Source organism: Tyto alba, unplaced genomic scaffold, assembly GCF_018691265.1.
Source record: "Tyto alba isolate M040663 unplaced genomic scaffold, T.alba_DEE_v4.0 Super-Scaffold_40, whole genome shotgun sequence".
Lineage (NCBI taxonomy): Eukaryota > Metazoa > Chordata > Aves > Strigiformes > Tytonidae > Tyto > Tyto alba.
In genome coordinates, this window is record NW_024881316.1 from 19,713,725 (window position 1) to 19,785,813 (window position 72,089).

The 72,089-nt window shown below is 36.3% G+C and overlaps 1 long non-coding RNA gene across 1 annotated transcript; it reads left to right on the forward strand.

Annotated features, from left to right (window-relative positions):
• Positions 1-38,570: 38,570 nt before the first annotated feature.
• Positions 38,571-59,926, forward strand: LOC116964120. The gene is made up of 3 exons (XR_004408565.2): positions 38,571-38,610; positions 58,620-58,658; positions 59,799-59,926. It is a non-coding gene; the product is annotated as an uncharacterized LOC116964120 (long non-coding RNA).
• Positions 59,927-72,089: the final 12,163 nt, after the last annotated feature.

A 72,089-nucleotide genomic window follows, 5' to 3' on the forward strand; every position in this document is an offset into this window, starting at 1 on the left:
GACAACTACATAATAATTTCTACCTCCTATGCCATATTACTGTAATGGAATATTATCTAGTGACAGAGAAGCTACAGAGGAAGAAATCATTGTGTATGTTCCTCTGTAACATGAAGCATGTTTTAATGGAAGCTACTTTCAGTACAAAGCTGAGACCTATGTTTACATACTTAAAATCACAATATTGAAGAAAACAAATCCATAAAAGCATGTAGCTCCAAATAATAAAAGAAGAAAATAAAAAAAGTATTGACAGTTTCAGTTTCTAGATGATATCTTATTCTCTTTAATTTTGTTTGATAATGTATACATAATAATAAAAGCTGGAAGACCCTAACTGTAATGATACATTCAGGAACACTATCATAATCCACATATGGTCTGTATAAATTGAACCTGATCCAGAGCCACACTATAAGTAACTGTTGCCCCTCTGGCCTCAACATGGCCCAATGATGACTACCAGTCAAGGAGCAAGGAATAGCCAGAGGCAGACTCTCAAATGAGATCTAACACACTGGACAACAGCAGTAATTGGAACTTTATTTTCAAACAACGTTAATTAGGAAAGAAAAAAAGCTATTTTCTTGGTAAATTGGAAACCATTAACTGCTCTTGATATGATGTCACATGACTTCCAAATCTTTTTGTACACATATAATAATGTAGGATGAACAACACAATACACTGGAATTGTTTATTAATTGTAGTTTACAATCAAAGGGGGAGTTGGAGAATTAAAATTTCTGCCTTTGAGAGTCAGTTAAACAGAACTAATACATTTTCCTATCTAATTTCCTCTTTAGACATTCCAATATTTATTGAGGCATCTCTGTAAGACTCACTTAGAAGCAGTACTGACAGATTTCTTGGTCTTGATGCTAACTTCTCTTCAGATAAGTGTCTGAAAGCAGCTTCAGTCCCTAATCTTGCAAGAGCTGAGCTGTTTCCTTTGCCAGTGATGGGACTCAGATAAAAGTAAGGTTGTTTTATAGTGACTATGAGCAGTAAAATTATTTCTTGGGGAAAACAATTCATGCTCATGACTAGGGGGGAGAACAACGAAGAATCAAAATGGTCATACAGGCAAAGTCAGTGATTCAGGAACTGAAGAGAAAGCTGTGACTGGAGATAGGTACATTTGGTTTTTAGAATACATGTGTATGCATGTGTATGTGTGAGGGTTCACAGGTATTTAAATATACTCTTTTCCTTTCTGTGTTCAACAGTAACAAATGACCTTGTGTCAGTGGAAGCCAATTTAATAATTTCCAGCTTCATTGACCTATTCTCTGCCCTGTAGATATAACACATATACAATTCTATTGTTTCATGGTAGACAATGCTAGAGGTAAATAGATTAGTTATTCTTAAAGTTCAGCCTTTATTTTTCAAATCACAGATATATTATCCATAGTATTAATTTAATAATTACAGGTTTTACTTTATTTTGACCCACAGTCTTAAGATAATAGTGACAGCTGCTTTTACAGCTAAATTGTGGACAGAATGGGACACATAACATCAGAAGAGATGTAGACAGAGGAAAAATAATAGAGCAAAAATAATAAACCATAGCAAGATTCTTCAAATTATAATACACAGAGTTAAGAAATGCCTTGAGACATTCTCAACAAACAGCAACAATATTTCATTTTAATTCACATCAGAGAGGGAGACCAAGCCTGAAAGTGGAATATCCACATTTTGTCAGACAAACACATCTCATATATTGGCTAAGAACAAAAACAAATTTTTCACTGTTTAGCAGCTGCTGCTAGACACATAGTAGACACAGTCTCTTTGGTGTACAGAATCATTATTTTTTCTCATAATTTGTCTTTAACCAGAATTTCTTACTCCTCTCAACTTCTGCCTTATACCAATAAGTCTATCTGGATGTCTAGGAAATTAGAAGAGTGAATATTACTGTGAATTTTTGCAGTAGGTATTTAAGATTTTGCAACAACCTCTCTTGTTATTATCACATCACATAAAACCCTGCAAAAAAATATTGATCATCTGTACGTTAATTCTGTACAGACAATGGCAAACTGAACATCTAGAAAAATATCACTTGGACTGAGAGAAAATCAGTATGTGAGCTGTGTTAGGCTTTGATCAAGAGGAGTTAAGGCTGTCTGTGAGTGACCACCCCCACAGAAAGTTAAGATATAAGGTTTTCCTTATGATTCATAGGACAACACAGAAAATGTGTTCCATTTTACTCCCACATTTGATCTTTTCTGACAGGCACATTAAATAATAATACTAAAAAAAAAAAAATTAAAAACCCCCAAACCCACAACCAGGGAACTAAAATAAAGTGCAATGGGGTGCGACAAGGTTTTTATAGATGTAAGAAAATTATGTTTAAAATTATGTTTATAAATCTAGAGTATAATTTATCATTTCATGTCCAAACACAGGGTTTGGACATATATGCTGAGGCAGCATTAAGCTTGATATTTGAAGAAGATAAGTATCTTGTTTATAGTAGTAACAAAGTAGCTGTTAGCAAGATAAGAAAATTCTGTTACTGTGGAAGGAATGGGATACCCTAAAATGGTCCTTATAACAACTACATTATTATTTACCAGGTAGAACTTTGCAGTCATAAGTGACCATGCCTCTTTACCATGGTTATTTCCTATAAAACAAAAAGAGAAAACTAAAACCAAACCAGAAACCCTAAATTTTTATGTGGCATATAATTCTTTACATAAGAAAAATGTTAAGGATAAATCTATGGGGAGGCTGAATAGGCTGGTATCAGCAGCTGGTCATGGATAAAACCTGAGTAGTATGAAATGTTTATCTTAAGCTAAAGATATGAATATAACATAAAAGCTTGAGGATTTTTTTTTTTTTTTTTAATAATCTGTTTAGGCACTTGTGGAATGTCTGCAAAAGCATGTGTTTTAAGATGCCTTGGAGACAGTGTGTCTAAAGCTTAATAAATAAAGCTGTTCACACATTTTTCTGCTTACATACTATTTTGCTTTAAGATACAGGTTCTCTTCTTATTTTTAAGGCAAGTAATAAGAGCTGGAATAGTGATATAAAATGTGGGAGTCTTGGGTAGTGTTCACAAACAAATCAACGATATAAGCAAGAGGTGAACAAATCTCCTTTATTCTATTAAATTATTTCCCTCAGCCTGTTTGATTTTCAGATTTTTTTTTCTTTTAGTATTGGAAAAATTACAAGGTCTTACGGAATTTTTAACTGTTACAGCTGATTTCTTCAGTCTTTTCTCTGAATGGAAATTTCTGAACACAATTTTGTAGATTACGATTTTAAATCTCAAAGGTAAGCCTAAAAAACTTCTACATAAATAAATTTGAACTAAGAATTTTCTGGTTTTCATATAAAGACATTTAAAAGTCTTTGAAGCCTTTACAAAATATATATTTAATTCAGACACTGAGTGCTTATTTGAATGTTTAAAAAGAGATTATAAATAAGCTTAAGTATTTTAGTGGTGTAGATTTTTCTTAAGCAATGTCTTTTATACAGTATTTTATTGACTTTAATAAGTGTGAAATGATTGGAGCTATAATGAACAGTTTATGCTTGAGTGTACAAGGACCCTGGGTATTTATAAATGACAGGCCTACAGAATACCTATGAATGAAAATGACCCCAGGTAACTGAACACTGCTTGTACTGCTGATATATACACAGCCAAAAAATGAAACTAATCCCATAGAGAACTCTCAACATACTTGACATAAGGTAATTTATGATTACTACTGGAGTAAAGGAAGTGACATTCAGATTTCCTACAGATCCATTACAGGCTACAGCAGAAGCTGTATCTAAAGCAAGACAATATAATGTTATTTTTAATGTATATCATATAACATGTACATGGTGTGTAAAATTAGGCATCTACAGCAGTGACAGTATTAGACTGTCTACTAGTTTCATAAGTTTATTTGACACAGAGCATGATACTATATAAAACAAACCTTGTTTTTCTACTGTATATATGCAGACACACCAATAAATACTCATGACTCATTCATGTGACCTGACATCAGATGGATCGTTTTTCAGAGACTGCATTATATATGTGTGCTCAACCTGTCAGCCTGCTAGGCAGAATCACTACCATGAGAATTATTACATTTTCTTTTTAATAAGTCAGCATTGTAACATTGTCCAAAGGCAGAAAAAAAATCCTCTTCTCTCCCAAAAAGCAGCCCTAAACAGAATACAAAACCAAAAATCCTTCCCTTGTATGCTTCACCTACCTAGATTTCTCTAGTCTTTTCCCATCATGATAATTCTTTCATATTTTCTCCCTTTTAGGTTGAACATAGAACTGATTGTCTCTCACTGAACTCCTCACTGTGGTTGTGCAGCAGCAGATACTGGAGCCAGTGATCTCAGATAAATGAAGACTAATGCCCAGAATCAGGCCAGATGACTCAGGTCAGTATGTTGGCAGAAGACCCATGAGTTGAAAGTCTTTGTATTGAACTGCAGTGAATTCCCTGAGAATCAAAGTTTTATACATCTGGATCAAGGTCACAACTGTAATGAGACAATTCAGCTACTGGGTGTTCTATACTTTCACACTTATCTGTTTGGTTTTTTTTTCCAAAAAACATTTTTCTTCTTTATGTTTTTGTGTAATTTCTCTAGTCACAAGATCTTCAATACTGAAAATTTTGGGAGTGCCAGAATCTCAGAATTTTTCCTAGATGTGGTATGAATGCATGACGCATAATGTGCCATGCATAGAAACTTATGGCCTAATATGAAAGCTGTTCCTGGTCCCTGCAGCATCTTGCAGGGACCTCTCTGTTTGCTGACTACTCCAGAGCACAGCTGTTCTATATACAGGATAATGGCAAACAGCTCTGGGGTCCTCCCATCTCCTTCAGGGATGCCACATCATCCGGTCACCAGATCACTTCCATGATGGTTTCATCAGTCAGGCTCCTTTATTTAGGCAGTATGACAAGCAGGAAATGAAGCAAAATCAGACCAACCCAACCCAACCTCCTTCCTACTGACTAGGCAGCCACCCATTATGGAGCAGGCACAGAGGAGTTCAAGTCATCTAGCGCTCTCCTTACATTAGACAGGGTATTTTTCTGTGTGTTTATTTATTAGTAACCTTCCACCTAGCATTTATAGGACATTCATGCTCTATAAGTGGTTGCACTCACTAATCAGGTGCTTATACTGCTCCAGCTATTACAGCTGCCAGGGAGCAGCCAGAGCAAGAATCTCCTGCAAGGGCAGGTGACCTGGATGCAGGCAGAGGTGACAGTGTAGAGGCCACACAGGATAGACACAGGCAAATAGCTCTGGCAGTGGTGATTGGGTTCAGCCAAGAGTCCAGAACATCAGGTAGATCCGCAGTGATGAGGCAGGTCTAAGGTCAAGCTAAAAAATCACAGCCACATCTGCAAGTTAGGTTCCGTGTCGGAGTCAGGGAAGCACAGGCATAGCTTCAGTATTGTTCAGGCAGAGATCAAGGGCAAGAGCCTGAGCTTAAAAGCAGCTCTCAGGTACAGGAGAGCAGGTCATTGTTGGGGGTTTCTCATGGCCAGAGAGGAGCATCTTCAAAGTTGGCCCTGAGCCCAAGCAGCCAAACCCTGGGATCTGCAGGGAAGGCACTCAGGGCCCTGAAAAGATCTAAGGCTTTCAGGAACCAGATAGAAGACAGTACTAAAGCAGATCAATTATAAGTAGGTCAATAACACTTGGCTCTCTTTTCTTAGCGGTACACATGTTTTGTATTTAGCAGGCCACCAGGCCATAGACTCTCTGTTTCCTTTTTACTCATCCAACAGCTAAACTCACAGTCATCTTGCTTTCAGACTCACATTAGAATCTCCTTTACACGTACTGCTGACACTGATGATAAGTCATTTAATACTCACAACAGCCTGCAAAAGTATTGTTTTCTTCTTTCCATGACAAAATGTAAGTCAGTGTTTCCTCAAAAAACAGGAATAGACAGGTAAGTAAAAGGCATTGGTATATATGTGTGTGTACATGTTTGTGATTGTGAGACACATGTATCTGTGTTGTTTCACTCACTTTAAACTCCCCAGTAAACTGTTACATCTGGGTAACTGAACTCTGATAATGGTGTAAGCTATGTTGGTACTGCTAGGTTATTGTGCTGACATCACAATCTTTATCACATATGTAACTTTTACAAATCATAGTTAATGATATGTCATGGTTTGAGCTCAGAGGGCAACTGAGTGCCACATAGCCACTCACTCCTCCCTTCCCTCCCAGTGATGAGAAGCGACAAATGAGTCAGGCTTGGGATTCAAGATAGGACCAGGAGGGGCAAATCACCCATTATGGTCACGGGGAAAAGGCAGACTTGTTAGAGGAAGAAAAAAAAGAGCCTGGATTTATTACAGACACTAACAAGAACACTTAACAGAGTAGGACAGTGAGAAGCATTGCCACGTATTGAGAACACCTTCCCCCCACCCCAGTTCTGTGGCTTCTTCCATCTTTGGTGGGGGGGAGCTTGCGGAATTTCTTCCTCCTGCCCCATCATGGTCCCCCTCTCACAGGAAACAGTCATCCGCAAACTTTCTCTGATGTGAGTTGCTTACACGGGCTGCAGCATTCACCACACTGCTCCAGTGTGGGACACCAACATTTTCCAGCTGGAGTCTCTCCCACGGCTGCAGCCCTTCCTGAGCTGTTCCAGCATGAGACACTCCCACATGCTGCAATCCTCCCAGCGCTGAATTACAACAGTGGGGGCTCCTTTTTCCCACAAGATACCAGCCTTCTTCAGGCACAGTCACCTTTATCATCCATGAGATGCCCCTCTCAGGCCATAAATCAATATCTGCTCCACCGTAGATCTTCATGGGTGGCAGGGGGGTGCCGCCCTGCCGTCTCACCACAGGATACAGAGGGGTATCTGCTCTGACACACCTCCCCCCTCCTTTCTTCCTCCATTCCTCCACTGACCTTGATGTTCACACAGCTGCTGCAACTCCTCCTCACAAGTCCCACTGTTGGTCACCATGTACCTTCTTAAATATGTTGTCATAGAGGCGCAGCTGATTGGCTCAGTTTCCAAACAGAGGTGGAGCTGACTTGGAGCTGGAGGAGCTTCGAGAAGCTTCTCACAGGGGTCAACCACTGTAGCCCACTCCCCTGCTACCAAAAAATAAACCTCACAACAACCTCAAACCCAGGACATGATAGTACTTATTCTTCAATTTGTAACCATTTGGTATATATGTTTAAGCCTTTTTGAAGAACTCTTCTTCTTTTATATTTTTAGGAGAAAAAGAAAGTGCTAGCTCATAACTGGCTTTCTGTACAGAATTCCCCATAGTCAGTGGGGTCTTCACCTCCATGGAGGACTGGTCACCTGTAGCCTATTGCAAGACAGGGAGGCAGCAAGGGCAACATGTGAGGATACGAACTCATGGTAAGTGAGGTGTACAAAACAGGGGACTGAAAAATTTGCCTGCTTCCTGTTTGACTTCTGATTACATTCTCATATTTTATTTCTTATCAAAGCTGGACACAAATCCCATGATGCGTTGCTCAAGCCCATGTATGTAGAAATATATTCTGTCTACACCCATTCTCCTGTCTTATTCCAGAATGGGATAAAAGTTCACAGTTATTTGAATTAACTGTCATATTTTGTTTTCCTTTTCCTTAGATACTGGAATTAAGAGCCATACTTCTTTCCTTCATTATTTATACCTTGCTTGCTTCTTGGCTTAGATTTTATTGTGCCATTTAAATGAAAAAATTACTATCATCAAAGACAGTTAATGCTTATTGATAATTCAAGTAAAGGTCATAAACTCTGGACTTTTTTTTTTTTTTTTTACTCTGTCAGGTTTGGATGATTAAAATAATGAGTGGAATATTTGTACAAATAGGGATTATAACATAGTCTGAATGTACAGACAAATGCTGTTTCATAATTAGATTTAAACTTTAAAGCATAGCCAAATAACTGGAGAAGAATATGATAGAGGAAAATCTGAAAGAAAATTATTTTCAGTACACACAAGAAGGCAGAATCAAATTAACAAAGGAAATTGAAAATATCTCTTTAGATAGAGACAGGATTTGAGAACAGAGGAGAGGTTTCAAGTGCATGGATTAGTAAAGATACTAAGGTCCAGAACTATACTAGTGTTTGTGGACAGACTGAGTGTTGACATGAGACAGAAAAAACAATAATTAATTTTGAAGGTAGCTCATTCAAGATGATCTTCTGAGACAAATGTTGGGGAGAAGTTGAGAAAGGAAACAATGAACTGGAAGGAGACTAAATCTATTCTGTGGGAAGTAAAGACAGAAACTAAAGCTCAGGAAAAATTTTTGTCTTCATCGGTTTTGTGTACTTTCCTGAGGACTTAGCAATGGCTGTTATTTACACAGTCTTTGCCTTTGCCAAGATTTCTCCCAATATATAACTATCCTAAAATGGTCAATTTGAACAATGTGTGATGTTATTTAATAGGGCCCAAGGTAATGACATAAAGTGAACTAAATTATTTTGGATCAGAAATTTTCCTATGTGTTTGCACTTAACATTTTATCTACTCTTTTAGCAATTATGGATAATTTACATTTTTAAAATAGCATGTTCCTATACCGTTATGCTAATGGTATTTTTTTTCTTGAAGGACCCGGGTTAACATTTGTGGCTTAATCTGCATTTCATGTGTAATCTTGTGATTTAAATTTCTTATAGAAAAAAGCAATCTATAACCATACATTGAGTAGACCATTTTAATTTAAAGGAACAAGATCTATATAGGGGAGCATCTGGGCTAAAATAAGTGTAGCTTTTGACCATAGCCATCCTGAAATATTACAACCTATAGTAAAAGACAAATGCAGTCTAATTAACATGCTCTATAATTGAAGTCTAGTTATGTATCTGTGGGTATATGAAGCTTAAAAATAAATCAATCAAACAATAAGGGAGAAAACACCCAACATTTGCATTGCTTGGAAGAGTAAATCTGATCATAATGGATTGTACACTATGGAAGGTCCAAGGTGCCAGGATGAGGAGAACCTGTTGCCTGCTAACAACGTCCAGGGGTAGTTTATTTCCCCCAGATGTCTGGCAGATCTTGAATCTCTAGTGAGTGCAGATTTTAAAATAAATTTTGACTCTGTGTGGTCCTTTCTTTACTACTGCTGACGTTGGCTAACACGGTACATTAAGAATTCCCATAGCAGCTGCAGGAAATTTTGGACACAGGGATGAAATCCACAACACTGATTTCAGTTTCAAAACTTAAAAATGTCTCTGAAAAGTACTGATTTTTAAGAAGAAGTAATTAGATCTAAAAAACTGGATAAAAGGGAGCTGCTGTTACCTTTTATGTTCCTGTTTACACTACAAGTGTCATTGTAAGTATGTCATACAGTACTACAAACAGTTTCCAAGTAGGGGGAAAAAAATAAATAAATAATTTGCAGACATGGAGGACAATATTTGATATCACAAACACAAATTTAGCAGTCACCAGAGGCACAGAAAAAAAGAAAAGTTTGGATGAAGTTTAGTGGAAGCAAGAACCGTTTGTCAGGAGACAGGCAAGGGTGTCCAGAGGAACTACTAACTTTCGTATGAGCTAAAGTAGATTAATACAAAAAAAAATGTCTGCCTCTTTTATGAAGAAATTTCATGCACAGGTACATTAGTTACTTAGAAGGCAAATAAACAGAACTTGTAGCTAGCAGCTATAAAGTTACACAAGTGTAAACAATCCTCCTTTCCTGTAGCAGCCCTTTGACACTGATTGGACATTGCACCTGGCACAATAAACAATGCTATAATTACTTACATTTTATTGAAAAAAACAAAACCAAGCCCCCATGTTATTTTTAAGGTACCCTTAAGCCTGCTCCACAGGAATAACCATTTTGAGGAGAAGCCTTTTCTCATCAGTGTTTGAAGGCTGCAGCTGGGGATACAACCTGACCATGACAATGTAGAGAATTTGGAAAGACTGGATGAAGAGAGGGAGATATTGATTCCTTTTCTGGCTTGCAGAAGTTTGCAAAAGGAAGAAATATTAAAAATTTTTGCAACCAATGCAAGATATGTCTTCTAGGAGATTCTGAGATTTTTTGGACAATGCATTAAAGATTAGCTTGTCATTTTTGTGTGTCACTTCCAAACAAAAGCATATACTTTCTGCTGCTTTACTTATGTTACCTATTAAACTTATCCATTTCAGTACTTACTAAAGGTATCATTTGGTGGTGTGAGCTAAAGTCTTTTTACACATATGTAGGCTTTAGTCGGTGTTAAGAGCTTTAAAGTGATGCATCAGCTCCATCTGAGCATAATTTTCTTTGAAGTCAAACCTTAAATCCCTGCTGATAGAATCTGAGAGAGGAATTTAGTCCTTGAGACTGAGAGTGGTGAGAAAGGCACAAAGGTGAAAAAAGACATGGCAGAAAATCACAGCATCGAAGGTGGAGGGTCTGTCACAAAGGATGAGGGTGAGTAGTTGGGAGAAGGAGTCAAGCATTGAGAATAAACAGAGAACAGCTGCAAAGACCAAGAGAGACCCCGGAAGTCAGGGAGCATTAGAGGTAGCTCAAGTGTGTCAAAGCCCAGGATACTGCTTCCTTGGGTTCTCAAGAAAAAGGATGGGAGTCAAAATTTTCTCAAGTGATTTGTAGCTTTAGGGGATCCTTATTCTTAAAAAATCTCAGAAATCCATTTCTTTTGATGCATCTTAAAGTTTTTGAATTTGGGCCTGAGGGTTGTGCCCATCTGTCCTATAGGAACTGTTTCAAAGGCACTTCTAGCTTTACAGACAAATTATAAGTTTGCTGAGTGGATATAGAAACATCATCATTGTCATGTCAGGACCTAACATCTCAAGGGTGTTCATCCTGGACAACTATGCATGCTTGGTGAATAACCTACAGGGAGAAGCACTCCTGAGCTCCCACAAAAAAACATTTGTAGTAGTAAATTGTGGAGCACTCAAGCAGCAATGATATCTCCTCATACTGCATTCCAGCACTGGCAGTTATGTACACTGCACTACTTCACCTCCATTATAAAACAGTAGACACAGATTTTTCATTTTCCAGGCTTTGGACCCAGGTTGAGCAGGCCAAGGGACTTCCTGGACAGTTTGCTACCCCTTTCACAGAGGAATGCTCTTTCACCAGGACAGATCTAAGAAAGTACAGATATGATACCTACCCTTTCTGTAATCCTTAATTTAGAAAAGCAGTTTACTCCCCTGGCAAAAATTCAGTGTTTGTTAGAGGTTAACACTGTTGTGCTACTGAAATCCTCCTAGGAAGCAGAGGATTCAACAAAAGATGGCACTAGATACTCATGGCATGGCTTTCTACCTCCCCTACCTTAAAAGGACAGAATGACTAAAGCCTTGGGTTTTGATGTTCATCATTCAAAATGGAAGAGTTAAGTGAGATACATTCAGTTTTCCCTCTGGAAGGTGAAACCAGGAGATAATGGTAGAATTAACACAACTTTATTTATTGACCAGTAAGAAAACTGTTTGTAAAGGTTCTTCTAATGCTTTCCATTATAAATATTCTGAAAAAAAAAAAAGTATTTGCTGTAAATTAATCATATGTTCCTACAGCTTATCCTGCAACAAACCATTTCTAGCATCAATTCTGAACTTTTTGAATATTGTTAATAAATATTTATTCCAGTAGAAATATTTTGTTCAGTCATACTCATTTAGTCACTTACTGTTTTTATTCTATTAATTGCAGGCTGTGGCAATTTTATATCAGCCCATATGTTTGTACATTTTTTCCTTCTGCTTCATTCTCTGCTTTATAGGACTGTATGCTCTTTGAACTGAATCTCTTTATGCCTTTCTGCAACAACTGTAATGACTGAAAATTCTGAGTTTGGCCTTTGAAAAACTTAAACAATAACTAAAGGATATTTACAAAAAAAAAAAAAAAAAAAAAAAACAAAAAAAAAATCAAAGAGAGAAATAAAATCAGTCTTGCAACTTTATGTTAATTGGTGGCAACTGAAGATTAGTCTGCCCCACTTATTTTCTGAACCAGTTCCTGCTTGTGTAATAAAATTGTTCTCCCCTTGTCTATCAGAGAAAATAGAAATGCCCTCTATGGCCCCAGTCTTGCCGACAGCTATGTCTTCCATTAACAGTTCCATTAATTTCATTGAAACTACATGAGTGAACTGACTTAGTTGGGTATGCAAGTGACTCAGAAATTGAAACCTTTGTTATGGAGTTTCTGGATGATTTTCTTTCTAGATTTTTCTTCTGTCCAAACCATCAGCCATTATTGGATCATGCAGGTACTTAACAAATGGTTTCCATTGCTCATTCTCCAATGTGTTGGGTCTGTGTGTGTGGTGGGGGATTTTGGAGGGGTGGAAGGGGTCTACGATGGTGGCCTCTGTGAAAAACTTGGAAATACTCCAGCTCCAAGTTGGACCCACCTCTGGCCAAGTCCAAGACAATCGGCAATGGTGGCCATGCCTTTGTGTTAACATGTGTAAGAAGAAGAATCAGGGAGGAGGAGTTGGAGTTGTGAAGACACCGATGCAAACACCCAGGTCAGTGGAAGAAAGAAGGAAGGGGAGGAGGTACACCAGAGCAGAGACACCCTGCTGCATCCTGTTGTGAGAAAGCAGGCTGTCCCCCAGATACCCATGGAGGTCCAAAGTGGAGCAGATATCTGCCTGCAGCCTGTGGAGTACCCCATGCTGGAGCAGGTGGCTGCACCTGAAGAAGACCAGAACTCTGTGGGAAGAAGCCCCCACTGTTTTAGTTTGATGCTGGGAGGGTTGGATCACATGCAAGGGCCCCATGCTGGAGCAGCTCAGGAAGGTCTGTGACACGAGAAGGACTCACATTGGAGAAAGTTCATGAAGGACTGTCTCCCATGAGAGGTACTCCACACTGGGGCAGGGGAAGAATGCAAGGAATCCTTCCCCTGAGGAGGAAGGAGCAGCAGGACTGACCACACCTCCATCCCCCCATTCCCTGCCCACCTTCACTGCCGGGGGAAGGAGGTAGAGAAATTAGGAGTAAAGCTAAGTCCTGAAAGAAGGGAGGAGTGAGAGGAAGGTGTATTTTTTTTTTTTTTTTTTTTTAAGTTGTGGTAATGTTTCTCACTGTCCTCCTCTGTTAAGTGTTGTTGTTAGTGTTGGAATTAAATTGTTCTTTTTCCTTCCTCTAATGAGTCTGTCTTTTGCCCATGACCACAAGGGGTGAATCATCCCTCCCTGTCCTTATCTTGATTCCTGAGCCTTTTGTTGTATCTTCTTCCCATCCCTGATTGGGAGAGGGGTGAGCCAGTGGCAGGGTGGTGCTCAGTTGCACTCTGGGTTTAAACTAGGACATCCAGTATGTCTAATTTAATGTTGATAATGCTCATAATTTATCATATTGTTAAATTTAGTTTTTTGCTGATATCCACAGCCATTTTAGAAATGCAAATTATCTAAAAGCTGAGCTTTATTTAAAAACAAATAGGAAATACTTCTTCGTTGTCATGGATACAGGAAAATGTGAAGATAAATATCAGAGGACAATTAAAAGGATTTGACAGTTGTTATTATCATTTAGTCTCATGGTTTAAGCCAATCTTGTTATATTTAAAAATCTGACCATGGTTTCTTGAAATCTGAAGGCTGATGAAGGACCTCTACAGCTTTGAGGAATGGGCCTCATGAGGTTCAACAAGGCCAAGTGCAAAGCTCTGCAACTGGGTCAGGGCAACCCCCAATATCAATACAGACTAGGCAGTGAATGGATTGAGAGCAACCCTGTGGAGAAGGACTTGGGCATACTGGTGGATGAAAAATTGGCCAAGAGCCAGCAATGTGTGCTTGCATCCCAGAAAGCAATCCTATCCTGGGCTTCATAAAAAGAAGCATGGCCATCAGGTCAAAGGATTTGATTTTTCCTCTACTCCACTCTCATGAGTCTCCACCTGGAGTACTGCTTCCAGCTGGGGAGTCCCTGGCACAAGAAAGACATGGACATAAATTTTATGATGAGGGTGGTGAGATGCTGAAACAGTTTTCCCAGAGGTGTTGTGGATACCCCATCACTGGAAGTGTTCAAGGTCAGATTGGATGGGGCTTTGAGCAACCTCTTCTAGTGCAAAATGTCCCTCTCCATGGCAGAGGGGTTGGACTAGATGATCTTCAAAGGTCCCCTCCAACCAAAATCATTATATGATGTTATCATATAACACTGAAATTATTGTATATAATTTATTGTTTTCATTAAGTATTGCTCAGAGCTTCCAGAAAGCTTGCTAAGAAGAAACACCACAAGTAGTTGTAACAAAATAGTTCAAAATCAATTTTTTAAACCATTTTTTGAAACAAAAATAATCTACTCAATTATTTATTGTACTCAAACTTATTTAAATTTCTGCATAAGATAACCATTTTCCTTATTATTCCATCTACTCTGATACCATCCTCAGTATTGACAGAGCATATGATCTGTTTTTGAGGGTCTTTCTGAATGTGTCCTGTATCCTCCATGAAGAGATCAGCACCACATTGCTGTAGAAAGCTGTGGCCAGGAGCACCTAGGAGGATTGGGAAGAATGACCTGTTGCACCTGGAGAGGAAGGATGGTGTCATATTTTCAACTGATTCCTGAGTGAGATTCCTAAATCTTAATGGAGAGAATCAACAGAAAAACTCAAGGGAAAAATAATGTAATTCAAAAGTAGAGATTAAAGTATTTTATCAAAACTTTTTTTTTTTTTTTTTTTTTTTTTTTTTTTTTTTTTTTTTGTATACTAGACGTGAAGTGATTTTAACATGGCTAATTTAGAAATATGAGCTTACAGTATGAACATCTGCAGTTAGTTGAGAGAAATCTCATTCATAATGCCTCTGGAGAAGAAGAGGGAAACACCATTATGAAAGGAGAAAATTCAGAGGAATTTGAGATATGGGGATGGTAAATTGTCACCAAACTGTTTTTCCAATATCTAGTTTGCATCTGTGGTTATAAAATTGTGTTCAAGAACTACTTCTGCTGACTTACCTGTGTTTTGGTCTTGTTCTGTTAAGAATTATGCTAAGCAGGAATAAAACTTCTCTAATGTTGAAAACATGTTTCTACATATTGTACTACTGAGAAAGCTGTTCATCAAAAAACCTGTAAATTAGGAAATTGTCATAATTCTTCCTGGTTGTATAGACAATACCGAAAAAAGTAATTAAAAAGGAAAAAAAAAACAAACAAACAAACTGAATGCCATGCCAAATTCCTGAGAATTACTCATGGAATTATTCATTTATTTCAGTTATTTGTTGTATAAAGTTGACTGTAAATAATAAAAATTTCAAAAGGAGTTGAAAAAATTTGGCACATGGGTATCAGTGGGTACTTAGAGCCTAATCCTAGTGCCACCTTTGAAACTCTCAGCAATACAAGCCAGTACTGTCAATTGCTGTCAGTAGTTTTGAGAAGACCATTTGGATAACACAGTCATAATTTCATAAAATCTATCATTCTTCTAATTCATTGCCAGATCTCCAGTTTTTCAGTTTTCAAAAAACTTTCTTATGCAAATCTTTATTATCTATATAAAACCTACAGATTAGTGGACTGTAAATATGAAATATAATCAGTAAACTGTAAATACAAAATTAATAGAAATATATTGAATTGAATGTCAAAAGAAATGGCTTGGTTTCCATAGTAGTTTTATCATTCCATTACACAGGAGATTTATTAAAACACAAAACTACTCCTAACCTTCTGTTCTCTTTGTTTAAAAAGAAAATAATGCCAGAGTTTTCAATTATTTTAGTAAAGTGCTGTTGAGTCTATGATTAAGCCAAACAATGCAGGGCCAGCTTGGTTCAGAGGATGCAAAGCTTAAAATTTCTTGTGTCTGGATGGGGAAAAACCAAAAAATTATATCCACAGCTTTAAATTTCTTGTAGTTTCTGCTACTCTCCTGGCTACATTGGCTTGACTGATTTTCTTGATAATGTTTTAGAGTTATTTCCCAGTGTTAATTTTGCCTCTTTTTGATCATTATTTTTCAACATAGAATTTCAACATCTATAAGATGATTAAAAATTATTATTTTTAAAAAACTAAAAACTTCACACTACTTTGCTCCCTCTCCTTCACTATAACAATGATGATCAAAATGAATGTTTCTATTGAACAACTACCCTGTTTCTGAAAAATAATACTGCATTACACCCTCAAAGCTTTTTTTTTTTTTCCAGATTAAATGTACAAGGAATATAATATGACTTCTACATATTTGTGCTGTGTCTTTTTCCATCTTGAACAGTTGAACAGGTTTTTACCAGTGAGCTAACTGCCTGGATATCAATGAATTGGACAAGATCTTCCATAAGTGCTCATTTCCACAGTGTCATGTCCCAGTTTCTCAGGATGTCAACTCAGATTCATTGATTCCCAGGTCAGGATTAAGGTGAAATGACACCAGGGATTCTTCAATTCAAAAACCTCAACTTTTATATTTTCCACAACAGATATTGGCATCCAACTTTGTCAGCAAGCCTTGCAACCTCTGCAACAAGTGGTGAGCCCCACAACTTACACTGACAAACTGAATCTTTCAACGCATGCTAGCAAGCCACGAAGTAATCATGTCCTGATGGGTCTTAAACATGTCCTGACAAGCCTTGCCATATATGCAGGGCTATAGGGATAAAGAATGGGAGAGAAGAAGAGAGAGAAGGAAGAGAAGATTTCACCAGACCCAGTTCCAGCATGATCCAGCCAGCATAAATGCCCAGTTCTGGAGGAGTGCCACCACTCAGGGCTTTGGTTCACAGCCTTTTATAATCCTTTGCCCCTCCTCCGGGCAGATGCTCAGAATTATTATGCTAGTTAAGCAGTCTATGCTTCTAGAGTACTCTTGACTTCGGTGTATTCGTACTTTGTACTTTCAGAGTCTTCTGGAAATGGGTCTGTGGGCTTGGGAATGTTGTGGGGGAGCTACTTCTCCCTCCCTGCAAGTATGACCACTGTCTGACCTTTCTTCCCAGCACATTCATCATGAAAACAGCTTCTCCGTTGGCTCTTTATGGAGTCATTCAAGATAGGGAAGTCCAGCCTCAGAAAAGTGCGGTCCTACCTTCATGGGACTGTCTTTTTGACACATCTTCCCATCATTACAAAACACAGCCCTGGCGTTTCCATAGAGACCATTCCCTTTTCCAGTTCTTTATCAGATGCTTGAGATATTAACTGTGATTCTGTTGGACCATCACACACATCCATTTATAAGTTTCCCACATCAATCATATTCAATGACATCTGGTATCAGACAAGCAGCACCAGGCTCTTAACAAACACATGTTCTGTGTGCCCAGCGCACTGAATCATGCCAAGAAGTCTCTGACAGATTATTGCCACACACACTGGAGTTACTGCTACTTTTCAGTGACCTGTAGCTAAACAAAGTTTTCAAGAACTTAGCCCACACAATAATTTGAAAATTAGTATACCTTTTCTCCAAAAAGACTCTCTTCAGTCAGAGCATAATGTAGTTCCACATAAGTGTCTAGGTGAAATGAGCAGACAGATTCAACTGATTTTGTGCTAGGTAAATGGTGGGGAAGTACTGAGAGAAATTCACAGAAATTCTCTGTAGAGTTGGGAAAAATTATCATTTAAGATCAAATAATGACAAGAGAATCAAGTAACAAAAGTCATTTTGACCAACTGAACTTGGCCTTTCAGTGGCATCAGATTCTGTACACCAAATTGCTTTTTCACATTTCATTTTGAAATATTCCTAATCACTACATTACTGGTCTGTAGGCACCTGTGCCTGAAATACAAGTTGATGCATTTCACTATCCAATAGTGTATATTAAAAAAGGAGGACAACTGTACATCTTTTATTGTATCTCTATTCTGTTGGAAACTCATTGTGTTTTGGATTGTTTGAATTAAAATGGACAAACGATGAGAAAATGTTTGCTAGGGAATGATCTGATGGGGTTGAGGGATAGAGTTAATTTAAAATATCTTTTCTGTATTTAGATTATTTCTTTAATACTTGATGATACTATAAGCTTGAAATAATAGTTTTCTTAATTTAGCTTAAACTACATACGGCAGATAAAACACTAAAAATTAAAAACACACCTTTTCATTTGTTTGCAATATGGTCATACCTTTGCAAGCAGGGTAAAATAGCCCAAAAGAAGATTAAGTACTCCCTGTCTGTCAGGGGATGCTATAAACTCTTAAAGTAAGGGGTATTATTTTGAGAGGACATATGAAAAATAAACAAGTGGAAAAGTTGTTTCAGAGAATACAGCCTTTATTTTTTTATTTTTTCTTTTTTTTTTTAATAAGGAAACTGCATTGATTTGTATCCCTTCAGGATTTGTTCTGTTTGAAGAATAAATTGGAATTTGAAACAAAGGCCCTGAAACAGATTCTTGGATAACACTGTTTCTGTCCTGGAGTGCTGAAATAACCCAACAGCATGCACATAGTCTTCTACACTATTTGAGTTATTAATAGAAGAAGTGATATTATTTCTTTCTCATTTACTAACTTTGACTTAGTTTGTGAAATATGCCACAATGAAGAGGCCTCTTTTCAAATAAAACCCTACTTTTGATTGTGTGCCATTTGACCAAGATGCATATAAAGTTCTATTTCAAAGTCTAGGCAAGTTCTTTCTGTGACACCTGGTCCTGTGATATGTTCCAGCTTTTCCTTCTCAAGCTTATTTCAGATTGCTGTCAGTTAATTTACACAGGCTTTTTGATAATATTCCCTGTTAGAATCTTGATTCTCTTGGTATAAACATACTTTCCATTTGGAAATGAAAAATTAAAAGTTTTACAATATTATTATTTTCAATATATTTTTAATTAATTTTTTAACATGTGAAAAATTTCCCTGGTTTTAGGGTATGGAGGGGGAGTATTGTTTCATTTACTTTCCAAGTCTTAATTCAACATCTAGTGAACAAACCTCAGACTTCAGGGAGTGCAGATTTCTATATGACTAACATCAGGTAGTAACCCAATGATTCAAGTACTCTATTTACATACTTTTCTTCCCTTAAGCTTTTATTATCAACACTTAGCATTTTAGCATTATTGCATTGTGCTTACATCTGACTCTAGATTTCATAAAACTGGCAGATAAAGTTTGTTGCTTTGTACGACTCATGGTGAACTACTTGACAGAGTACCAGCTTCCCTTGTTTTCTTGTATGATTGTGTGCATCCTGAAACGACCTCAACTACATCATAAGCTCCTTTTATATCTTTTAAAAGATTTATAAAATCATGATTTTTCTTGAATGTTGGAGGGACAATTAGAATATCTACTTTGATATATAATAGAGGTCATAGCCCATTTCTTGTGATATTGTTCTTTACCACAGGATCTGTAACTAGCCTTTGCTTACAATATTTATTATTATTTAGTTTTATTATGGAGTCTTAAAAGGGTAACCATCTTTTAACATAAGTAAAAAAGGCTGAAAACCAGAAAAAAATGGTTCCAAATAGAATTTAATTTCATTTGCTTGAAAATAGTTATTCTGTAACGTTTTTAAACTGTAAAGTTTTATTCTGGGTACAAATCCCTATAAGAACATGTATAGTTTGATCTTTCTTGCTTAACTGTCAACATTTTAACAATATGGAATTTATTGAAACAGCTTGCTTATCACGTTAATTTCTAATGCCACCAAAATATTTATTTTGAAAAGCTTTAGCACTGGAGAACCTGGTATGTCTGAGTGAAGTAAGATATTTCTGAGTTCATAGCAAAATAAACCATAAAGTAACAGTGGCTTCATCTGTGATATTTTTTTCCTAGAGTTTAGGTATCATAATATGTATTTAGTTACTGATAGGATTATTCCTGCCAATGTACAAGTAACATTGTTGAGTCCAGTGAACTCTTAATGAACATTTGCTATTATCCACATACCAAAGGATGCTTCTTTTCTCATACATGCATCCCATTTCATACATTTTCTAAGAAATATCCCTGACAATTTTAAGAGGATAACTTCTGTATTCTAATTCTGAAAAACTTTACTTGTGAATTTCTATTTGCTGTTCTCTAGTGACTTTGACATGTCAGGGACATATTCTACTTATGAATAAATCAGTGAAAAAAACCCTCTAGCCTATTTGAAGAACAACTTTCAACTTTTTGAGTGCAAGTGTTCTACAAAGCCAGTCGGTACCTGGCCAATAGTTTAAAACTCTTAAAATTTTTGTTATAATGATCTTGTTTTCTTTCTTCTTAGACTTAAAACACCATCAGTGATCTGTGTGATCCTTAAGGAATTTACCTGCTTATTGCCAGTGTGGAGGAGTATTTAACACTTCTCAAATTCATCTTAGCCATCATGACTTGGTTACAAAGTTGTGGTGGGTTGACCCCAGCCAGCAGCTAAGCCCTCACCCAGCTGCCCACACAGCTCTCTCCCAGTAGGATGGGGAGGAGAGTCAGAAAAGCATAAGTGAGAAAAATCTGCTTAGTTAAGATAAAGACAGTTTAATAGAAAAAGAAGAAACTGCATGGGCAAACAAAGTATAATAAAGAATTCATTCACTAGTTGCCATCAGCAGGGTTTCATCACACATAATGGTTGCTTGGTAAAACAAAGGCCATAACTTCAAATATCACCCCCTTCCTCCTTCTTTCCACAGCTTTTATTGCTAAGTATGATATCACTTGGTATGGAATATACCTTTTGACAACTTGGGTCAGCTGTCCCAGCTGTGTTCCCTCCCAACCTCTTGCCCACCCCCAGCCTACTCACTCATGGGGCAGAGTGAGAAAAAGAAAGAAAAAAAAAAAATAACCTGCAATGGGTTTTCTTGGTGCAGTGTGAGATGAAGAAAAGGCCTCAATACTGTGTAGCAATAGCCAAAACATTGGTGTGTTAACACCATTTTGGTCACAGATCCAAATCACAGCACCATAAGGGTTTCTATGAAGAAAATTAACTCTGTGAAGAAAAGATAGATCCAGGACAAAAGTAAAATTCGCTCTTGTTTCTTCTAGGCCTGATTGATAACTGATCTGTATCATTCCATCTCCAGTAGGAAAAGTAGAAGATAGCTACAATTGACAGCTGAGACAGTTTTTTGGTAGTTTTTAATGTATTTTATTATTAAATAGAAAGGCAGAAAAAGTCTGTGAGAGAGATGCCATCCTGTTCTGGAGCTTCATTAACACCAATAAATCCTGTTGTGTGTAAATGATCTGAAAAACTCAGAGCAATTAATTTTCCTTTTAACTTGAGTGTTTTAGTGCAGATTGGTAGCTAATCAAGCTGGAAAATTGAAATAGAGTGTGTAAAAAAATTGTTTATGAGTAATATTATAAACAAGCACTGCAGATAGTTCTGTACCTGTTTTAGTGCTATAATAAAATAAGTGGTGAAATCAGCATTGCATCCATTTAGGTGTAATTGTTCAAATTGCTAGCTAATCACAGTGAGAAAATTAGGCCAGGGCTTGGGAGAACAATGCTGTGTGCTATTAACTTGCTGTTTAACTATGTATTTAAAGCATTTGGTGCTGAAAACTTCTTAAAAGATAAACATAGTTTTATTTTTTTTATTGAAAGCAAGCCTGATTCTGAATTGGTTTCATTAGTGGAATCCAGAAGAAATTCCACTGACATTTGTGAAGTTAATTCAAACACAAACTGATATAAGCACTATGAGAATCAGCACCATTTGCTTTACTGTTTGCTGCTGTGTTAAGCCATAGGCATTTCATTAAAAATGCAAAACTGGTCAAATGCATAAAATTCCCATAAATAAACAGCTCAGTTTATCAAGCCAGCTGCAGTCAGCAGTTCAATGGATTTTGACATGCCTAACACAGCAGGGACTTAACTGGATCCATGTAAGCCTGGCTCAAAGGCTTGTGAACTTTTCAAGAAGTTCAAAAAAGCTTGAAAATTCATTAGATGGAGAAGGATTGACTTGATGCTTCTTTCCCATAAATTCTGTTTTATTTAAAGATTTACATGCTCTAGTGCTGTGCATTAATGTGTGAACTATCCAGCCTTGTGGATGCAACCTGATGTTTTTGATTTTTTTAGGGGGAATGACACAAAGTAAAGCTCACCCATATTGATCTGATAAAAACATTTAAATACTGCTACCATTTACCCATCCCACAACAGTACTTTTTAAAGGCTCTGCTGCTCTACTAAAAACATCTCTGCATGTTATATCTATTATATTCACAGAAATAGTGTAACAAAAATGTAAAAATAAAAATATTCATCCTGTAAACGTGTATTCATAGTGCTGGAAGGACCTTCAGGAGGTCACCTAATCCTTTTAATACCCCAGACAGTAGCAACTTTCCCTCAGTTATTTCCAACAGATTTTAGTTCAGCTCACAAGAAAAAAAAAAAAAAGCCGAGAAGTCACAGTCTCACAAGAAACATCACTATTACAGTGTAATATTTTTTTCCTAAATATAAACTTATACTGCTTTGAGACTTAAACCCATTATTATTTATTATGTCTACTGTGGTCATAAATAGAGTATTCCTTTCTTTCCAACAGCAGTCATCCTTAGGATAAACAACTTCAGTTTCTTCAATGTTGTCTTATAGGTCATGTTTTCTAGACCTCTGATCATTCTCACTGCTCTCCCCTATACTCTCTGGACCCAGTGTTTCATCTTTGGGCCTACCAGTAACAAGTAGAGGGAAAAAAACTACTACATGTATCTTACAGGCAATGCCACTCTTTATATATCTCATAAACTCTGGGGTTTTTTTGTTGTTGTTGTGGTTTGTTTTGGTTGGGGTTTTTTTAGCAGCATTTTGACTCATGTTCTGATCATGATCTACTATAACCCTTACATCCTTTTATACAGAACTATTACCTGACCAGATGCCTTTGAAACAAGTTTATGCAGATGATTAATCACTTGGCACTCTCTTGTATTGAATTTCATCCAACTGTTTCTTCAAATTCTCAAAATTATTCTGAATTTTCTTTCAGTCCAGCAGCATATCAGCTACTCCTGCTGGCTTAAGCTTTTTGGAATGGTTAATAAGAACACCCTGTACTTAGTCAACCAGATCGCTGATGAAAATATGGAATGATGCCTCACTGAAGACAAGAGGAATTAAACTTGACATAGAAACAGCCAAATATTTTTAAGCACATAGATTTCATTAGTAGTAAGGTAGATACACACACACATATACACACACATGTAAACAAAGGTGTATAATTATCTATGTGTATTTAATTAAGTTCTTTTCAGGTTTTATGTTATGAAAATTTTAATATACAATACAAGGATAACTAAGAAAGAACACAAATAAAAGATGAGCTGTGCCCAAGTTTCTTTACTGAAAATTGTATAATATTGTGACGTCACAGGGGGCCACACTTATAGCCCCCTCCCCTGCTGCCAAAGAAACCCCACAACTTACTCAAACCTAGGACACATCTACAATGTTATAACGGCCAAACATTTGTTAATAAGAAAAAGAAAATGACTGATGATGGAAAAATAGATCAGTAATTGTACAGCCTTGGGGTAAGTCAGAGAGAACAAAGGAGAATAGGAAGGAAGAGAAGGCAGCTGTCAGTAATCAGACACCATCACAAACTCTTTAATTATGTTGTGGGCACCATCAGAAAGCCAGGCTACAGAGACATATACCTGATCAGCTTTTATTTGTAGTAGCTCATCTGTATAATGCCAGTCTATCACTTTTTCACAATAAGTTGTTCTTTAAATCAGAACTGAGCCCCTATAATATTTCCCTTTAATATTCAGTAGCACTGCTAATAACACAGTATACTGGAGCATGTAGTTTTTTTATTGCATTGTTTATTTGCTCTTTCTGTATGTAGAGAATGATATTTTTATGAAGAAATCAAAGGTTATATTGCACAATCCAAGAAGATATTAGTTTGCACAAATACAATAATGACATTTCTATCAGAACTGAATGGCAACTTAGAAACAGAATCCAGTCAGTAGATTCCTGTGAATGACTTAAAACAAGAGAAAAATATGAAATTGGGTTGCATGTTTAAAGACTGAGGTACATTATTCACTACTGATATACTTAGCATAATAAGTCTGTGATATTTTAAGCAGATGATTGTAATTTAAAGATCTCCCATAAGACCTACTTTTTAGGACATTATTTTCCTGCCTTTAGTAGAGAAATTGTCTTTGTATGGTGACTGAAACAAAGCTCAGACCAAATTAAACCAGGATCTTTTGAGAGAATATGGGAACAATTGGAAAGATACAGGGGTAAAGGCATAAATAAAAATCTTTTAAGGCAAAAAAATCAGAGGCAGAATTTCTGTGTAATCATATACTACAACCAGAATGGTTTTAAGGTGAAGACTACTACCTTCAGACTATGACAGTTCAAAGTGATGAAAATCCACATATTCGTACCATGAAAAAAAATCTGTAAAAAAATGGGCTATAAAAGAGGAATCTGTTCTACAAGTGGAATGATTTAATGTAGAATCAACACAATGGTAACATATAAAAATACATATGGAAACTATCCCTCCAGGAAGACATACACTTCTTTGTTTGTAGTATACAGAGGAAAAAAGGAAACTGATTCAAACACAAGATTTCACTGCTTACCACATAACGGTACTGATAGATTTTTGGAAATTATTTTGAGCATCAGAAAACAGCTCTAGAAAGCAAAACTTATTCCACTGTTGTCTCAGCAGTTTCAGACAAAGCTGTTACTGTAGTATGAAATCAGAGTGTAATCTGTAGCAAATATGGCTAAAGAGAGCTTGAAAGGCTGTCCTATCCATTTGCTTCCTGATACCATAGTATTTGATATTCAGAAGAATACCCTATGTGGGACATAAATTGCCAGTAGGGTGTGGTAGTCTTAACCAGGCTAGAGCACCAGACAATGCTCTAAGTAATCACATGGAAAACTTCCACAGTATAGTCATGTTTGGAACTTACACCACCCCATCTGACCCCAACTGTCCCTCCTGAGCCTCCTTCTCTCTCAAAATCCCATAAAGATCATCTACTTTTTCAGAAACATATGTAGAAAAGTAAATAATTAAAATCACTGAACCTTGTTTATACACAGGATCAACTTACACGAGCAGAAACTATTTCTGGGTTTTATACATAAGAATAGATGTAACTATGCTCAGGCTTTTCATTATTTGAATTTATCTTTGATCAGCAACAGTGAACTCTGTTTGGTATCATTAAAAAAGAAAAAATAAAGATTAAAGAGAAATTTGGAGGCTAATGACAGATGAGTGGAACAAACATTTAATTAATATCTCAAAATGAGAGATCATCTGGTTGAAATGAGAAAAATTGAACTGATTTTTTTTTAATAAGGTCTATGAAAATCAGAAGAAAGAAGAGAACTGCAAATGAAAAATAAGTGAACATGGAAGAACTGTTTGGTATCCGTCAGTATTAAATGGCTTTTGTTTTACTAGTTGCTAAAGATTATGTTCCTTAACAATGACAGGGCTAGGTGTAGCCTTCTGAAAGGAGGGAGATATTGTTTCTTTGTTTCTTCTGCTTGTCTGTTCCCAGGGAATGAAAGCTTCAGGAGGCTGTAAAGTGTATTGGAAGTCATAAAGGAGATCTAGCCCAGAGTTAGGAGTCTGTATCTGAAGCAGGTACAATACCATTTTAAGGAGCAGGGAGTAGAAAACGAGAGCTCAAAAGTCATAGAAAAGATTCCTGAAGGATCAGAAATTATTTTGAAGCATTTTCTGACTTGACTTGCTGCCATACCATCTCAAGAAAACAAACTTAAACAGCAATGGCATTATGGAAACCTGGAGGGTTATGGAGCACCAAAGTATGAGAGTTGTGTTTCAAAAAACCTAAAAAATATAGCTTACATATAAATGAACTATGATGGTGAAGAGAACCTCAAATAGAGTGCTCAAATTTTATAGACAAATAGTTGAATAGATTTGAGGTTCTGAACTCTGAATTTAGAGACAGATTATTTGTAGGTTCCTTTCTCTCAAGTGTCAAATTAATGTAGCATTTAAAACTTGGAGAGTTGGAAAAGGGCACTATTTATTTACTGTCCTCTCATTTGGATTACAAGGCACTTCAATAGTGTTTCACTGATTAATGGATATTCTTTGAAGAGATACGAAGGGTATGCAGCTGCATATTTTAGTTATTTGCCTGTATCTAGCACCACTTGAAAGAAGCATCTAGAACATCTGGAGGAAGTGCTCCAAGAGACTGTATTAAATTTAGGCTGATATACAGAAGAACAAAAATAAATGAAATCTGTGTTTTATGCTAAAAGAAGTGATGCTAATGTTTACAAGTCCAAGATATGCTAGACAGTCCCTGTAAGAAGACATTACTAAATAGGAATGTGTGGAAATTTTATTCTTAACTTTTCTACATTTAATGTGTTGTTATGGTTTAAGCCCAGAGGCCAACTGAGCATCACCTACCTGCTCACTTATTCTTTCTCCCTTAGGGATGAGGAGGAAAAAATGAAACAAAAGGCTCAGGGATAGAGACAAGGACTGGGAGGAGTGACTCAACCTTTGTGGTCATGGTCAAAAGACATACTTGATTGTGGAAGAAAAAAGAACATCAATTTAATTTGACCACCACCACCACCACTTAATTTTCCAGTCAAACAGAGTAGGACAGTAAGAAATACAACCATACCTTAAAAACACCTTCCCTGCACTCCTTCCTTCTTCCCAGGCTCAGCTTTGCTCCTGATTTCTCTACCTCCTTCCCACCAGCAGTTCAGGTGGGAAGGGGATGGAGTTTTCAGTCAGTTCATCATCCATTGTTTCTGCCGCTCGTTCCTTCTCAGGGGGAGGATTCCTCTTATTCTTCCCCTGCCCCAACATAGGGTCCTCTCCTGTGAGACAGTCTTTCACAAACTTCTACAACATGTGTCTTTCTCACAGGGCTAAATCTCTTCACAAACTTCTTCAGAGTGGGACCTTCCAACATTCTGCAGTCTTCCCAGACTGCTCCAATGTAGGCTTCCTTCAGAGTTCCGGCCTTCTTCAGGTTTAACCACCTACCTTGGCATGGGGTCCTCCATGGACTGAAGGTGCACATCTGCTCCATAGTGGCCCTGCAGGGGCACAGCCTGCCCTCTCACCAGAGGCTGCAGGGGAGTCTCTGCTCCAGTTTACCAACACCCCCTCCTCCTCCTGTCTTCAACTGTCTTCTGTGTTTACATAGGTATTTTCCTCACAAATTCTCTTCCTCTGCAGATGCTCCTTCTTAAATATGTTATCATAGAGGTGCAGCCACCATCACTAATTGGCTCAGCCCTGGCTAGAGGTGGGTCTGACTTGGAGCTGAGAGAGCTTCAAGAAGCTTCTCACATGGACCACCTCTATAGCCCCTTCCCCCAGTACCAAAACCCCACCACTCACAAGCTCAAGAGATGTGTTTATCAGTCAAACTGAAGGTGACGTGGAGAAATTAATAAGCTAGATCTGCCAGGCAATGAAGCTGATCATCTGTGAACGTAGAGCTTCAGAGCCCAGATTTGTTGCCTGTGTATATAACCCAACCCAAATATTTCAGGAATAAGCATGGGAACAGTCTTTTTAAAAGGAAAAACGCAACAGATGAAAATGTAAAATTGTTTCAATAGGGACAAGCTACAACAGAAAAAGCACTTATGGATATAAAATGTTGATGGAAAGTTCTAGGTCAGGTTTGTACATAGACCATTTGGAGTATTTTGAAGACTGAAGAATATGAGATTAATTTTCTGGGAAAACTGCACACTATGGCATTCAGTGTTTAAGATAATCCAGAAAACAAATGAGCCCCATGGTTAGACCTAAAGAATAAGAACATATTAACTAGCAATTAATTGTTGCATAGGTTGGAGAGAAGAACAGATGTCCTAAACAGCTGATTTTGTTTAGAAAGTAGAAGTGAATCCAATGTATTCCTGGAGAACAAGATGCTACACTGGAAACAGGTAGGGTTCCCAATGGAGACACACAAAAAAGGCAGAAGAGGAAAGAAGAAAGAGGAGATTTGACAGATGCAGAATTGTGGGCTGCTTCTTAACAGGCTTGGATTTTTCTGGATGCGGAAAAGATTTTGTGAGTCTAAAAGAGGGGGGAGACCCAGGTGCTAGTGAACTAGAACCAATCTACTCCTTCCTAAAGAGTGTTTACTAATTTCTTCTGGGTTTCTGTCTCTGCTTCTTTTACAGTCAGTAATGACTAGATAATCCCAAGACACTTGACATGCCAAGCAGCTTGTGACCTAAATATGAGACTCTAGATACTATCCTTTCTGTCGAAACTCTTAACTACTTGCTAGTGGCCAACCTCAGTCTCCCTTAACAATGACAAAGTTCAACAGAAATGGAATATGACCAACAAAGCCAATGAAAAAGAGTCACCTTCTCATTTAGTGCACATTAGCACTTGGTCTTGCCCCAGCTAATGCAAAGGATAATTGAATTGTTTAATTTGCAGCTGGATTGTTTTAACAGTTTTTTTTTTTTTTTTCCCCTGCTCTCATTATTGAGTGATACTTAACTCCCATAAGAGTAATTTAAACTGAAAGTCTGTCTTTGCTTTGCATAAAACTGAGCCCAGTTGCTTTATAATGACTAAATAAACAATGTAGTGCTTTAATTATTGGTGGTTTACACCTGAAAACTGCTATGTAAACTACATAAACACCTGTATGGTCTGTTACATATGTCACTTTAATTTTCTACAGTGTTTAATTAGATTGGCATGTGAGAAGCTAACCAAAATCCATTTACTTTCATCTAGCATGAACTAAACATTGACACTAGATCTCTGTGAATACTAAAAGGACTGCCTGATTAAGATGAGCCATAACAAAACCAGAAGAAAAGGATTCTGATACAAACCTGATTACAAAGGAAATAGGTTTTAATGCCAGTGAAATACATGAGTGTAAGGATTAACTTTGCTGGGTGATATAATTCTTCCTCTTAAACTTCTAACATCTCTCCTGGACTGCTACTCTACATCAAGATGATTTTTACATACATGAGATTAAATAAAATCAGACTAATTTTTTTGTAAGGTGTGTTATTTAATGGAGAGCACAGATAAAATAGTGACTAAGAGATCCTTATTAGCACTCATTAGGAGGCAATAATGATGAACTATGCATTGATCAGCAAAGGATAACATGCAATACACAATTCTTTGATTAATGGGAAGACTGCTTGCAGCATGTTCCTTCTCCAGCTGTTCTTGTATTTACTGGGATCATGTATCCTGTTTAACGATATAACTCATGAGTACCCCTTACTTCTATATTTAGTGTAGTAATGTCAACTCACTATCTTGGCCAGGCAAAATGGTGAAATAAGGTGGCTGAATTCCTGGTATAGGAGATGGAGCCAGTTAGATAACTCTAAGAGATTAATTGTCCCTCTTGATATGTGAGACCCCCAGGGGAACCAAGACCACTAAGAGCAGGGTGTGATTGAACTTCAGAGAAACCAAACTCCAGCGCCTGAACCCTAGACATAAAAACTGTCAGGAGATAACTTCTGTCTACTGGAAGCCAGAATGGGGGAGGTCTTCTCCTGAGAACAAATCCTTAACTAGATGAACCACTATGTCCTGTGTGCAAAACCAAAAAAAAAAAAAAAAAAAAAGTATGGTAATTCAGTGATGAGGCAACACGCAAGATGTAGGTGACTAGGCAATAGAAAAGTCTCTGTGTAAAAATTGCTCTCAAACTTGGGTATGAAAGCCAGGTCATTGATTTCTGGAAAAGCAGAAATCAGATGAGAGAGAGTCTGCAAGTAAACAAGAGGAAAAAGTTCAATGGCCTGGGCTCTTCTACATACTTTGTGCCTGGGTGATCTGATGAGGGAATTTAAATTAACCTGCATAGGGAATTTCTGTTGCCTTCAGGGTTACATAGCTGTAGTACTGTGGAGTTTCTAGCACTTTGTAATTAGGTAAATTTACATGCCTATTTTTAGAACTCTAAATAGATGTTTTGGATTTTGTCCGAAGCAGCTGCACACTGTTAAACCATTCCACAGAGTTTTAAATATATGAGGCTTAGAAAATGCTTGGATACAACCAGTGTACACTTGAAATTTAAGTAACATAACTGTCATGCAATATATGTAACTCAAAACCCAAGAACAGCAGCGCATTACTCTCTTCTTCAGTAACTATAGACAATCTCAGTCGCAAAAGGGTATGTATAGTATGGACTTTGGATGTGACACTGAAACATGGCAGAGGAATCAGGTATGTACCTTGAAGCCAACTAATGGATACAAGGATAACTGTGGTAGTTTCTCTGCCTAACAGGGAGTAATAAGAGAAGCAGAAAGCAACTGTATCTGCCTAATAAAGGTGTAGCAGGACCTAGAGGAGACTGTTGGTTTTTAAACTGAGACTTGATTTTTGCAGGATTTTCTAGAGACATGAAATTAGGTTGGTTTTATTTCTAAAGCTGACCTAGTCAACACTGAGAATATGCCATCAATATGTGCAAGGGATCCCCTGCTGGTAAACACAGCTTGAGAAGGTGCTCCTTTTCCTAAGGGAGCTTATCTAGCTATGAATTTAACAAACCTGCCTGGTCTTATGTCATATGTAGTCCCTGATGCTACAGTTATACTAATTAATAAAACAGCCATAGGTAAATCAGAGGTATATTGCACCTATAAATGTAGAAGCACGCAAAGCTGGTTTTAATAGTAGCTTGTTTTTAAATGAGACAAGAACACATTAATATAGCATAACTGTGCAAACGTTTTTTAATCCAATAGCCCAGTAAAAACAGTACTGTCTTTGCTAGAGATAGGCCTTATACTTATTGTGTCTCATACAAACAGTATGAAGTTCCAGTCCTAGCCCATCAGTTTATGAGAAATTGTGAGATGAACTCAACTTGGTGCCAGGTGTCTCTTGTTATGATGTGCAGTTTAAGTGTGGGTTAATAACAAAGACCTTGAGAATATGAACACTGGTTAGGAACAGCATCCCCAGAGCAGTTACAGCTCATTGAAAAAAATGCAACCTAGAGAACTGAGAAAAGACTTCTTTTGCTTTAGGAAAAACAGCAGCAGATGAGCAAGGAAAGAAACAGATGAGTAGCAGGATAAGACACCTGCCACAGCCTGGAAGATTCCCCCCAGGATCAGGCAACACTTAGCCTGGGGCAGGGGCTGATCACTGGGAATTGACTAGCCTTATAAAAGATCCCAGATTTGGTGGGTGGGGAGAAGATATTCCACTTCAGATCCATTTTACCTTCACTGTGAAGACAAAGATCATCTAGGACTGTAGCCATCAGTGCTGATTAGGTGGCATCAGGTCCTTGGTATTGCATTTTGGCAGCCAGTGTCAGCTGTGATTGTTAAGGACTGACTACTTAGAATACATAGTGATAATGATAATGGCTGATAATAAGAACTAGCCATTAGCAAGAAGGGTGTTATTAATGAGTGCTAATCCAGGAAAGTTTAAACCCAGACTAATTTATCGGGCTTCTAAAAAATCCCATCTCTTTTTCTTTAATTGCTACTTCTGTGTATGTTCAGCTGTTAAATGGTCCCTGGTACTACTTTGTTGAATTAATTCCCACATTTCCAGACAATGTCAATACACAGTCTAGTGATATTGTGTGTGAAGGATTGTTATCAATAGCCAGCCTGGATCTACCTTCTCTGTGTGGGGAGACCACAGAGATCACTGTGGGGAGAGGCAAAACATTTGGCCTTAGGATCACAAGCTACTTCCAGGCTATTAAAAATCAGAATGGAAAAGAACTTCTCAGTGCAGACATAATATAAGAGTTCCTCATTTTAACAAAGGGAATACACCTGTTTGTTCCATGTTTTATGTAGTTATTTATGTACCTGACTAGCACTGGGACTAAAATTGCTCAAAATTATTGTCAGTATGCAGCAATACTGTTAGGTCAAAGAAGGAAAAGACCCCAAGTAAAAGACCTGCAGAGATGTGACCGTGGACCGTGTCCCTGTAGTGCATGTGTGCATGTACCAAGTTTGCTGGGACTAAAGTATGAGTTAAAACTGCTTTCATGTCTATTGTCTTCTGCAGAGTGTCCTACATGTCTATTTTTATGCAGAGAGTTCATGTATAGCCTCTGTGAAGGTATATGAAGACTGGACTGAGAAATTTTAGGGATCTGCTACAATTGGAAGTTAAATGCTTCTAGGAGATGGAACAGAGAATTAATTCTGAACATCCTTATTTCTAGTTCTGCTAGAAAAGTAGTTATAGTCTAGTTTATAAATCAACTTAAAAACCTGATTGTTTTTCTAGTCTATTTTATGAGGGATTTCAAATACAGGAAACACTATAGAATTTAAGTTAAAAGTACAAAACTGAAGTTTATGTGTTACAGTTGCTGCATAACTGGGTATCAGCGTGGCTTGGATCATTAATTCCTTGGGGAGTGAGAAACTCCCCCAGCCATTCTTCTGCAGAGGCAACACGCTGAACATGAGACAAGGTGATTGATATCCTACACCCTTCATAACAAAGTATTTGAGTGATTGTTGCAGAAGGTTTCAAGGTGGTTTCAAGAAGATTTTCAGGAATATTTCCCCCAGGCAGCTCCTGCTCTGACTGTGCTAATTTCATCTGCTCAGATATGTTGATTAAATTCCCAAGTGGAGAATCTGACCCTTCCAGATATTCCCTTGGGTGTTTCCTGCTATAGAACTAAACAAATTAGACATAGATAAGGTGCTTGTAAATGGTCAATAGAGATCACTGTAGTAGATGAAGAAATAGTCATGTAGGCCAGACTTTTCTGTATAGGGGAGACAGGAGAGATTTTCTGTGTAGTTAAGATGTCCAATAGCTGGAATGGTCATGTAGGATCACGGGCCAGCTGGAATTTATGAACTGATCAGAACAGGAATTTGGGAAGACTTATGTGATCCAGATGAAGACACCTTTGCAAGGATGCATGCAACAGAGATTCCTGTTTCTATCTGTAGAGCAACTGACTGTCCTGTCTGAGTCTCATTCTCCATGCAGAATTTGCCCAGTGCTAAGATCACAAAAAATATTTTTTTTTTTAACAAACACTGTCTGTGTGTGTCTGTGCCACACAGTCCAGTTCATCTGAAGGCTAATTTCCACATAAAATCTGACACACAAATAACTAAATGTTTTCTAGCAAAAAATGAGCCAAGCCTTCCAGCTGCAAAAGAGCAATTATGCCTGGCTGAGTCTATCCAGCATCAAGGTCACTTGGACTATGACAGTTAGTTATGTTATTCTGCAGGTATAGCCTGGGGAGAGCCACAAAAAGCTAAAGTGTTCATTGCAGAGTTCTTTGGCCCTGTGGATATTTTCACCTTAGTTGCCAGACAATTAACAATGTAATACACAGTTAGAGACCAATTATTTTTTAAAGGGAAAGAGTGTTGTATCTAAAGGTTTGATTAGCTGTCCAACTGTACATTATCTTGTTCGACTGAAAACTACCTGTAACTGTCCTGTATCCACAAGTTGAAGTATTGCCCTAAGCAAACATGGGCTCAAAATAATTTTAATCAATTTAGTGTCAATAGATGTTTTGAGATTTCTATTGTTATTAAAGTTCAGCCAAAACAATTCAGATTTCTTCCATAACCTACAGTACAAAATATTGTTGGTTATTGCTCCACAGTACAAGGCATCCATACAATAAAACAGTGACAACTGTACTATATTGTATAAATAGTTGGGAGTATAGACAGTCCAAGGAGTATTCTCATATGCTCCAGTGGCACTTCCAATATAGAGGTTTGCTTAGATTGGTGGGAAAAGTGTATTACTTTTGTCTAATATCTGAGACAGTTGAAATATCTTTCTATATTGTGTCTCTAATTAATGCCATAAAGCATAATGAAGACATGTCAGAAGATACTTCTAGGGAGAATAGGATTGTCCAGTTGTACTTACAACATTTCTTCATCTCTGATGACAGGTCAACATTATACTTTATGGTTGTAATAAAAAGTGCTGCATATAATGATAGATTTGTGGAATTAATCAGCAAATACAAGAACTTTCCAATTAGCCCAGGTATGTAAGGGATTCACAGCATTCCCTGACTCCATCTTCTCAATCACAGTTATGACTCAGCTGATGAAACAAAGGTCCTTGATAAATCTGGTCTCCATCAACAGACTCATAGGAAACATGTATAGTTTAATGCGATTTCTTTGCTAACTGTATTGGATATAATCTTTTTTGTGGTAGTCAAAACTGTGGTAGTTTTTATGAAGCAGCCTTATGCATAGATTTAGGTGCTTAAGTTCTCCTTACAGTGAGATTGCTAACAGGATCCATTGATGAGGGTCAGATCTAAAGCTGGTTCTTATTAAGTAGGAGTCTATTGAAAAAAACATTTTCCTTTATATTAGAGGAAATCCAGCAAGCTTTTGAGGACTGTACCAGAGGCAGGAGCACAGGAGCTGGCATCGAGGCTGCGGGGGCCTCTGTGAGGGGAGGCCGGGGCTGCCCCGCGCCGGACACAGCCGGTTCCAGCCGGCTCCAACCCACCCACCGCAGGGCACGGCTCGGCCCCACAGACACCGTGGGGGTGCCTCGGGGGAAATGTTTTTCAGTAAGTGCAAAAACACTGGGCTGGAGTTGTGAGAGAGAGGAATGAGACAATGTGAGAGAAACAACTCTGCAGATACCAAGGTGAGAAAACAAGGAGGGGGAGGAGGTGCTCCAGGCACCAGAGCAGAGATTCCCCTGCAGCCTGTGGAAAGATCATGGTGAGCAGATATCCACGCTGCAGCCTGTAAGGGGACCCCATGCTGGAGCATGTGTGTATCTCCTGAAAGAGAGCCCACGCCAGAGCTGGGGAAAAGTGTGAGAGGGAAGGAGAAGCAGAGAGGAGCTGTTATGGACTGGCCACAACCCCCATTCCCCATCCCCTTGTGCTGCTCAGGGGTGGGGAGGATGTGTGAAGCGAGTGAAGCTGAGACTAGGAAGAAGGAAGGTAGGGTTAAGGTGTTTTAGTTTTTGTCTTTGTTTCTCAATATCTCATGAGTATAGGCAGCATAAGCATCCTTTCTTTTGAATAATCAACAAATCCAGAACAATCTGAAAGCCAGTATAGAAGCTTGCAGTAACTAAGTTATTTTATTATTTATTTTAAATTTATTAATTTGCATTCTACTAGAAAATTAATATTTCAACTCAAATTTATAGCCTTGTCCTTTGTTTGGCATGAGCTGCATTTTCCACAACCACTTTTAAAATCTCAAGCATGCAGATTCCTGTGGAGCAGGTAGTCATACTGCAATTTTTTGAGGGCCTTTTACTCTCTTCTGATAACTACTCTTTTTCAGTTTTTGGAAGAAGGTTTGATATTCCGGTTTATATTTAAACTTCATTTTCTATCACCGAAAATGGCCAGTAGAAAAGTTACGCCTCTTTTGGAATAAAAATGATGTCTGACTCATTTCTAAATAAATGTCCAAAGGTTAGCTACTGTGCCTATTTTATTCCATGTAATATTTTGGATATTTAGTGTGTCAGGACTCCTTACCTCTAAGTTTTGTGCCACTCTTGAAGCTAGTCAGGAGTGTGGGTTCTACTGAAGCACACAAGCTTTCTCTCCTGGTGAAACCACAAAAGCTTTCCAGCCCCAAATGCAGACCGCATGCTCTGCCTGTGTCCTAATTCCACACAGGAAGAGATTTGAAAGCATCTGCAGAGTGTCACTTAGTAAAGTGCTGTTCTCTGTGCCACCACGCTATGTGCAGCATAAATCTATTAAAGCAAGAGGAGTTAAACCCAATTTATATTGGGGAAACAGAAAATGTTGCCTAATAATTGTATATGAATAAAGATATATAATAATCAACATAAATTAAACAGGGTACACCATGGCAAATAAATGTAATTTCTTTCTTTATTGTAAACAATAAGGTAATGCAAAAAGAAAATTCAGTCTTTATATATCCAGTAAGACAGTTTTATATAGGTCTTCTTAATGAGCTCAATGATTAAATATATCTAAGATAAATACAATAACTAGATTTGGAACTGACCTGGTAGATGGACCATTAATTCTCAGTCCTTATACTGTGAGTTTTCTCAGACTTCATGCAAAAAAAAAAAACCAAACAGCAGGTTCAGAGAGAGTCTGTGTACTATTAGGAGAGCTAAAGAAATTATACCAGTGTGCAACTAGGATATTACATTATTTTTATTTAGTTAGTACCTTTTAAAAGATATCATATTCTGCATAAAATTAGAATTGGAATATAAGTACCAAACTGGAATATAAATACTAAATATTTGACAGAGCATTTTAGAGATAAGGGGTTTAGAGTTGGCAAGACAAATGGGATGTATCAGGAACTGCTTTCTTTCATAGCAGAGATGAAATACATCCACGTTTTGTATACACTGTGCACAAAAATAATAGTTACATTGTTGTGCAAAAAGTGAAAGCACCAAAGAAATTATGCGAAACAGAAATCCCATAAAGCCTCTGCTCTGTTTTTCACTTCCAGTGAGAAATTGGGGATTTCCTTGATTAAGTCTAGTATTCACTTTCACTAATTAAACTGCAACAAAAGTAAACAAGGGTAGTAAATATTTTTCTAAAAGAATGGTGGAATAGGTTTATTTTTATAATGATATCTATAAGCTATAAAGAAAAATTTCAGGCAATTGTATAGAATTGTTTCAAGTTTTAAAACCAGTATATTTATAATGAAATTTATTAGTGGTGGAGCTTGTCCAGGCATTTCATACACCTTGTGCATCATTCACTTGAAAAGTTGGAAAACAGTCCAGGTCATGTCATAATTCTCAGATTGGTTAGATATATTAGGTGGGATTCCACCCTATGTTTATGAGAAAAAAGTACCTATTTTTGCTTCAGCTCCTGATACAGCATCTGGACTCTTCTGTTGTATCCCTATATGATCTCATTGTGACATTTTGGAAATAGTACAGTATGTTTAAGGACTTTGTACAATTGTATTTCAAAGTAAACAGCAATTATATCTTCATTTTAGAGATCATTCTTGTATTATTAACAAGACCAAAACAATCTGTAAAAAATGGAAATTTAATCTGATTATACCCCTTTCTGAAGGATAATTAGGGAAGAATTCAAACCACAAAGTGAGATTTCAAGGCAATTTTTCAGCTAATTAAATCATGCAGAGCCTACTTGAAATTTGGGGTTCCAAATTGCAGAGATGGAGAATAATTTGGTGTTACAGAATGGGAGACTAAAAAAATCTGCCTTCTTTTAGGTTTAAATCTGTGTCCTGGTGTGGAATAACCAGATCTACTTATCTATTCCTTTTTCAACACGTGTCTGAGGAAAACCACAGAAGAGCACAAATTTAAAATCTGGGAAAATGAGAAAATTACTTGTAAACATGCAAAGTTTATCGCAACTAAGTACACAAACCCTTGTTTACATATTGTGTAGTACACATTTGCAGTACTACAGTATACTGTTGCATGACCTATCCAGTATTTTGATGACAAAAATCTTTAATCATTTAGTCATGGCATTAGCTTCTGTAAGGCAATGTTCACCTGGTAGTAGTCAGTAAAGTCTATGAACATAATTCCGCACATAAGTGATAACAGAATGGTGCTCTGCATAAAGTGATGCAGAACAAATCAGGACTTTCATGAAAGCTGTTGGACAGCAAAAATATCAAGCTAAGATTTCACTGGTACTGTTACATTAAAAGTAAATGCAGAACTTGCATTGAATGCTCTGAATTTATAGTAGGTCTGCATTCATAAAAAGACTTTCAAGATCTGGAGAATTTACTTCTACAGCAACAGAATTTCATGATGCCACTGCTGATGTAAAACTCTCTTAGAGTAAGAAGTTTGGTCAAGGAAGGATCAGAGAATGGCTGCCTTTTGGTAAGTCCATACTCCTATACAATTCATATGGTTTTGATACTGCTGCAGTACAAGACTGTGAAGCTGTGATATACATTTGCATGTGTGTGTTATGTCTGTACAGAAAGGTGATGGATGATTACTGATGTTTCCCACAATTGCTCCAGCATCCCTTACACAAGACTCTCATGTATCTGTTCTGGCCAGTATAATTGTTAGTTTGAGTTTTATAGATAGATTACTGTCGGGGGCAGCCTGGTCTCTCCTTCTAGCAGCGAGATAGAGCTGATTAGGAAGGACGTGCTCAACTTAGCGTCTCGTAACTTGCACAATCTGTAAGCAGACTGTCACACCCCTGGGGCCAAGGACGATTTCTTCCTGGAGGGCTGGTTTCGTAACTAAAGATAAGCATGTGCTATAGAAACAGGATGTAGGAGTAGAAGTTGAAAAAGAGGAAGAATGCTGTGAGCTAGCAGAAAATTAACTGCAGAAAATGTCAAGCTGACCTTAGACGTTAGCCAATCATGAGCTCAATTTTTGTAATATGTATTAGGTGATTAACCATTGTGCCAATCAACTTAAAACACATGTCTCTCTTTGTCTGTTTGGAATATAAAATCGGTTGTTGTGTTCAATAAAGTAGATCCTGACTTGCATCAAGCTGGGTCTCCGTCTCTCAATCGCGGCAGATTACTGGTAATCCAAATGTAGACAATTATTATTTACATTGATAAAAGAACAACATTTTATTATTTTGTATAGTTTACTGAAATACTTGTGAAAACCATTGCACTGTGACATAAAGGTACAATTTAAATTGTTATGCGGTGGGTTTTTTTTGTTGTTTTTGAAAAGCATAATTGCGTGCAGAACCTCTATAGTCTGTTATGGATGTTTATTAAACAGGGATAAAAGGTATTGTGTACATTAGGGAGCAGGAACCGAAATGCTCACTTGAGAAGGAACCTGAAAGGAATTAGTAAGAGAAGTATGCAATCCCTGGAAAAGATGATTGTAATTCTGCCTCACCAGTAAACCAGCATAGGTAAGGGAGAACCAGCTAAACTTCAGAGGTGACAGGCTTTGTCAAGTTCTGTAGCCAATTATCAACATTTCGAGCAGTTCCCTGTATTGCTCATTTTGATATCCAGCTGCATTTACATGTTCCATTTCCACAGGTGATGTTCCACAATAAAATTTAGATATAAAAATACACTAAACATTGATGCTTCAATTAAAGGTGATCCTATCTTAATGAAAAACCCTTTTAAAAGTATAAATTATCCATAGTGTTTTTGCAAGATATATTGTATAGTTTTGGTCCTTTTCCCACATATTAATAGGTTTTGCTTAGAGCTGTGGAGTAATTCTGGACAGAAAAAAAATTATCCAGTGCAGAATGTCTAAATGTTTTCACTATTGTTACTATCCTCTTTGCCCTGTTATTGAAAAAAAAAAAACAAAAAAACAAAAAACAAACAAACCCAAAATTAAACAAAACAAACATATTACAGATTCATTAGCAGATGCACGGATCCTATCGATTCTATGTCTCTTAATAAACAGGATGTTCATGAAGACAGTCTGTTTATATTCATTTATGATCTGTAGCATCATTGGGGCTTTTTTTGAGTCCTCTCCTCATATTACCTATGAGGTTTATGGGTCTAGGAAGGATCAGAGTAGCTTCAAAAAGGATCATATGTGGACTGCAAAGCCTTTCTAGGAGCCCATAGGGGTCTCTGTGGGACAATCCATATGGCTGAGAGTTCTGTGGTGTAGCAGGCATAAAACAGCATCCCTGCCTTTGAAACAGACAGAGCTATTGAGATGAAATGACAGAGATGGAGATACTGCTGTAAAAAACAGTGGGAAATAATGTGGCTAGCTAGGCAGAATTAACTATAAATGTACACTTTACTGTCTTTTCAAAGGGTTAGTTTTGTTTTTTTTCTCCTCTAGTTTCATTTCACTTTGGTTATTTTTACAGTTTAGAATACTGAAGTATATCAACACTATCTTAAAAATACTTCCTTAATTTCAAGAAGACAAATAAAGTGTGATTATTCATGTGTTTTAGAATACAGTGTACATTCTCAGGAACAAAACTTCTGTTCTAGGCCTTTTCTATGATAGGTAGAATATCAGTGAAAATAAGATTAAGGTTTTGCCCAGGAAATTTTTTTGAAATTCAATTTAAATTAACTCCTTGTTGCAAAAACAAAACATCATGGATTTTTTCATAATCTTATTGTCCAGCAGTCTGTTCTGCAGTGCTGTTCTGTCCTACATAGGTGAGATTTCAATCTGATTCTGAGTGCCTACTCTACAGCATTGCACTAAGACCAGGGGTTTCACCAAACATTCTTTAGTCAAGACTGTATTCTGTTTTAAATCTCATTTCTCACAGATTTCATGGGGGGAATTTGCATGCATGTAATATAGAAGGAACCCAAGCAATATTATGGACAACAAAAGCGTAAGCCTTCCTGAAATTCTCCACAGAGAAGCCACAACAACTGCCTCTGGGTGCTCTTGGTTCTGTTTCACCACTTTGCCATCTGGGGAAACATAAGAGAATCAATACATCAGATTCTGGAGGTTATGCTTTAGAGGTTATTTCTTTTAACAGATGAATTGTTTTCCTCCTTTCCTCATAAATATAAACAGGAAAAAAATATTGTAACTGGTGACAACTGAGGTAATTAAATAGCTTTGCTTGGATACAGATAAAAAGGTTGTAAACCTTGCTTGACAGTGTCCAGTCATAGCATGAAGGACAAATTTTTCATGGACTTTGCATTAGTGTGATATATGGTTCTCTTTGCCCCTTCCCCCCCCAGTAAATTACCTTCATCCAGGATAAATGTAAATATAAGAACAAGCAGTAACATTACTCGATAATTTAATTCTCCTTCACTGTGTCCTTGAAACTTCTCACAAAGCATCACAATCCTTTAGAGTGACTTAATGTACAAAATATCAAAGTGCTGAGAGATCCCAGTAGTTTCACAAAATTAAAAAGGCATTGTTTTATTTTTAATTCTTTATTAACATCTTTCTTTGTATAGGAAAGGAATTTTGATGTAATACAGATGTCTCTGATCTTTAAAATTATAACGCCAATTCAGATATTTATTATTAAATAGTTGTCATTATTCCGTGTTGTAAATTTTAAGATTACAGAGTTATTACATTCTGCCAATAAAATTCAGAATGCATGTACTGATTCATTTTCAGTTAAGCATGAACAAAAATGGTTTTAACTTCTTGATCCTGTGAGAATATGTTATCCAAAGGCCTTTATCTGTAGAAATGTCTAAAATAAAAATGTCTGTACATGATTGGGGATTTTTTTTTTTTTCCTGAATGAATGTGTAATCTTGAATAATTCTTACTTGTATCATTTATATCATACCTTATGGTCTTTATTACAGAGATAAAGCTCCTTGGGTTTTTAGAGGTCTGAATACAAAATAGGCCTGCTCCATGTTATATAATATTCATAATATTCATATTATGAATTATTGTCCTAGAATATCTAAAGGCCCAAAAGGCAGGAGTCCTGGATTTCTGGCTGTGACCACTAAAAAACCGAAACAACACCACAAAACTTGTTAGTCTGTTCATCCTTCTCATAAAGGGAGAAAATACTGGAACCTTCATAGTTCAGCTGAAGGAGTCAACTCACAGGGGTGACCTCCTGCTCCTTTGTGCCTTTTCTCTGTTTTGCCCAATGGATCACCTGATGATCTAACTTAGAGTAGTTGTAACTACTTCTTTTTAACATACTTTCAGTGCATCTGACTTCTTCATTCTGTCAAGATATGAGATCTTTTGTCTCAGCTGTGTTGATAGGGAGGTATCAGGCCTTCTTTTCTTCAGACAAGTGCTAATCAAGTACAAAAAACAGGAGTTTCACCACTATCACTTTTGGAGAGTTGTGCTCAACTTCAGGCACCAAGGAAACTGCAAGGCTAACAAGAGGAAGGCTTTAAACTTTAGTAGTTTTGGAAAGGTGAAGGGCATGATGACCACATGGTCTGGTTCACACTTGGATTTTATTGGATTAAAGTCTGTGTACACAATAGGTGTCATGGTTGTGACTTATGATTTTTATGATTTATAATTTAGCACATGAAGTTATGATATATATAAGAAAAGGAAAGCTGCAAAACTTGGTGAGTACAATCACTATACATTTATGAGACCACTAATATTGAACTGATTGTTACTAGGAGTAGAGGAAAAGTATCTCTAGTCCATTTACTTCCCTGTTAAATTTTCACTTGCATATAACATTTCCATTTAGGTTTTTTTTTTTTTTTTTTTGCCAATACCACTATTATTTTAATTGCCATGAACAATTAAAATGCTGTTTAAAGCATAGTTACCCCAAATTCTGCTTGCAGGAACAAAGTTCTGCATGAATGGATATAAACTGATATGTTTCCACAAATACAGTTTTCCCTCATAATGCTCTTGTCCATAATGTCCATAGGATTGTATTAACCAGCAGTATTTGTTGTCTTCTCCTATGCAACGTACCTGAGCTGTAACCATTGACATGTGATATGCAGACATGTAAAGTCCTGGTGAAAACAAAAGTCCATTAACCAATACTTGGGGAAACAGGCAGTTCTGTTTAATGTTGGCTGAAAGCTAAGGACTCCTGATGATAAATGCAGGAGTTCTGTTTTCTCTTGTAATAACAGTGATTCAGCCTTAGGCATAACACTAAGAGGTTTCCAAACTTTCATCATGTTAATTTTTTTTTCAGTTGTATTGATTTTAATGGTCCTAGACTAAAAATTAATTTAATCTAGCAAGTTCAATGTCTTCAATAGGAAAATATTTGTAACTAGAGAAAAAAATAACATGAATATGCACTATATGTATAACATACGCCATGCAGAGAAATAATGTAGACTCCAATAGGATCTGAGGACTATCTGCCACCTGCATCATTAGAGGTAGTCATAATTGATAGTTTTGGCTCAGTTTTCAGTATATTCTCTGGTCTTGCCAAGATGGAATTTGAGCCACATCTTTTAAATTTAAGATTGTGGGCAGATTTTGAATTATTTCTATCTAAATGTTAGCAGAACTAGTAGGAGAACATCCAAAATGGCATTGTTGTCTGTGATATGCCTGGGATTGTGGTAATAACCTTTGTACTACCAGTAGAGAAAGCATCTTGGACTATTTTGTTCTCATACCATATATGCATACGTTACTAATTCCATTCTTTGAAATTTGGTGTCCTTGGTATATTTAGCTTCTCTGTGAATTAAACACACTTCAGTAAAAACTTTACTTATTAGATACTGTGATACTGATTCTGTTTCATATAGGCAGTTTTAAATAAGTGTACCCTGCCTTGAGTATATTAAAAAAAAAAAAAAAAAATCTGATAGAGCAGTGTCCGTAGCAGTGAGAAATAAAATTATAAAAGCAGTAGATATTGTTAAGGTTCTGGTTAGACATAGACCTCTTTTAGTAAACCATATCAGGATATGAAGTATTGTAATCACAGTTTATCATCAAGTGGGCATGAGTATATTAGACCTATCAAAAACGGAGATCTATATTAATCTCCATTACTCTATAGTGCTTGGATAATGTTCTGTAACAATGTGCTTTGAAAAGAAATAGTATTACAATGCATCTGTTCAATAGCTTAAATTATTATAAACTGCAAGAATAAATTTTGACTTTCTTAATTGTTTCTAGATATTACTTAATATGAAACTTTTCAATTCAATGATGACAATTATATGCCAATTTCTATTACAGAATACAAGGATGACTGCGATAGTGAAAATTTGTCTTGCAAAATTCTATCTGACCTTTTTCTTAAAACATGCAGGGTCAGTGAGAATATGCTGATTTTTAATATAAATCAGTTTATGCCATGTAAGAACTTTTGTCCCATTTGGCTATTAAAGCTATATTTTCTATTATAACATCAGTAAGATAAACAGTGACTATGTGACAGGCTTAAGTGTACCATAAAGCCTAAAAAAGAAACAAACATCTAAGACCTCCAAAAAATATATGTTCTAGAGAACTAGATAGATCTAAAGAACTCAGCAACAGGTTTCCATATCAATAACTTAGTCTTCAGATTTTAATAGCTTCAGTGATCTAGGGAAATAGACTCTATATCCAGCAAAATGCAGGTTTATAGCTCAGTGGATGGAGATTCAGGCTTCCATTATAAATAAATAGCATTGCATTAAATTGCCCTAGCCTCTTACTGCACAACACTATCTGACACCAGTAAAATATTATTACATTACCTTGCCCTTTGTACCAACAACAGCAGCACATATTGCCAACAACAATTAATTTGTACCAGGGAACACCGGGTTCTTTCAGAACTGCAGTACACATGAATAGAGGTGGGCTGATCATCTGTTTCCCCCATTCATTTCCAATGCAAGAAATCCTAGCTTTTCTGGCCAGACTGACATACAAATGCCTAAAAAGTCACCTCATCCAACCCTTTTTGTTTCTCTGAGCTAATCATTCCTGTATAAGAATGTGATAAGATACATGCTGATTTACAATATGCAGCTTGTACTGATCACATCATATTTTACATTATTTTTTGAATAAAATCTGAAAAATTAGCACTAAAGACATTAATTTTGTAAGTAAATAGTCTTAAACATTGTCAAAAAGACAGATGGTCCTTAATTTAGTAAATATTTTTGCAGAAGTTTAGGATATAAGATAAAGCTTTTCTGCTCACTTGATAGCATATATTATACCAGTTTAGTAGAAGTACTGCTTATTCAAAGTGATTCTTTTTGAGTTTGCATTTTCCAACTGTTACAAGGTCCTTCTCCCTTCTCCTGAACTACTCTATTGAGGGATCAGACTGAGTGTATTTCACAATGGGTAGACAAACACATTACTTTAGACTGGTATTCAATATCTTGTACTTTCAACGTTATGAAGTGCCAATTGGCACATTTGGTAAAATTATAAAGGATGAATTTAAAGTACTCACAGGCACATGTAGATCAATGTTTTTGCATCAGTGTGTGTATAAAGTAGAATTAACATAGAAAAAAAAGCACATTCCTGGTATTGACATGCAATGAATACACTATTTGACTTGTTTGATTTACTTAGTTACTGAGATTAAAAAAAAAATAAGGAAAAAAAAATAGTGTGTATGTGTATATGTGAAGAGGAAAAGTACTGTTCTGCATTTCTTGGATCTCTTACAACTTCAAAATACACTACATAAATATTCCAAAATTTGTCCTATGTTCCAAAAGTCTTGGTGATATCAGAGACAATGTGCTTTCGAAAGCAGTGCCTAGACATATTTTCCTCTGTGAGGTGCTTTGTCCAACTGGAGTGTCCTTGTTATGAACTAGGAGTAGGTATCAAATTGCCTGTCAGTGGCATTGGGGTCCTTTGTGTGTTACTCAACATTATATCTGAACTACAATGGAAGTTAAGCAAGCACTAGCTGATCAGTCCAACAAAATAAGATTGTTCCATATAGACTAAATTTAGGAGCCTAGAGAACTTTACAGTTCAAAATTTAGGTAGTTTATGGTATTTCTAACTTAGGTGATTTCCATATTGTAGTTTGAACTGAGGGCATCCGTTGGAAAACTAATGACTTTATACTTGCACCGTATTATTTTTCTTCCCTAAAACATCTGCTAGTGGCCACTGTCAGAGAGAAGACTTTGGTCTAGACATGCTCTACTTAAGCTTTTATGAAGTGTTTTTACTTAAATGACCATTAATCCCATCTAAGATCTCTATTATGTGTCTTTGGATCAGGTCTTTAATCTGCTTCTGCACTCACAATCTTTTCTCACAAAAATGTTGTAAGGGATGTACACAACATTAAAAATATATAAATACAATATATACATCCATAACCTTTTGAATAAGGTCATCATTACTGCTCAAATATTATAAAGTTTGTCTGGACCATGAAATAGTGAACTGCAAAACTGAAAAGATTCAGTTTTTTCCCTGTTATGATGCTTTCCCCTTGCAGCCACTTCATCCATCAAAATCTCTGCTGTTGGACAGCCCTACACCAGAAATACTGTAACACCTTAGTGTGTGATATAAGTAAAGGAATCTCTTAGTATAGATAAAATTCTATCAGAAAATCTGCACTTTGCCCTGTAATTGTTAATTATACCACTTCAAATAAAACCTGCTCTCTTTGTGAAGTGCAATTTAGTGATACTGCTTTATCTTTACTAAGGGTTTCTGCCAGTTTAGCTGTGTCACTCACAGATCACCTCTTACCCTTCTTTAGATCAGCATTGCTGTTATGGTAGTGAAAAATCAAACAGAAGACTGCAATTATAAATTTTCAGTATAATTGATGTAATATTCAGAAGAATCTGAAAACACGTGGATGATTTGACTGATATTTTCTCAGTATGTTTTTTGCTCAGTCATTTAATGATGCTGTAGGTACTGTATGATTTGATCCCAGTAATTCAACTACCAGAAAAGAATGATGTCTATTTCATAAAAATGGGCATGCATACCCTTACTACAGTCATGGTAATAAAATCAGTGTTAACACCAACATAACAGTGCTGAACTGAAGCCACATATCTTGGTGACCTCTAGCAATATGCATACAGCATTAGGGGGCTGGACATACATTGATTTACTTAATTATTAGTCATGTTTTGCAACCTGTGCTGACCTCAGTGTAGTTATGGCTTTACTAACCTTGATATCTCTGCTAGGTAGTCTACTAGATGAGATATTTCTGTTCTGTACTTCAGCATAGAAAATCTCTTGTTGTGTGGAAATGCCATTTCGATTTCCTAGCATTTGCTGTTCAAGGAAAACTTTTATTCTCTTTGTTGCAATTAACTTGGTTTCCTGACTTATGAAATTCTCTCTGTCGGTGCTCTAAATTTTAGAGCAAATTCTTGATAAATATGATCAGAACTATTTTCTTTATAACATTTTGTTTGATGGGCATTATTGATCATGACTTCCCCTGTGTAGAAACAAGCAGAACTGCACTCCCAGAATCACTTCTCTCTTTCTTTCTTCTAGTCAGGAGTAATCATGTCTATCAGCCTCTTTACTTAGTCACTGAGAAAACTCACCACTTGCTGTTAGGAATTGTAAATTGAATTGCATTACAGAACATGAAATATAAAGTCTCAGATAACAAAAACTGGCTGTAATTATATTCACACACAAAAAAAACACAGAAGGAGACTTTTAAAGCTGGGTGCCGGAAAAACAAAACAAAACTCAAACCCAAGGAAATCCAGATATGAATGAAACACTCCGTATGTCTTCTAACTCGTAAATGTCATTAGACACATTATAAAATTCATTAACATGGAAGTCTGCTGTTCTTAGATACTGGTCAAAGCAGGGAAGGTGTCATCATGTTGTTTGTAACTTTTATTGGTTTATCTTTCAATTACAATAAATTTTTGTGGAGTGAGAGAATATGTGCTTGGTGAAGTGTAAGCAGGTCTTGAGTCCTAATTCTGTACCTGCTACCTACCTGTGTACGTTGAAAGTACTTTTTTTGTGTTACAGTTTACCTGTTTATCAAGTGGGAATTATATATGTGTTTTGTGGATTCACCAGGTGAAAAATCTGAGGTACTTTTTGAACATGTAGAGTGCTATGTAAATATTAAGACTCAGATCCACACAAGTGTTTAAGCACTTAACACCTGTCAAATCAAACAGAATGAAGTGCCTAAATAGATTTTGCAGATCTGAGCTTTTGTGCTTGCTGTGTGTAACTTTTGTTTTTCCTTTAATCAAGCAGTTGTTGCTTGTGGAATGTCTTGGGGAGCAAGTTCAATAAAGAAAATTTCACACAGTCAAGTGTTTTTCAAATGTTGCAGTTTGTTACAGCTATACCTTTAGTTTTGTACAATGCATTTTCCATCTTAAGGCCTTATGTAGGTTTCTATCATCATAAGTAGAAATTATTAAGAGGAAAGTGGAAGCCTTTATTCCCAAAATTAAGTTGCTCTTTTGACATACTTGTGTAATTGGAATTATTACTCTAGGGAGCACTGTGTGTGCAAAGGTTTATTTTTTTTGTTTTGGTTGGATTTTAACCCTCAAAAAAGAACACATTTCATACATTTTTAGTTCACAGCAGTAATTACTTGTGCCAAAGTACTGAGTTCCATCTCTGAGTGTTATGAATAGAAGAAATTGTATCTTAACTGCATAGAAGGCAAGAATATGAGACAGTCAGGCATGGTGAGAGAAATGGTTCTATGAATACATAACCAGAGTGCTCACTTCTTCCACCTTCTGCAGACTGTTCAATTTGCAACAGCACCCTGAGTATTATTACTCCATTACTATGCAGAGATTTCATTCAGCTTCCAGCTGCACAGGCCTTTATGCCCATTATCCAGTCACACGTGTGAACTGGTGTTACATAAAGAAAATACATATGTAATATACTGATATGATCCAGGGAACTGTCCATTGAAGTAAAAATGAATTCCCAAATTATTTCACAGAAAAAGAAACAAACAGCATACTGAAGATACTAGTGAGGTATTTGATACCTCCGACACATAGAGACAGTGGTCAATGAAGCTGTACCAGTCTGTACTAGTTAAGAACTGGACCCACATTTTTATTTCAGTTCTTTATTTTCCAAATCCTCTTACTCAATGTCTGTTTCTTTGGAAGGAAATCTGTCATAGTATGTCCTTTCATGTTTTAGGAATATCTTGTATAAAGCAAGTCAGTAGTGACCTCTCAAATGGAAACTCCAAAAATAACCACAAAAATTTCTGAATTTTTCAAATACAACATTGGAATTTAAAATGAGAACTATGAATTATTTACATAGAAAACCAGAATGAAGTGATTAATTATGACATGCAAAAGAAAGGAAGAAAATAACATTTGTAGTGAATAACAAGCAATTATTAATATAGTAATGACAAAAGACGATAGTTTAAAAATAGACTTCACCAAAACAGCACACTTTTGGGTTGCCAGTTTTAAGCAACAATTCTTTTTTTTTTTTTTTCCTTTACATTAATTAAGCATGAATACATATTAGAGGCTTTTTCCAGCCCAATTAGTACAACAATATGCAGAGAATTACATCTCCTGTTGCCATTCTTATGGGTTTTAAACAGTTCTTGTGGATGAAAGTTTCTGATTCATCCTGATTTCCAGATACTAGGGTAATTCGTTATTTAGCCTTTGGATATGGTGTTGCTATGGAATTTTGACTGAATACATATAATCAGCGAAGTGAGACTGCCTTCAAACATTAATCTGAATTTTTATCAAGGTTCAGGAATATCACATATACATAAAGAATGAATTCTGAAAGGGTACAATTCTTATATAAAAACAATGACTGTTGGGATAATTTGATTTTATTGTTGGTGCTTGAACATCATTAACTATAACAGCATGTCTACTATTAGTCATTCTAGTTACTGATAGTACAGGGACAGAACATGAAATTCAGTATTTATTTGTTGGTCGCCCAAGAACTGATGACTTCAAAAGACTCTTACAGGTTTCTATATCCAAAGTCTTCTAGGATAAGATAAAGTGCTGCAAGAAGATATATCAATATCTCTGATATATATACAATATATAACTTCAGGCAGATTTTAAAGACAAAATGATCTTTGTAGTTACATTGTCTGGTCCATATATAATGTTATATAAACAATGTGACAGAAGAAATTCCTACATTATGCCTGCAATTGAAGTAGATAATACCTTCTAGACAAAGCTAAACAAAATAAAATGCACCTTAAATTCTAAAATTCACTGCGGCTCTTCATCTATATACATCAAGATTTAACACAATTTATACTTACCAGTATTAATGGAAACTGTATTCACTTATGGAAAAAGCAATGAATGATGAATAACTTCTTTAAATCTTGTCTACAAGTTTAAGGTAATGCTATTAATGGAGGTTAAGTTCTGTAAGAGTAACAATAGCAATAACTAGTTTGCATATGGAAAAGATTGGCCTCTCACAAGTCACAGGAAACAAATACACAATAAAAAGACATGAAATGGAAAAGCAGACAAGAAAAAGGTTCATACAGATAAAATAATTTTTGGACTACCGGTTCTTGATTAATCCAATCAGTTAAATTTAAGCAAACAATAAGTCTTCATGTTGACTATTTAGTTACATGCTGACAGCTTACTTGAAAATATCATTATAAGAATAAAACTTGTTAAAATCCTTGAAAAAAAGCAGATTCTGAAAAAAAAAAAAAAAAAAAAAAAAGAAATAAAGAATTAAATATATGCATTTCTTCCAAGCTTACAGTCCTGGATTGTTTCTTAAATATGCATATTTGGGGTTAACAACCTTTTAATACTCTTGACAATAAGTTTGAGTATTATATACAATGAAAATTTAATGAATACATCTTTAATGCTTTTAGTTGTTTTATTGCTCTTTTTAATAGAAGCTGATTCCACTATTTAATTGCCATTTGACTTAGTTTGGATCTAGTCCAACACACAAGGAGCAGAAGAGAATGCTGTGTTTTTCTCACCAACTTTCCAAATACGATTTTTTTTTTGTCATATTTTTGTAATTGTTAAGTGGAAAAGACTCAGTTAAAGGGCTTTGGCTTAACACAGCACAAAACCACCAGGGAAATTCATGGATACTAGAGAATCCTTTTGATCCATATAATACAGTCAATAAAGCCGAGACTCCCAAGGAGGGTCTTAAGGTCCTTGTTTTTAGCTTTGTGCTTGTGATGCCTTTTGGACTAGTAGCATGTGTTTCAGAAGCTTCTGAAATCATGAGGGACTTGGCATCACAAAAGACGATCCTTCATAAAAGATTAGTGGAGACTTATTTGATTCCAGGCTGTAAGGCTGATAATATCTGAGGGTTCCTGATCTCACATATATTTTTAATAGGGACTGAAGAAGAACTACTTGCAAGGCTCTCTTACTATAACTATTCTGTGGGTCTTTTTTAAAAATCCAAAAATGGATGCAATGAAAATTATCTTAAAAGTCTGAAACATGAGAATTATACTCTGTAACAAACTTTTGAAATATTTTTTTTTATATAAAAATAGAGCAATATGAAGCAGTATCTCTTCTTAAAGAGTGATGTAGATTTTAATTCCTGCATAAATATATTTTAATTTAGAACTATCCTTTCTTCTTTGTACATGTTCAAATTTGCTGCATTGCAGTGTTGTGCACATTTGTAATTTAATGTTGTTAAACCTCTTTAAATGCTAACATTGTTATTTAAACACAGATATGCATTTCAGTTTGAAAATATAATGATCACAAAACCCAGGAGGATCTAATTTAGATGAAAGGGCAGATCAGGAGTCATGCACAATTGTTTGCATAATCAAGTATAATTTATTATTTTTGTTTATGTTTATTTACCCACTGAACAATTGTGACAACACAGAAAACATGTGCAGTTATCTGATTTAAGTGCAGAAGTCTACTTGAGGATCTATTCTTTTCAGCCCTGCTGGTAAGGATCTTCTGTAGAGCGTAAAATAAGTGTTGTTGTAGGTTCAAAGTCACACAGTCAGTGAACAAAAACAAGGCAGTTAGGACACGTGGTTATGGTCTGTGAAAGGTTTCTCTCTTTCAGAGGTGTTTTCACATTTGCTTTTCTGACAAAATCCAGTTCATGATGTATCACAAAATATATCTATGATGACATGTCCATGTACAGAGAAGTGGTTAGTGTTTCCCATTGAAGTAATTCTGGAGATGCCTAACACAGGATGTTCTCAGAGTGCCTCCAAGTCACAGAGTGTCTGTGCAATCAGTAATTTCTCTTCAATTTCTGCCTGTCTTGGTGCTAGAAAGGGGTTCTTTGATTCTAGATCTCTATTTTTCACTCCAAGACAGCCTGTCACAGTTGCAGTGATATGAAACTTGAAGAGGATTTAAAATTTAGACCTTGCAGTCTCATTAGTTGTTGTTTCACCCCAAGCATTCTCCATTTTCAGTCATTTCCTCTGAATCAAGGGCCCTCCCCAGAACCTGGGTAGCGTTTTGAAAGTGTCACAACTTTGCTTAAGCTGTATTTTAATTGTCAGAGTTTATTTACACAAAAAATTTCTGGTTTTACACAAAAAAATACCCGTTTCTATTTGGAAATTATTGGTTAAAGCTCCTTTTGATTTCTTTCAATGCACCAACAGGAATATCTGTACAAAATATTCTTTAGTTATGGTTTATGCTTAGTACCCCACAATGTCTAAAAACAGAAATGTTGGCTTTATGTCTTTTTTATAACCTTTTGAGATATTTTCCAGTAAATAGATCCAATTTCCTTTGAAGATGGCTTCTTTTTACCAAAAAGGAAATTTATTTTACTTGTATTATCTACAAGTGCTGTGATTTGTGAAATGCAGTCTGTTCATAAATGTCATTCTCTCTTACTAATGAAATAGTTAAACATTTAAAATTTCAGTGTAGCCTGAGAGCTGGCTTATATTTGTACTAATGTCTGTGAAGCACAGACAGTTCTTGTACAGAAATTAGCATTATGAAACCAAAAATGATATGCAATTATTCAACACTCTCATGTCCTCTTAATTGTTAGAGAACACTAAATCTGCATTTGACAAGTAGGTAGGATACAATAACTGAACTTTTATTTTGGAAAAGAAACCAGAAGATTACTAAAGATTAAACTAATAGCTTTAAATACAAACCATATATCAAAGACATGTAAGGGGAAGAGATCTTCTGTTTCTAGTCCACCATGTCTTCAGTCTCTGTTCTCCCTTTCTTCACAGGGTATTTTATATTTTTCCAGGTGTTGAGAGAATACAACACTTAAATATAGGCTACTAATAAGAAAAGGCAGTCACAACAGATCAGATTGTGTAGAGGTTGACAAACAGGAAATAATTTTGTTGGGACACAATGATTGAATAACAGAATCTTTACAGTTTAAGAATCTGATTTCTGTGAAAAATCGTGATCCCTCATGAAAACTAATCTTGTTACAACAGTTTAACTCATCATACTGTAGTTATGTGGGGAGGAGCAGGGTGGAGAAGGGAGGCTTCAGCACAATTCTTCATTCATTATCATTAGTTGTTTTACATGGAAATAATGGAATTACATTGCATACACTTCTGTTGTAACAATCTTGAACCTCTCTGGTGAGACCACCTTGAAATGTTCCGCACTGCTAATTTTCACAGATTTTTCCAATGGAATACCTTAACAGAGAATCCTACTTCAAAATGTGTAGCACAATAGGACATACTATTGTTTGATACTTCAGGGTAGTTTGCACAAGGTTAAATTTATCCATTCATTTTTATTTACAATTTTAAATTACTTTCCTTTCACATTGAGTTTGGATCTCCTCAAGGGTAAGAAACCTTTTAACACAGGAGTCTGCAAAGCCTTATGTAAAACTGAACATACAAGCCTGGACGTTACAGTATTAAGCTCCTGAGTGCTTGACTTATCAGCAGATGTTTTGACAGGAAGCACAGGGAAAGTGTCCTAGATAGCAAATGTGAGTGACCAATTACATGTAAAGTGCAGACTGAGAGCTTTGTAAATGCAAGTAGATTACACAGATAGGACTTCTAACTTTATTACCTCCCCAGCCACCATGACCCTAATACAGTGTTACATTATATTATTTTCAGTAGTGTAATTTAAATAAAAATCATTAAATCTATTTCACTGGATTATCTGTATGCACCCAGAGATTAAAATAACCAGTTTCTAATCCATTGATTTTTTTGTGGATATTTTCTTCTGCCAGCCTAGCTATTGATATCAGCAGGCTGACAATCTTTGTCCACAATGAATTATACTGTTCAGAGTTGTTGATCATTCTGAAAAAGTGTAAAAGGGATTTTGCTGGTTTATTGATACTGGTTTCCCCGTTAACCCCATTTTGAATGAGTGAGTTCAGACAGTTCTCTTGACAAAAGATTTCAGACGTGTGGGGTAGCTGTGAACCAGATATGCCTGGATTCTACTTTTTTATTTTTATTTCAAGTAATGTACAATTTCATAAGGTATTTGGGAAACATGTTGGAATAATTAATAAATCTGAATAAGCTGTGATTTGAAAATATATTGCATAGATAGAAAAATGACTACATGAATCAAGCTAAATATATATTTGATTATTTCTTCAGCTGAAGTCTGCACGATAACACAGTTTACTGTTTTTGAAAGTAGTGTTGTTGACTAACAATTCCTGACGACACATTCAACCACGAGCAAGTTTTATGGTTATAAATTACATATATATATTTGTGTGCCAGCTTTGAACTTTAGGAAGTTGTGTGTTTTTTTGCTGTGATAGAGTTAATTTTCTTTATAGTAGCTAGTATGGGGCTATGTTTTGAATTTTTGCTGAAAAGAGTGTTGATAATACAGGGATGTTTTAGTTACTGCTCAGCAGTGCTTACACAGAGCCAAGGCCTTTTCTGCCTCTCAACCCACCCCACCATCAAGTGGGCTGGAAGTGCACAAGGGGTTGGGAGGGGACACAACTGACCCAAGGGATATCCCACACCATGTGATGTCATGCTCAGCATATAAAGCTGGGAGGAGAAGAAGGAAGGGGAAGGACGTTTGCAGTGATGGTGTTTGCCTTCCCAAGTAACTGTTACACGTGATGGAACCTGGCTGTCCTAGAGATGGCTGAACACCTGCCTGCCCCTGGGAAGCAGTGAATTAATTCCTTGGTTTGCTTTGCTTGCATGGCTTTTGCTTTCCCTATTGAGCTGTCTTTATCTCAACCCATGAGTTTTCTCACTTTTACCCTTCTGATTCTCTTCCCCATCCCACTTGGAGGGCAGTGATTGAATGGCTGTGTGGGGCTTAGTTGCTGGCTGGGGTTACATCATGACAGAAGTTTAAGTTCAAATCTTTTCTTCCATAGAGTAATTAAAACACAACAAAAGAAAACTATTGTTCCTTATGGCCAAAGTGATTAGCTAACTTTGAATGACTGCCAGTTTGTTGTTAGTAGAAGTCATTTGAGTTGGCCATTTCTTTATCACATCTTCATTGTGAAAGAACAGTATTGCACCAGAGTTTTGTTTTCCTTGAATAAAGCATGAACAAACAGCAAACAATACCCACCTAATGATTGCCACACATATTTTACCAGCAAATTTACCAAGGAGCTCTGTCACTGTTTCTTTTTTTTTCAGTACTAGTCATGATTGCTTCTCTTGGCTTGCTGGTTCCTTTCTGCTTTTAATACCCTCAGACATAAGCGGTCACTACACTATGACTTACATTTACAATCAGTTTGTAGAGAAACCCACAATGTTCCACTTTGCTTAATCATGTGTTGTGCAGTGTGGCATCCCTTATAGTCCCCAAAAAAGTGTCTATAGTCCCCAGATATCTCACATATTCACAAGTTATCACAATTGCTTCTTCCATGTAAAGTGGAAAAAAAGTTGCAATATTTTCAATTAACTGTGAAGAGGACTGGTTAGTTAATACCAAAGATATATTGGACAGGCTAAAGATATACCAGTAGACAGTTACCAATCATGACAGGTCTGCCGATTATGAAGTTTAAAATTATATCAGCCTCAGTAACTTAGAATGTATAAAGAGAAGTATTTGGTTTAACCATTACAGCATCTTCTCTCTTCTGTTTTTTCTACCAAAACATTTTTCTGTTCAACACTGGGGAACCAAAAGTTCTTTGTATGTTTTTCTCCTAATTTGTTTTCAAAAATGAAGAAAAATTTTAAATAAACTTCTAGAAATGTCAGTTCCTGTGAGATCTAAGACAGATCTCATCCATTCTAGTCAGAATAGGAATACATCAGTTTTCTTTGCCAAGATCTGGTATAATTAGTTCATACCAAAACTTTAGAAACTCAGTGTTATTTATTGGTGGTCTGTAAATCATTAGTAGGGGTGGGAGAAGCTGCAGCCAGTGTTTTTGGTACTGTCCTACAAAAGCACTTGGCTGAAGCTGTAGTCTAGAGTACTGGTTTTGGCTTGGATAGAGTTAATTTTCTTTAGAGTAGCTATTATGGGACTATGTTTTGGATTTGTGACCAAAACAGTGTTGATAACATACTGATATTTTACCTATTGCTGAACAGTGCTTGCACAGCGTCAAGGTTTTTTCTGCTTCTCATGCTGCCCTGCCAGTGAATAGGCTGGGGGTGCACAAGGAGTTGGGAGAGGACACAGCTGGAACAGCTGACCCCAACTGACCAAAGGGATATCCCACACTATATGGCATCAAGCTCAGCAAAGAAAGCTGGAGGAAGGAAGAGGAAGGGGGGGGGGAGGGCATTCGGAGTTATGACATTTGTCTTCCCAAGTCACCATTACATGTGATGGAGCCCTGCTGTCCAGGAGATGGTTGAGCCCCTGTCTGCCCATGGGAAGTAGTGAATGAATTCCTTATTTTGTTTAGCTTGAGTATACAGATTTTTCTTTCCTTATTGAACTGTCTTTATCTCAACCCAGGAGCTTTCTCACCTGTATCCTTCTGATTCTCTCTCCCATTCCTCTACAGAAGAGCGAGAGTGGCTGTGTGGTGCTTAGCTGCCTAGTGGATTAAACCACAACATTTACCTAAATATTTTTACCTCCTGGATAGTGTACCTTTGTTGTTCTTTACAATCCCAGCAAATTACTTTGGCTCCAAATTTTATTCACCTAGACACCTTCATCAATCAGTGTTCTTGTTGGTTTTCCCTGTAGCTGAGCAAACAATGAGTACACGAGGACAAAGAAGGTCAACTCTCCCCCCACCCCCCCAAAAAAAGTACCAGGTAGGGGACTAGGCAGGGCACACTTGACAGTCCCCACTACTAATGGCCAGAGTTCTTACTGATGACAAGCAGCAACACACAGTAGATCATCTCACCAAAATATTAAATGTCTTCTGTCCCCAAATGAAGAGCAGAAAAAGACAACTGGGGGAAACCAAATGATCACAAGGGACAATAACTGAAAAAAAAAAGGGAGGAGAGCGAGTGTTGCACTGCTGAAGATATAGGAAAGCTGAGATGTGGCACTAAGGAGACCATTCCTAATGTGACAATTTGTATTGGCCAGTGCACAAGACAGGGTCAAGAATGGCCTTTGGCCTGGTGCAGAATGACCATTCTATTCAGTCTTCCTTTCGATAATGAAACTTGACTCTGGAACATAAACATTCTGCTTTAGGAAGCCACCATCATCTGAAGTCCTTTGTTAGAACTGTATGTGCACCTGGTGTGAAAGGAAGTTTGAAAACAGGTAAATTAAGGCAGGAACTTTCACAGTTTGAAACAAATACATTGCATCTTGGTGACAGAACCACTTTTCTATTCTCACTCAAACTCCAAATTGTCTAGAATGGGTGAAAGAGAAACCCACATAGAAACCTGAGAATTCTTCACATTTTGGAAGTGTGAAGACTAGAAAATTCTTCATATTGTCAGCTTTCTCTTGCTCATAGAAATTACACCGTCACCACTTTATCTTTGATAAATTGCATCCTTTAGTGATAACTCTTCTTTTCACTAGATTTCCAACTTCATATGTAAGCTCACCAACCAACCACTTGTAACTGCAATAGTTTCTATTCAGCTATTTTACTATCTATACATACATATCAAACTTCTTCTGAAAGTCCTTGTGCTGAAGCCAGAGTATTGAATAAGCTTCTCATTTAAATACTCAAGCCTGTACACCAGAATAACCCAGAAACTGATAATTCACCTTATTTTTTCACCCTTTTTAGTCTTCCTCTATAGCAGTTATCACTAGATTTGTTGATTGATGATTTCAACGTTACCTTCATTCCATGTTTACTTATTTCTGTTTATCACAAATGTTCAGCATCAGATTATAAAAGTCCATTCTCTCTTCAGATCCATTTTACCTTTAGTAATTAACATTATTCTAGGATGTTGTGTTTCAGAGGAGATCTCAAGAGGTTCATACTTTTTTTTTTTTTTTTCCATCTTGGAAAACTACTATGGTACACAGATGCAATTAAGATATCAGCCTTGAGGCAGGACAACTTGCTCACTGAAAACCAGTGTCCCACAAATCATTCATCTGACCTAGTTCCTATTTTAAAAAATAATTTTTAGTAGATTGATTTCCAAGATATCTTGTCTAGTGCTTATTATGGTATAATTAGTCAAAAATGAAAACCAGACTAATTATGAACTCATCCACTATCTTTGATATGTAGGATTTTTGCTTTAACTTCAGAAGCTGAATCATCGAACCTAAATATTTCTTCCTCTCCTCCCCTGCTGCCCTCCATTGTAGCCTGTTCTTCCTTTTACTTTTCTTCCCAAATCCATCAACATCATATCCAAATAAGCAGTTCATATTTACTAATGTTTTTAGCTTACCTGGGCAAATAAATATTAGCTCGCTTTAATGCCCAGTACTCAGGGATGTTATCATGTACTTTATTGCTGTAGATGTACTTTCAAGCACAATGCTAATATATTGTGTGTGGCTTCTTTGGTAAAATAAGTTTAATCTTTTTGTGTACTCTTAAATTATTTTTTGCCACCATACACTGGTTAAACAAGAGTGCATATTACTTGTGAAACTACAAGTGAATGGGATAAAAGCATCCTCAGAAAACTCATGTAGTTATATATAAGCCATCAAAATTTGTATTTTCTCATCTACTGTTATTTTAATTTTTTTTTTTTTTTTATACTATTCTAGTTCTGTGCCTGCTGGAGACTGCAACTGATACAGACTGAGGTCAGCAGAGAAATTCATATGATTTCAATAGACTTATATCAATTCCATACAGTGTTAACCCTAAAACATCGATTTTACTTTAGAGGTATTACCCATTACTCTAAGATTTGACAGTCTCTAAAATACAAGCAGATTCTATTTGCTGCTTTATATTTCACTACCTTCTTATCAGGGAGTTAAGTTTTAGACTTTCTTTTTTCTTTGGGTTTCTTGGTGTTTTTTTTTTTTTTTTTTTTTTTTTTAAAAAAATTATTTTCTCTCTGTATTTTTTAAGCATCTTTTTTTTTTTTCCACTTTTTCCATTCTCCTATTTTTTCTTTTCCCCTTTCCAGTTTATCTTTCTCAGATGTTTAAAAGCACAGTTCTTGGGATTCTGACAATTACAGTTAGTGTCAGCTCTCTTTTTCTTCTTGTGCTGAACCAGCTTTTAAAAGCTGCACCAGCTCTCTCAGCAGGTCACTGCTGACTTGTACTGCTAGAAAATCACGGCTTTCCAGACAGTCAGTCAATGCCAGAAGAGGAAGGCTGCCTTGTGGCAATTTTCATGACCTAAATTGAATTGGTACAATTGGGTGAGGAAGGCTTGTGTATTACACAGCTGATTAAGAACTGCATAATCTATAATTCTATTGCACCAGAGAGTGCCAAGTGCCTCTTCATATCAGTAAATGAGGACGATATATTTAGGAGCATGGAAATTCGCACTTGAGTCTCTTTTTCAGTGTTTTATGGTTACTGTATTTTTCACGAATACCTGATATTCCTGAGTAAATATAAGGATACCAGAAATGTGTATATTAAACCCAGATGAGTACCAAGTTGCTATCTATCTGTATTTTCTGACAATAAATAATTGGCATTTTATTCTCATGGTACTAGTTGGAAGTACTCTAAAGAAGTAACTTAAATATCATGACTCAATGGCTCTCAAAGTAGTCTGTTGGAAAATATCCTCAGACTTCAATATATATTTTAGAAAAAAAAATTATTTTTTTTCCTATTAGAAGAAAGATTTAAAAACTGTCTCCCGCATAATTTTATGGGGTAAATTATCAGAATACTTCAGTTATACTAGATTTAGTTACTTAGGTCATGTTATTAGTTCATTTAGGTTCTTCATTCCCCTTTTGGCCATGATAGGACTGTTGCTTAGATGAGACAACTCACCTGCGCAAAAGTGGACATGGCACTGGGTAAGAGATATAAGGTGAAACAAAAAAGGCCCAAACAATACGCCTCAAACCAAAGCTGACTTCTGAGTGAATGCCCCGACCAGCAACCAGCATCGTATCAGCAGCATGAAGCAACCAGCATCTTATCAGCATGAAATGTAACCCTGGGAACAATCCCTGAAAACTGTAAGTAAACAACAGGAAGTAACTATAAATCCCAAATGTAAAGAAAAACAGAAACTCCTCAGACATGCCTGGATCCTGGCCAGATCTGGACACGCCTGAGTGAGGCATGTCAATCTACCAGATATCTCCCGTGCATTTTGTATAGATTTGTTTGTTAAACTGCATAAAAGCCGGGCCCTCTCACAGCACAGACGGAAACCTCACCTACGAGCGGACGCCCTGTGTAGGACTTCCCAATTGCCGGGAAAGTCTCTCCGACCCTCCGCTGTGACGGGGCTCCCCAGCTGATGCACGGGTCGGGGTGATGGTAAAGTATGAGGGCAATTGGTGATGGATCTTTCTTAATCACTATAGCTAGCTTTATGTAGTAATGACTAGGTGCATTACCTTGCTTATTCTTTCTGCTGCTTTAAACTAAAGTGAAGTAAGCCTATTTCTTTAGCTTGGTGTCCGTGTCCTTTGTGTTAACCATGTCAATTGGCAAAACAAATGGGATAGAAACAAGGGATTTCCACTGAGTTACTATACATGGTGAACCATATGGGACGTTTGTATATGTACAGAGAAGAAGGAGAGAAAAACACATGTTCCACAAAAAAGTTACATAATTTTATGTAAATTCCAGAATAAAGGGATACAAAGAGGACTTTTTAACAGAGAGAAACTGTTTGTTCTTCCTTTGGTACTCCTTTCCTGCCATGTAGGGCACATTGTTAAGTTACACACTAGAAGTACTGAAATCCTTATTTGCTCCTTCTTGTTCAAGCAAAGCTGTCACTGATTTCAATGGCAGCTCTGCCTGATTAAAGAGAATTGAATAGAGCCCTGAAGCAGTGGTGTTTTGTCCTTGTCTTTGCTCTTCTAGCCCTTAACCATTACTTTTAAAAAGCTTGCAGCAATAGTGGCACCAGGAGTGTTTCAGGTGAACAAGCAAAATGCTAAAAAACAATATAGTGTGTTGTTTCAAATGTTACTACAAGAAAAGCCAATATGCATCATATTGAAAGAATTTTAAAAGAAAGAACACATAGTAGCATGTTTTAAAGTTTCTGTATGGTTTTAAGTACATAAAACATCAACATATAATAAAAATATGTAAGCTTTTTTACTACTTCTATTTATATTCATATGAATATGCTAAGTGGAACACCATGCATATCCTTATTTCAAGGTTGTAACTACTGCATTGCTAACTCCATCTCAATGCTGACAGATATTAAAAATCTGAATTTTTGTTTTTAATTGTTACTCTGGAATTACTAAATAAAATGCCAGTTACACTGTTTTATATGAAGAGCTGAGACAGGGATTGTTAGAATTAAGAGCATAACTCTTCATGGTATTAACTAAGAAATATGATTGAATAAAGTTATGTTAGAAAAATACTGGACTTTTCAAAGTTTGAACACAAATGTCCACAGCAATGGGACTGATAAAACTAAATATAAATACTTATACTGGAGTCCAAGAGTCTACAGTCTTTTTGTAGTCAAGTAAAAAATAACTGCTTTTAAGATGTGATTGATACAATTTAGATCTCTGCTTTCAGGTAGAAATGTCACTATATATACAGAAAGGAGGCCATGCTGTCTAGCTCAGAGATGAGCCATGTACATTCAATCAGCTGAACATGTTCAAAATACATATATTGATATATATAGGTGCAGAATGATAACTAATGGAGGTGGTTTCATCTTGGACAGTAGGACTGACTGTTAAAAAAAAAAAAAAATCTAGTGAGCTTGTTCCTGCTCTTCTTTTTCTCCACTCCTCCAACAACTCAAGTTCAGTCTCAGAAGCCCCTGGCACAGGAGATTCCTACTCCCTAATCTTACCTTGCAGTGATTTTCCCCGCAGGCTAGGTGATATTTATTTCACAAAGCACTGTTCTTGCCTCCTGCTAGGATTATACATTCAAAAATATGTGTTAGTATCTTCAAAACAAATCTATGTCTATTATTTCACTCAAAAGATAGATTACACATAAAACAAAGGGTTAATTCAACAGAATCTTGTGCACGTTGTGCACATTGTGCACATTCTTCATCTCCCTGTTTTGGTTTGGTTTGTTTTTTTTAATGTATGTATTGAAAATATCTCCTTGGTACCATATCTACTTGGGAATATCTATTAGACAAATCTATCATGCCATTTTTTTTTTCAGCCCCAGACTATTTCCTTTAATATATATTCAGCTTTCACTTGAATCCTTTGTCCAATGTTCTCTTTCAGACTCCAGCCTCTTAGACATATCTGTTCTGTTTAGACCATAAGGATAAATCAAAGGTCCTGATTCTGGAAGGTGATGGAAAGCTATTTTGACAGTATGAAATCAGAGAGTAAATAGAGTTCTCCCAAGGATACATTATTTCCACAAGAGTTTTGACTTGCCTTTAAGGATCAAAGGAGATAAAACAGCACCTAAATGAGATAGATGTGCTCCATACATTCAAGCAGGAGACTACCAGGCAAATAACTTGAATGTATTTGGTATTCCCATAAAACCTACATAGATTCCCTGACTTCCTTTAACATTTGTCAGATTTAGGAAAATGCTGTATTCTGACCTTGTCTTCTCCTCCCATAGCTTTTTTGAATGTCTTGACAATCCCATCAGATTAAGCCATCATGACATAATTTATTTCCACCTGTATTTTTCATGCATTCATTTCTCAGCAAACCCATAAAAAGAAAAAATAACTCACTCACTGCAGCACAGATTCATGTTTCCCAAATCATATAACCATTCACAAAGCTGGTTGCAATTTATAGACTGGTGTGTTGTGGGTAACATTATTTCTACTAGAAGAATGTTTTTATGTAGCACCCAGCAGAATACAGTTAATAATGCATTGCTTAGCGTTTTGAATAATTTTAGCAAAGGAATAATTTTAGCACTATAAACTTACTTGAGATGACTGTTTCCCCTACAGACCTTCTTTATGACTCTGTTCATAAAATCCTTACATATCTTGTTGACTTACCTTTCTAGCTTTCTTTTCATAGTAAATATAAAGCAAAATGAAAGGAATTAAAAAGGTGCATTCCTCTGCAAATTAGAAACTTCAAGGTGTTCACAGAATGCACTCTAAAAAAAATCTTACAGTTGAAGCTTATGTAATAGACCTGGTTTGAATGGAATTCATTGTAGAGTTGTCAAAAGTCTGCATTTCTGATATCCTACTGAAGTTCTCTACATGGCTACTACTATCACTTAAGGCTTAAGCCATGACATAAAATATTCTTAAAATTTCCTCAGTGTATAAAACTGCTTATCATTCTTGCCATTCAGTTACTGTTAAATACACATATCCATCATGGTTTTATTCAATAGTTTAAAATTTTTATTGACTCCATTTGTAAACTCAAACCTGAGAGGGATAGCTTATTTCACTGAGTCTAGCTCTTTGATGTAGCATTAAAAACTAATATCCTTTCTATAAACACAGAAATCTCTGTGTTAAATGCATCTGTGTTTTGGTTAGGTTTTTTTGGTTAGTTGGTTTTGGCACTGGTATTTTTGGTTTAAATTATTATCTTACCCTTGTGTGGCATACCTACAAGTCTTAGATTTCATTTGCTAGATTAAATGAGCCAAGCTTCTCTTCTATTCTCTTGTAAAACTCACTTTCCATCCCTTGGCTACGTGCTCTCTTTCTTCTGCTTGATTCCCTTTGACATCTTTTTTCTCAAACTTGTTTGACCAGGACTGTACCCTGATGAATATATTTGATAGAAGTAATATTTCCTTAATTCTAGTGAATAATTTATCAACTGATGCATTTTACACTTGCATTTTTCTTTCACATATAGAAAATGCTGGCAGTTCATAGACATCCTATTGTAAAATTCTTGTCCTTCTCTTCCATTTCAATTTTCAGCTGATAACTCTGCTGATAAAAACCTTTCCTTATTAAGCACAAAGTATGTGACTTTACATCTACGTTACACACATTTAATTTCTATTACTGCAATTCTCAAGTTCATCAAGTTCTTTCTAAAATATTCCTAACAGCTGCTTGATGTTTCCAACATAGAGTCCTTGGCATACTTCATTATTAAGTTTCTCATATCCATGCCAAGATCACTAATGAAATTATTAAATAAGATTGATTGATAGGCTGATCTTTGATCTGCTGATAACCAGTCTGATACTTTTCCTTTTTAGTATTACCTATTTACATCCTGTCTGTTACAAGCTGTTTATTCGCCTTATAATGCCTCTATTAATCTCTGGCCTTTTTCCCTACATAAAACTCAAATTCAGGTTGATGGTGTTTATCATCTTTTTTTTTTTTTTTCATGAAAAACACATTTTATTGAAGAATGTTGTGACATTAATCTGTTGTAATTCAACTTTCCAAACCTGTGTTGCACTTTCTGCCAGTTTCTATATCATCTCCCAGATTCATGCACTATCTTCTTTAAAATCTTTATAGTCCAGGGTTTTGAGTCTCACTGAGCTCCAACTCCCAGACACGTAACAACTCAGATATAATTTTCCTGATTGTAAGTGAAGGTACAAAGTTTTCAGTTTCTCCATCTTATAATACCTTTCTGATGTCATGAAATTACAAAAATCATCTGCTATCAAGCCTGAAATTCCAGTTTTCCATCAACTGTATGACAGACACCTTTTCTCTGCTAGTCTCAGCAACCTCTGAGTTTGCACGTGACTTGCTCTTGCTGATCCTTTCACTTGGCCATATCTTGCTAGTTCTGGTCATTTTTTTTCCCCTAGGATATATATTTATTTTCCAGTAGAATCAATATCCCCTTGCCTTCAGAGATGTTCACTTTACCTTAGTAACTCCCACTTTTAAAAGAATGGAACATAGACACTGATAAGAAAGAAATAAGTCAAATCCATCCCACTGCAATACAGATCCTTGATAACATTATGACATATATCTTTAGGAAACTCCAAGCATCCTTGAAAAATCAAGCTCTGTTACTCCATAATTTCAATTACTTTAATCATCTGGCTTACCAAATATTTTCTCTTCTAAGTTTGAACACCTTGGGTTTGTCTTTATTTTAATTTGTTCTAGTGTTCTTAATACAAGTTCATTTTCACTTACTAGCTCTTCAACGCTGTACTGTCTCTAAAATAAAGACAGATGGTTTTAGTTCAGTGGCTATCTGCTGAAGAAATGTGTAGGCTCTGTTCTCTGTGAATAACTGGGCAATTATTGAAAATATTTCTCAATTTGAAGTTTAATTAAAAGTGGGTTTAAATTTAAAAGAAACTTATTAAGCCTAGATGGGAAATCTCTCCAGCTTTTCCCAGTTTTCAGATTGATTTCTCTTCCATACCATTATATATTTTGCATCTGCCCATTTCTCCTGTTCAGAGCAACCACATTGCTATGCAGTTCCTTTCTTTTTTTACTAGTTAGATCAGTCTTCTCATATACTACTGTCCTTAAGTGAGCATACATATTTTTACCTGATAAAGATTATTTGATTACAGAATGTTGTTGGATAGATTTTCCCACAAAATAAAAGAGCACTCACAAGAATATGAATAAAATGTTCATATTGATATAGTTATAAAAAATGTTCTTCACGTAGGCCAGGCTGTGTTTGAATAAGAAGAAGCCTGTTTTACTTTTTTTGACCAAGTTTAAAAAAAAAAAAAAAAAAAAAAATCTGTCCTGGAGCAGTCTGTGAAACTTGAAATGTATATGCTGGTAGGACATGAATGCCAAATATGATGAACTCCTTATACCAACCAGCTGCTTGCAACTGGGTTTAAAAAAAAAAAACAACAACAAATAATGATGAGGGTAAGAAGTTTTCTTCTTAAAAAGTACGTAATTGCAGCAAGATGTTGGAAGGCAGATGAAAAATATGAAAATTCATGGTAGAAAACTCATCTAAGAGGATATGTATGACTTTAATTATATGTAAGGAAAATCATTGCTGGTAATCCTTGGATTCAAGCTGCTGGATGACTGAAAACTTTATCTTTCCATTTGAGTAGTTGCATGTCAGTACTTTTATTTGTTGTTTGCTTAAATAAAGGAATAATTTTCTGTCAAGGTGTGTGAATATTTTGAAGAGGTGGACGTACTTTGGGGGAGCTAAGTATGACTAGCAGATGATAAGCCAAATTTTTGAATTGCACTTCTAGAGCAAGGGTTGAAGGGCTTGAAATGAACAACAATTACATTCTCAACTTCCTCTGTCATTCACATCTGACATATAAGACGCTGTAGATGTTCAGCTTCACATTCAAATGATGGGCTTGCCTTGCACATGAGTCCTGATGTTCATGATGATTTAAGTAGACATATAGGATATACTGAAGATAAGATTTATGAAAGATCATAGCAGAGGGTGACTTGACATTATGGAACACTGGGGTGTTGTCTGGTGTCTTCTAACACTTCATGGGGGTTATTAGGATACAGAAGTTTTTTATAGCTCACATTGGCCTTTAGTTTGCTGGAGAATAACCCTCATACCTGCCATTCAAACAAGCAAGAAGTCAAATCTCTAACTGAAAACATTCAGGGACCCAGTCAGGATATATGAAGTCTGCACTTTAAGACTGAGAAGGCACTGGATGTCAGCCACTGATAGGGGATTAACATTATTCCATTATTCAGGATTCTTTCTAATCATTCTGGCTAGAGATATTTGGCAATTCTGTGACAGTATTTATGAATATTCTTCAAATAAAATAAATATGAACTCTAAAATTATTCCTATTTTTATATTAGGAATATGAAAAAGCTAAGGGAGAAATTACCTTAAGAGGTAGTGTTCAAGTTCTAGTTGAACTAGATGCAGGGGGAAAAAAAACAACCAAACATGAAGACCTGGTATCTAGGTATCTACTACTTCTTTTAAATTATAAGATTACTACATATTATGAATTGTCAAAATGCAAAACATAAAATTGCGGCATGCTGAAATGCTGAAAAGCAATACTTTAGAGTGTTTTTATTTATCATATGCCTCAATGTAATTTATAAGGTATGAAATATTTGTGATATTTGTTTTATATTATACCCAGTCCCTTTACTGGTTCTTCCTAAGCAATTCAACAACACAAGTATTTATACATTTTTACTTTTACAGCTGAAAACAAAAGGAATACCTGACATAAATCCCTATGGTAATTGCTATCTTCTAATTCATTTTTTTTTTTCAGTCCAGTGCTTCCATTTCAATAAAGATGATATTATTATGCCATTATTTTAATTATAATATTCAATATCTTATCAAAATGAAAAGTGAGAATTTTTTTCCAAGGGTTATAATTCTATAGAGTGCATTTCTGAAGTTCAGACACATTTTTAAGCATACAGCACTGAAAGGTTACCATTTGGGAATTAATGATTTACAACATATATCTTTATGGCTGAAGAGAAGTTTTTCTTTATTTTTTTCTGTATTTTGTACACACAATTCATGTTTATGAATAAGTTATAAACAAATATTAGCACACTGAAGAAAAATTGAAAAGAGGAGTTTCTGTTATTCTAGCTCTTTGGGGGTAAATACCCAAAATACCTCCTTAGAAGAAATATTTTTTTTAATAGTCAGACCTTAGAAGCTGTGGGTAACAGTGTTGAAGTACGCCATTGGAAATATGTGTTTCTTTGCAAAGCCGTCTTCACGTCTTCCACTGTATTAATTTGGGTATTGTAACACTACTGGATTACGGTTTCCTATTAGTAAAGTTCATGACTTGGGCATTGATCTTCAGAGGATGACAGATCTGAAAACTGAGTGCAAAAACACAGGGCTATCTCTGTTATTTAAAAGGAAGCAAGCAGACATCACAACTATGGGCCAGAAAGTATTAAAAATTATCCCTTGAGTAACTCTTTAAAACAAATGAAGAAAAAAAAAAAACAAAACAACATAACTTCCTTTATGACCATTCTCATTTAGATTCGGTTGTTGGAACACTGATGATCAAAACATAGATAACTGCATGAGTGGTAGTGTGAGACTCCTAAAATACCTGTGCTTAGCAAGAGGAATTAATGACAGACTGAAATAGAAGAGAGCTTACATTTTCCATTTTTAGCTGAATCCTCTGTTTTACTGCAACGTTAGCTTCATTATTTTATATTTCACCATTTAAAACATCACAAGGTACTCTTATTTTTACCACTGAATGAAGTAACTTGGAGTTGAGAGGCCTTTTACCTTTCAGTTGTTGGTCAAGGTTCCCCAGAGTCTTTCATGCAGTATATGTTCTCTGACCGAAGGTGTCTTACTTGTTGATTTATTTATTACTTCTTTTAACACTTCTCAGTGGCATATTTTTTATAATTAATTTAATCTTACTATGTTTGTCAGATATAGGATAATAGCACCATACCTAATGAGGTAAATTTGAAGCATTTTTTATTTTTAGTCATTTAATTTCTGTTCCCTTTCTAACCTTCATTGTACTAACCACAGCAGAATTCATCTCACCTAACCTTAGACTTTATAAATTTATTGTTTAATCTTAGCTCCCTCTAGGGACAATGAAAAGAGACAGAAATGTTTCAGGGAGTCATTTCTTCTGCCTATTCATGTAGTGAGAGTTTCTCCTCTCTTGTCAGTAGAGGAAGTTCACTTTAATCTACATAGGTATGTGGTGGGTCAGCCTTGTCTGACTGCTAGAACCCCATCCAGAGAATTAAAAATAAAATGCAAATACTTGATATAAGGACAGGGAGATCACTTACCAATTATTATCATAGGCAAAGTAGCCTCAAATTGGGGAAAATTAATTTAATTTGTTGTCAGTTAAAATAGTTTTGGATAATGAGAAGCAAAGACAAATTAGAACACTTTCCTCCACACCTTTTTTCCCAGGATCAACTTAATTCATTCTCAGATCCCCTCTTTCCTCTCCTACCCCAGCTGATACATAACAAGCTGTCCATAAGAGGTCCTCTCTGTCACTTCGTCCTTCTCTAACATAAGCTTCTTCCTCCTCTAGCATGAACTCTCCATTGTCCACAATCCTTCAGGAAATATCTATCTGTTCTGGTGTGGAGTACTCTGTGGACGGCAGTGTGAATGGAAATCTGCTCCACCATGCTCATCTCCACAGGCTGCAGGAGAATCTCTGCTCTGGCTCCTGGAGCACATTCTGTACCTCCTCCTTCTTTGACCTTGGTATCTGCTGGGCTGTTACTTACACTTAGTGCTCCCTCCTCCTCTCTATGTGTTTTTTAACCCATTTCTTAAACACTTTTCCCCAAAGGTGCCACCATGGTGTCTGTAGGGCTGAGCCGTGCCCTGCGGTGGGTGGGTTGGAGCCGGCTGGAACCGGCTGTGTCCGGCGCGGGGCAGCCCCGGCCTCCCCTCACAGAGGCTCCTCCAGCCCCACTGCCAACAGCTTACCAGTACAACATAATATCTTGACGGTTAAAGGTAGGCAACATGAGTAAATTTCTGAGAGACAGAGTCCTTAAACATGTAGGAGATGGGGTGTTTTTCTGGAGAGGACATTTTAGGACCATAGGACTATACTTGCATGTGTATAGCATGTACACAGCCCCACAAGTAAGTGTTTGTTTCAAGCCAAATTAAAAGTTTTGGCCCCTATTTTTATTTTGTATATAAGTGATTGCTCATATTTGGTTTTGAGCTCTATTTTCTTAATCGTTTTGTATTTATTGATTTAAATATTACTATTTTTTCTTAAATTGGTTATCCTTAGATAGTTTAAACAGTCAATTTCAAGAGTTCAGAACTCAGCTTGCAACGTTCAGAACATATGCCTTAGACCAAAGTTTAGTATAGAGAGTTGCTTTTATTTGGATGCCAAATGAGTAGCCAAATTGTTAAAGACAATTTGACAGTAGACAGTAGTTCCTGTTGGGAAAACTGTGAGCAGAAGATCACTTACTACAGATATTAAATCTTCTAAATGGTTGCTACTCAATGTTATAAAAGACAGTCTCAGTAACACTACCTGCTAGTAGAATAGTATTACCTTCTGGAGGTATAATAAAAATATACAGCAGATCCAATAACAGGTAAGACTTGACCTCACATCTTCTGCACTGTAATGCATATTCCAGGCCTTGGAAACCCAGATCTCTAAATATATATTTCTTTTTGACATGCCTAAAACATACGGGACTTCCTAATGGAGAACTTCAGAGTATTTAGTACTCTCTACTGTCTACATAGGGAATCTCTTATTCTAGGCACCTTCATATAGATTAGGTGGAATGGGTTCTTGATATTCTTCTAGAGTTTAGTTTTCTAATTTAACTCAAAATATTTAAAAATGTGAAATAAGGAAATAGTATGGCAAACTGACAATGGAGTCAAAAGTGTTTGTATTTGTTGAAATTGAGTATTTGGTTAGGTAGTTAATTTTGGTGAAATATTTGAAGTATTTCATTTCAGCTAGGCAATTTTCCTGAGGTTTTTTCAGTTCATCCAATGAAACCAAGAATTCCTTATTTACACAGGTCTATTGTGCTGAAAATATTATAGAGAGTAGAGTGCCAAGAGAAACAATTCGTGCACCTCTGGAAATCAATGAAACCGGTACTACTAATACAGTTTCTTCAAATGGAATGGAAGAACATATAAATTGTAATTGGAATGAAAAATTATCTATATTATATATTGTTTGACCTTGTTAGAGTTTCTGATACAAACAGAATATTAAAATTCACAAAGATGGTGACCAGAACATGCAAAAGTATGATATAAGCCGTTGTTTGTTAAAAGAAGACCTGCATCAAAACATTACCCAGTTTCCACCCATCCTCAAAAAGCATAAAGCACAGATAACCATTTCAGAACACAAAGCTAGCTACAGTATTTAAAATAACTTTTAAAATATTAAGCATCTGTGAGAAAAGAAGACACTGCTGAAGATGTCCTCCACTTACAAAAACAAGACTTAAAGAAAAGTTTTTAATTATTTAAAAATATTTCTTAGCATCTTCTGACTGTACTAGCATCAGAAAATATCACCTACTAATTCCCATGTTAATCTCAAATCTGATTTACGAGATTTTATACAGTCCGTTGTTAATGTTATAGAAGATATTGAGTAAATAATAAATTCCTTTCTTTGTTGCCATTATATTTGGTAAGCAAGGCTGGTAATACCAACTCTATGTATAAAGGCTTTTGATATAACCCTCTGGAGTTTTTTACTCATTTCTTTCATCTTTAAAAGTTGTCTAGAAATGTAAATAACAATTGTAGTAGGACTGGGTGCCTGAGGGAATTAATAATCAGATTCAGAGCCTTTTCTTTCTTTCCTTCTAATCTAAATCCAGCTTGACTTGCTACAAAAGATTGTTGCTAGATAACAATTCAATGGAATATGTTTATTTGTTACACATTTGTGACCCCAGCCTATGGCACAACCTTCACCTATAAAATTGTTCTGTTGCTAGTAAATTGTTCCGTTGCCAATAAAGTTGTCATGGAGTGAATGGGTATAGGTACAGAATTGTGGGGTTTTCCCCCTCAGTCTCACAGGACAGTATAGGAACCTTATGCTGCAGCTCCTCATGGTGCAAATAAAGAGTAATTATTTTCTGGGGATGACAGGAAAATGTTTTCATCAGCATGAAAATTCACCTTTTGGAACAAAGTGAAGAAGAGCGATATGGCAGAGGGAGCTCTGACAGCAGCGGGTAGAACAATAGTGTTACAAACATGTCAAATTTGAAAGGAGATACATTAACAAGTCAATCTCAAACAAGTAACCTCCTTTGGGAAGACTCTTTGAAGGGAGAAGTTCAGTTAGCAGTCTAGCTGTGTCACTTCTCATTTATAGATTTTTTTAAGCAGCCTTCTTGGTTAAAAAGATCCTCATTAACTTTATTTTCTATTTTCAGCATGCATTTATTATAGCTGGTTTACTACATTCAGTTTAATATGTCTGCTTTAATTAATTTCTTGACTTTGCAATTGAGACAGTAGCTACAATGCAAAATTTTGCTGAACATTTTCTAAAAGTGTGTGTGATGTGCATATCTCCTTTGTCTACTTTGACAGCCATATCCTCTGAGACTTCCAATGAGTTAGTGAGTCTTTACCTCCCTTGTCTCTCCTTAGGCCATTTAAAAATAAT